This window comes from Somniosus microcephalus, chromosome 13 (genome assembly GCF_052327205.1).
Source record: "Somniosus microcephalus isolate GS21.2 chromosome 13, FLI_Smic_1.0, whole genome shotgun sequence".
Taxonomy (NCBI): Eukaryota; Metazoa; Chordata; class Chondrichthyes; order Squaliformes; family Somniosidae; genus Somniosus; species Somniosus microcephalus.
In genome coordinates this window covers 117,621,843-117,693,931 of record NC_140999.1, presented here as the reverse complement: position 1 = coordinate 117,693,931, position 72,089 = coordinate 117,621,843, and positions in this window count along the sequence as shown.

Sequence of the window (72,089 nt, the reverse complement as noted above, 5' to 3'; positions counted from 1 at the left end):
ACAAAACATTTCTACCCCATTGTGTCCACGCGAAAACCTGAAACGTGCATGTTCCTATTATTATGGCGCTGTTTACTCTGACTGTGCATTTACCTTGTCCACACACGGAGTAAACAGGCATACTCTGCATCTCCCAGCTTTTATACTGCGGTATTTTTGACTGCCTACCAGAAAGCAGCAGAGTCCAATAAAGGTCACCCCAGAAAAGGGATTATAAATAATAAATCTGTCTTATGCTGTTAAATGTTTGAAAAGTTAAATATGAAGATAGTTAAGTATGTATACCCATCAGATGACTGATATTTTGCAGGTTGCATCATCCATTCAGGAGGAATCAATAAAAGTTGTATATTGTGCTTTAATGAAATTTGGCCCTAAATATTATAGACATTTCTGAACAGATAAATCTAAATTTTATTCAATGTGATTGTCCTGTCTATTTTCTATGGAGAAACAGTTTAGTTTGATGGCTTGTGTACATTTTTTGAGACATTTACAATAAAGTAAACATCATTTCATTGAGTGTGCCTAGTGGTGTTGAGGTGTGACAAGGTTCCAAATTAACCAGATGGTATTGTTCAGTCTGAATACCGTGCTGTCTGCCAAACATCAATACCAAACAGTGTGTGAATTTCCAAACGGCTTCAGGATTAACTCCTTCGCAAGTCACAGTTATTAGGAGATACGGTCACCTTTGGTTAAATCATTTTTTAGCAGTCACCACAGGAAATGAAGTGCGTACTCCCTCAGAGATTCAGTAGTTGATATAACTGGTCTAGGTGCCAAAGGGCTGAAGAGGAGAGGACACAAAAGGATGGAGAGGAGCAAGTGCCAATGGACAGAGAAAATGGTGCTCCCAGACAGAGAGAAACGGATGGTATCAAAGAGAATGCCTGGTGAAAGAAACACAACAGAGAATGTAATGGGACAAAAATCTTGGACAGATCGACAGCTTTATGGCAACAGTCTCACAGCAGCCCCTGCCACCTTTTTAGAAATGAAAGAAAGAAAGACTTGCATTTCTATAGCGCCTTTTACAACCTCAGGACATCCCAAAGCGCTTTACAGCCAATGAAGTACTTTTGAAGTGCAGTCACTGTTACAATGTAAGAAATGTGATGGCCAATTTGCGCACAGCAAGCTCCCACAAACAGCAATGTGATGATGACCAAATCATCTGTTTTACTGATGCTGATTGAGGGATAAATATTGGCCAGGACACCGGGGAGAACTCCCTGCTCTTCTTCAAAATAGGGTCATGGGATCTTTTACGTCCACCTGAGAGAGCAGACATTTCATCCGAAAGACGACATCACTGACAGTACTGCACTAAAGTGTCGGCCTGATTATGTGCTCAAGTCTCTGGAGTGGGACTTTAACCCACAACCTTCTAACTCAGAGACGAGAGTGCTACAGCTGAGCTCGGCTGACAGTCTAACTTCAGATTCAGAGCTGAAGACAGCTGGATGGAACAGCACCTGTTTCATTGAGACTGAGAGTGGATTCTCAGAGTGTGAGCCCGGCTGGGATCAAACTCAACAATACACATTATTAGGTATGCTTCAGCAGGCTTCATTCCACAGACAGCCAAGCAAGGCATAAATACTTCCATAAAAACAGAAAATACTGGAGAAACTCAGCAGGTCAGGCAGCATCTGTGAAGGGAGAAACAGAGTTAACGTTTCAGGTCGATGACCTTTCGTCAGAACAGTTCTGATGAAAGGTCATCGACCTGAAACGTTAACTCTGTTTCTTTCTTCACAGATGCTGCCTGACCTGCTGAGTTTCTCCAGTATTTTCTGTTTTTATTTCAGATTTCCAGCATCTGCAGTATTTTCTTTTTGTATAAGTACTTCCATCTTGTCCACAGCAATATAGAGAGTCAAAGGGGGTGATTTTCATTCAGAAGTCAGGAAGGAGGCGGAACTACAACTTTCGGGGTTGTAGTCCCGCCTCCATCGAGATGCCGTCAATCCACGCGATTTTAACTTGATTGACCTTGTTGAACCCGCCCAGCGGGCTCAGCAGGCCAATTAAGGGCCACCCGGCAACAGGTGATGTCACAGACTGAAATTTCATCTGTCAAGACATTTTGACAGAAGAAACATCAGTGTTTCACAGCTGTTTGAAGCTATCAAACACTGACAGTCTTACTTCTAACCTGAGTCCTTCTACACAGACTCAGTTAGAAATCTCACCGGCACAGAAAGTTGCAGGCTGTCACTTTTGACAGTTCGTAGCCATTCTGCTTTCTGTGCCGGTTAGATGATGGACTCCCGAAACCTAGAGGAAGGGAGTCTGAAAAGGTAAGTACAGGTAATTTAAACTTCTTTACACACTTTAGACACACCAAACACAGTTACCTTTGCACTCATGCACCCATCACACACCTGAACAACGACATCTCGACCCCTCCAAGTCCTTCAACCCGACGGCTCGACTCCTCTAACTTGCCGTGGTTTGGAGCCGTCGGGAGTCCCACACTTCAAGCTTTAAAATAGGGATTAGGCTAAAAACTGCCTGTTACCTACCTGTTAACAGGCAGTAATTGGCACTAATCCCTTCCCGCCTCGGGTAGGCGGGTCCCAGTGCGGGGTTGGGGGAGGGATGGCGTCGGGATCCCCGAATTCGGGACTTTAACCCTCCGCACGCCTCCAATCCCGACTCCACGGGTCAATGAAAATTGAACCCATAGAGTTATACAGCACAGAATCAGGCCCCTCGGCCCATCGTGTCTGTGCCGGCCATCAAGCCCTATCTATTTTAATCCCATTTTCCAGCACTTGATCCGTAGCCTTGTAAGTTATGGCATTTCAAGCGCTCATCTAAATGCTTCTTGAATGTTGTGAGGGTTCCTGCTTCTACCACCCTTTCAGGCAGTGAATCCCAGATTCCAACCACCCTCTGGGTAAAAAGTTTTTCCTCAAATCCCCTCTAAACCTCCTGCCCCTTACCTTGAAACTATGCCCCCTGGTTATTGATCCTTCTACTAAGAGGAAAAGTTCCTTTCTATCTACCCTATCTATGCCCCTCATAATTTTGTACACCGCAATCAGGTCCCCCTTCAGCCTTCTCTGCTCTAAGGAAAACAACCCCAGCCTGTCCAATCTCTCTTCATAGCAGAAAAGCTCCAGTCCAGGTAACATCCTGGTGAATCTCCTCTGCACCCTCTCTAATGCAATCACATCCTTTCTATAGTGTGGTGACCAGAACTGCACAGAGTATTCCAGCTGTGGCCTAACTAACGTTTTGTATAGCACCATCAAAACCTCCCTGCTCTTATATTCTATGCCTCATCTAATGAAGGGAAGTATCCCATATGCCTTCTTAATCAACTTATCTACCTATCCTGCTGCCTTCAGAGATCTATGTACATGCACGCCAAGGTCCCTCTGATCCTCTGTCATTCCTAGGGTCCTACCATTCATTGTGTATACCCTTGCCTTGTTAGTCCTCCCAAAATGCATCACCTCACACTTTTCAGGGTTAAATTCCATTTGCCACTGTTCTGCCCATCTAACCAACACGTCTCTATCATCCTGTAGCCTAAGGCTTCCCTCCTCGCTATTTACCACTCCACCAATTTTCGTGTCATCTGTGAACTTACTGATCATACCTCCTACATTCATATCTAAATCATTAATGTACACTACAAACAGCAAAGGACCCAGCACCGATCCCTGCGGTACACCACTTGACACAGGCTCTCAGTCACAAAAACAACCTTCGACCATCACTCTCTGCCTCCTGCCACTAAGCCAATTTTGGATCCAATGTGCCAAATTGCCCTGGATCCCATGGGCTCTTACCTTCTTGACCAGTCTCCCATGCGGGACTTTGTCAAAAGCCTTACTGAAGTCCATGTAGACTACATCAACTGCACTACCCACATCTACACACCAAGTCACCCTCTCGAAAAATTCAATCAAATTGGTTAGACATGATCTCCACCTGACAAAGCCATGCTGACTATTCTTGATTAATCCTTGCCTCTCCAAGTGAAAATTAACTCTGTCCCTCAGAATTTTTTCTAATAATTTCCCTACCACTGATGTTAGACTCACTGGCCTGTAATTCCCTGGTTTATCCCTACTACCCTTCTTGAATAATGTACTACGTTAGCTGTCCTCCCGCACTCTGGCAGCTCCCCTGTGGCCAGAGAGGTTCTGAAAATTTTTATCAGAGCCCCTGCATATCTCCTCCCTTGCCTCACACAGCAGCCTGGGATGCATCTCATCTGGGCCTGGGGATTTATCCAATTTTAAGCCCTCTAAAACCACTCGTACCTCCTCCCTCTCAATGCTAATTTGTTCAAGTATATCACAATCCCCCTGCCTGATTTCTATGCCTACATTGTCTTTCTCCATAGTGAACACAGATGCAGAATATTCATTTAAAACCTCACCTACATTTTTCGGCTGCACACACAGATTGTCACTTTGGTTCCTAATGGGCCCTACGCTTTCCCTGGTTATCCTCTTGCCCTTAATATACTTATAAAACACCTTGGGATTTTCCTTTATTTTGCCCACCAGTCTTTTTCATGCCCCCTCTTCGCTCTCCTAATTTATTTTTTAAGTACCCCCCTGCACTTTCTATACTCCTCTAGGGCTTCCATTGTTTTTAGTCCTGTGTATCTGCCAAAAGCCTCCCTTTTTTTCCTAATCCATTCTTGTATATCCCTTGACATCCAGGGTTCCCTGGGCTTGTTGGTCCCACCCTTGACCTTTACGGGAACATGTTGGCGCTGTATGCTCTCTATTTCCTTTCTGAATGACTCCCACTGCTCTGATGTGGATTTTCCGATAAGTAGCTGATCCCAGTCCACTTTGGCCAGATCCTGCCTTATCATATTAAAATCGGCCTTCTCCAATTTAGAACCTTTATTTCCGGTCCATCTTTGTCCTTTTCCATGACTACCTTAAATCTCACCGAATTATGGTTACCGTCACCAAAATGCTCTCCTACTGACACTTCTACCACTTGCGCAGCTAAATTTCCTAGAATTAGGTCCAGTACCGCCCTCTCTCTTGTAGGACCTTCTTCATGCTGGCTCAAAAAGCTCTCCTGGATGCACTTTAAGAATTCTGCGCTCTCTAAGCCTTTCACACTCTGACTATCCCAGTTAATATTGGGGAAGTTGAATTCCCCTACTATTATTACCCTATTATTTCTATACTTCTCTGAGATTTGCCTAAATATCTGTTCCTCTATCTCCCCCTGACTGTTTGGGGGCCTATAGTACACTCCCAGCAAAGTGCTTGCCCCCTTTTTGTTTTTAAGTTCCACCCATATGGCCTCATTAGAGGAACCTGCTAAGATATCATTCCTCCTTACAGCAGTAATTGACTCCTTGATTAATTTTGCGACACCCCCTCCCCTTTCACCCCCCTCTGTCTTGCTTGAATATTCTACACCCCAGAATATTGAGCTGCCAGTCCTGCCCCTCCCTCAACCATGTCTCTGTGATAGCAACAATATCATACTCCCATGTGTTCATCAAAACCTTCAACTCATCTTCCTTACTCATAAGACTCCTTAAAATAAATGCCATCCAGCCTTGCCATACTCCCTTGTGCTGTTCCATATTTGCTCTGCCTTCCAGACTGACTTGTTTTTCCTCTATATTTAGCTGTGCATCACCCCCTACAATAGCTCCACTCCGTATCCCATCCCCCTGCCAAGTTAGTTTAAACCCCCTGCAAGAGCACCAGCAAAGCTCCCCGCAAGGATTTTGGTCCCGTTCCAGTTCAGGCGCAACCCGTCCAACTTGTACAGGTCCCACCTTCCCCAGAAAGAGACTCAGTGATCCAGGAAACTAAAGCCATTCCTCCTGCACCAACTCTTTAGCCACGCATTCATCTGCTCTATCCTCCTATTCCTATACTCACTAGCATGTGGCACCGGGAGTAATCCAGAGATTACAACCTTTGAGGTCCTGCTTTTTAATCTGCTACCTAGCTCCCTAAATTCTTGTTGCAGGTCCTCATCCCTCTTTCTACCTATGTCATTGGTACCAATGTGAACCACGACCTCTGACTGTTCGCCCTCCTCCTTCAGAATGCCCTGCAGCCGTTCAGTGACATCCTTGACCCTGGCACCACGGAGGCAACATACCATTCCTGCAGAAACGCCTGTCTGCACCCCTCACTATTGAGTCTCCCACCACTATTGCCCTTCCACTCTTACTCCTCCCCCCTTGTGCAGCTGAGCCACCCACAGTGCCGTGAACTTAGCTCTGGCTGCACTCCCCAGAGAAACCGTCACTTTCACTGTTTTCCAACACAGAGAAACGGTTGTTGAGTGAGATGCACTCTGGGGCTTTCCTGACTACCTGCCTGCCCCCCTTCTTCTGACTGGTGGTCACCCATTCCCTCTCTGACTGCACTTTCTTAAGCTGCGGGGTGACCACGTCTAAAAACGTGCTATCCACGTAACTCTCAGGCTCGCGGATACACCGCAGTGCCTCCAGCTGACGCTCGAGCTCCGAAAACCAGATCTCAGGTTGGCCAAACCGTTGGCACTGACTGCACATGTGGTCATCCTGACTGCAAGAAGCGTCTAGGAATTCCCACATGCTGCAGGCCATGCAACGCACGGGACTGAGGTCCCCGGCATACTTTTAATTATAAAACTCTCACCTCAAATTTAAACTCTCGGATTCTCGCTCTCCCGAACTACCTTAACTATGAACTATCTTAAAAGAAATAAACTTAAAATTGAAGAAAAAAAAAGCACTCACCCACTACTCACCAATCAGCTTCTTCCCCTGCGCCGGCATCACTTTCTGTACTCTGATGCCACTCTCGAATTCTGCCGCCACTCCTGCTGCTGTTGCTCGACTGGGCCTGAAAATCACCAACCTTTATTTTCTCCCACAGCCGCTGCTCTCTTGCAGGTCCGCCGCTCCCGTTACAGGAGCAACGCCTCTTCCAGGCTTAAACTAGGTTTCAGGGCTCAGACAATTGTGGGGTACAAATTCTGTGTCTGTGCTCCTGGCAAACGGCAGAAATGAAAATTGCTACACAGTGAGAGTGAAAGCATACAGGAAGAGAAGAGATCTGAACATCACAAGCCTCTCAAATTGAGTGTAAATGTACTGGATGATTTTTGACTGCGAAATTGCAGGCCCTGATCTCCAACTCACTACTGTTTTTCAAGTGTAATAACATCATACAGATATCAGACAGCTGCATGCCATTGATGTTAGATCCCTCATTTACTTCATACCGCTACAGAAAGGCTGTAGGGCTTTATATTCATTTGGGTCACCAGCCAAATGAGCTGTATAACTCTCTTGACATTTTCCCATTCCTCAAGGACAATTGGAAATATGGGAAAGTCATAAGTTCTTCCTCTCAGCTTCTCTGCCTTTTTGAAATACATTTAATACTTGCCTCATTTCCTTTTAAAAATAGAAATGTGTTCTTCTGTGTCTTTTGTGCATCACAGTCAAAGAGGAATTCTGCAGGGACCAAGAGATTAGGCCACCACAAGTTCCAGAGAATGGAAAATCACAGGATTGAAAGAGAATGCTAAAGGGCATAGAGTAAGAACACCAATCGATAGAGAGTGAAATAAGATACAGCAGAGTTATCAGAACTGTGTTCTGCAAATACAATCACAGCCAGATTTGGTTCTCGATTTCTGCCCTCATCTTCTGAAGGTGCTATCTCATGCTGGGCAATTCATCCAAGGGCTGTTCACCTGAGTGGGGCATTCTACATCCACCCTCCGTAAACGTAGGCTCATCCAAAACTCTGGTGCCCGTATCCTAACTCGCGCCAAGTCCCATTTACCCACCACCCCTCTGCTCGCTGACCTACATTGGTTCCCAGTGTGGCAAGGCTTCAATTTTAAAATCCTTATCCTTGTGTTCTAATCCCTTCATGGCCTCGCCCCCTCCCTATCTCTGTAACCTCCTTGAGTCCTACAACCCTCTGAGATCTCTGAGTTTATCGAATTCTGACCTCTTGAGCATCCCTAATTTCCATCGTCCCACCATTGGCTGCCATGCTGTCAGCTGCCTAGGCCCTAAGCTCTGTAATACTCTCCCTAAACCTCTCTGCCTGTCTGCCTCTCTCTCCTTTTTAAGTCGATCCTTAGAACCAAGCCCTTTGACCAAGCATGTGGTCACCTGTCCTAATATCTCTTTATGTGGCTCTGGGTCAAATTTTGTCCGATAACATCTTAGGACGTTGAACTATGTTAAAGGTCTATGTAAATGCAAGTTGTAGTTGTAGAAAGTGAATATCAGGAGGCTCATTAGCTGTAGAGGGCATTAACCAAGTCTGATGCTATGCTCTCCTGGTATCCACACAGATAGTCTCTAGCATAACTCACTGGGTTACAATCAGGAATAGGTAGCCTGGCTGCCTTTTTCCTCCTCCTAAGTCCAATGGGAACTATAGTTAGTTGTAACATCCCAACTGTTGCCGTGACTGAGATCTGCTAAGTCACCACAAACCAGGATGCAGATCTGGGACGTCCTGGTCTCTGTTGGCTACACCAGGTAATGCCTTTACCTGCTGGGTCACCAGGGGAGGAGCCACACCACCTTTAGCACAATAAAAGTGTTTTGGGGAGTAAAAACACAAATTGCAGATATTTCTGAGGAAAATTAAATTACTCAACACACCTACAACTTCTGTTTAGACACAAACAACCTTTTTTCTTGTATAAAGAGAGTCGTATCTCAGTTTCTATGGCCCTTTGACATAGAGAACACTGTTGACCAGAAAAAAGCAAGGAGAGGAAGTCTTCAGGTGATGGGAGCTCAGTGATAGGTTCAGGAGCCAAGTTGTACCCTGCATTATGCATTATCCCAGTCCATAAAATAATACACTACTGCTTAACAAGGAGTCCACTCTAATGTCTTTATATTGGTGGCTGTTAAAGCCCATGAGATAGAGAAAAATGGAGTCAACGTGTCCCAGGTCAGAAGTGGTTACCAGGATCAGTTGGGGAGGGGCTCAGTATGTCCAGACAGTGGTATAACACATCCGGGAGAGAGAAACTGGGGAGTTGAGGCTGGAAGCTGCGAGTAGGAGGGACTGAATAGACTAGGGCCTCGAATTGGTGATTTGGAGGGACTGAGCTGAAGGATTGGAGGAAGAGGGTAGAAAATCTGAGCTCTGAGTGGGTGGTCTGGGGCCTGAAATTACTCGGGAAGAGATGCGGGATTGGTAGCCTTCAGGTGAGAGGAGCACTCGGAAGAGGGTGGGTAGTGGTTTGGACATAGGAACATTTGGGGTGGAAGGGCTGGGAATTGAGGAGAAGATAGGCTGCGAACTGGAGAGTGAGGATCTGTGAGCACTCAGAGGGAATGGATACAGTGTTCTGCGAGAACTTGGGGAAGGTAGCTAGGGCCATTAAGTATTCGGGGCAGATAGAGCAGAGAGCAGGCCAGTAAGCACATAGGACAGAAGGAGTAATGTGCACAATGCGAGAGTTCAAGACTAGGGCCATGAGAACTCGGGGGAGGGAGCAGTGAGTAGTCAGGTAGTAACCATTTTGGGGGAGCAGCGAGCAGTCGAGGTGGGCGGTAAGTACATCATGGAAAAGGAAACAGATAACTGGGACTGAAAGCCGGTAAATCCCCTGGACCTGATGGCCTACATCTTAGGGTTTTAAAAGAGGTGGCTATAGAGATAGTGGATGCATTGGTTGTTATCTTCCAAAATTCCATAGATTCAAGAACGGTTCCCACAGACTGGAAGGTAGCAAATGTAACCCCACTATTTATAAAAGGAGGAAGAGAGAAAACGGGGAACTACAGACCAGTTAGCCTGATATTAGTTGTTGGGAAAATGCTAGAATCTATTATTAAGGACATGGTAACAGGGCACTTAGAAAATAATAATAGGATTGGGCAGAATCAACATGGATTTATGAAAGGGAAATCATGTTTGAAAAATCTTTTAGAGTTTTTTGAGTTTGTAGCTAGCATAGTAGATAAAGGGGAACCAGTGGATGTGGTGTATTTGGATTTTCAGAAGGCATTCAATAAGGTGTCACACTGATGTGCCAAATAACTGCCTGAATCCATGAGGTTACAGCTTAAAACTAAAGGCTTTTATTAAGTAAGAATCTTGGCATCAAGTTAACACAGGGCAACCATCATTCATCACCGACCCAGCCCTTATTAGTAAAACCCAGCTCTTATAAATAAGACTCACACCAATCAGGAGAATCCATAAAGGCGGAGCTAGGGAGGAACATTAGTGGTTACACCTGTAAAACATTTACAGACATTAACAAGTACAACAACAGACAATCCAGAACACAGAGTTATTTCATCACACACACCAGAGGTTATTAAACAAAATTAGGGCTCATGGGATTGAGGGTAATATACTAGCATGGATTGAGGATTGGTTAACAGACATAAAACAGAGAGTAGGAATAAACCGGTCATTTTCGGGTTGGCAGGCTGTAACTAGTAGGGTACCGCAAGTGCTTGGGTCTCAGCTATTCACAATCTAAAGAATGATTTGGATGAGGGACCAAATATAATATAGCCAAGTTTGCTGATGATACAAAGCTAGGTGGGAATGTAAGTTGTGAGGAGGATGCAAGGAGGCTTCAAGGGGATATAGACAAGCTAAGGGACTGGGTAAGAACTTGGCAAATGGAATATAATGTGGAGAAATGTGAAATTATCCACTTTGGTAGGAAAAATAAAGGGCAGAGTATTTTTTAAATGGTGAGAGATTGGGAAATGTTAATGTTCAGAGGGACCTGGGTGTCCTTGTACATGAATCATTGAAAGTTAACATGCAGGTACAGCAAGAAATTAGGAAAGCAAATGGTATATTGGCTTTTATTACAAGAGGATTTGAGCATAAGAGTAAAGATGTCTTACTGCAATTATATAGGGCCCTGGTGAGACCACACCTGGAGTATTGTGTACAGTTTTGTTCTCCTTACCTAAGGAAGGATATACTTGCCATAGAGGAAGTGCAACGAAGGTTCACCAGACTGATTCCTGGGATGGGATGATTGTCCTGTGAGGAGAGATTGAGTAGACTAGGCCTACATTCTCTAGAGTTTAGAAGAATGAGAGGTGATCTCATTGAAACATACAAAATTCTTGCAGGGCTTGGCAGGGTAGATGCAGGGAGGATGTTTCCCTGGCTGGAGAGTCTAGAACCAGGGGTCACAGCCTCAGAATAAGGGGTTGATCATTTAGGACTGAGATGAGGAGAAATTTCTTCACTCAGAGAGTGGTGAATCTTTGGAATTCTCTACCCCAGAGGGCTGTGGAGGCTCAGTCGTTGAGTATATTCAAGACAGAGATCGATAGATTTTTGAATATTAAGGGAATCAAGGGATATGGGGATATTGCAGGAAAGTGGAGGTGAGGTAAAAGATCAGCCATGATCTTATTGAATGGCGGAGCTGGCTCGAAGGTCCGAATGGCCTACTTCTGCTCCTATTTCTTGTTATGTTGTTATGATAAGGGGGGAAAGTGCAGGACCAAACAAATTAGCTGAGCACAGGCCTGAGCCTAACAGCTGGTACCAGAGTATAAGGCTTCGGTGGCACAGGGCTGAGAGAGGCCATCAAAGCAGGGCAGTGACAGCAGCTATTGGGGGAGAACGAGGTAGAGCAGTGACAGCTAGGATGGCTGGAATGGAGAGGAGATCAGTGAAGGATATAGCTAGGGAGAGGGAGGGAAAGAGGGGAAGCAGTGCGGAGCTTGGGAGCTCTGTAACAAAGGAGGGAGTGCATGGCATCCACTTCAATGGAAATGAAAATTGGGAGAGATGTCTAACAAGCGGCTGAATGGATATAGCCCCATTTACACTTTCATCCAAAATCCAGATTACCTCATAGTGTGTTGCAAAATAGTACATTTCTGTTCAATCCTTTCCGTTCCTCGTTACTGATTCAAGTGTACGAATAGAAACAAGTGGAGAATCCTGGCTAGTGTGCACATGCTCACAAAGGAGGGTGGAGAGTCAGGATCTCTGGTTACTGTAGCACATTATTAGTCAGCCCATGGAGAAAATCCGTAATAAAACCCAAGGTTACACTTCCCCGAATGGTGAACAGGGATGTGGACATGCCGGGCATTTCTCTGTAGACGGGATTGGGCCTTAGAGGCGTGGAGCCAAAAGCCCAAAACATAGTGGGATACGAGTCACTGCTATACGATTAAAGCCCAAAATCGAAGCAGAAAGAAAGCTCAGAGGAAAAGCAACCCTGTGTCTTGCAGCATTTCCAAACTACAATTGGTATGTTTGTGAGTAACTTTAGTGATATTTTTCATAGAAACATAGAAACATAGAAGATAGGAGCAGGAGTAGGCCATTCGGCCCCTCGAGCCTGTTCCACCATTTAATGAGATCATGGCTGATCATCCAAATTCAGTACCCTGTCCCTGCATTCTCCCCATATCCCTTGATCCCTTTAGCCTTAAGAAATATATCTAACTCCTTCTTGAATATATTTAATGAATTGGCCTCAACTGCCTTCTGTGGTAGAGAATTCCACAGGTTCACCACTCTCTGGGTGAAGAAATTCCTCCTCATCTCAGTCCTAAATGGTTTACCCCTTATCCTTAGACTGTGACCCCTGGTTCTGGACTCCCCCGCCATCGGGAACATCCTTCCTGCATCTAGTCTGTCTAGTCCTATTAGAAATTTATAAGTTTCAATGAGATCCCCTCTCATTCTTCTAAACTCTAGCGAATATAAGCCTAATTGACCCAATCTCTCTTCATACGTCACTCCTGCCATCCCAGGTATCAGTCTGGTGAATCTTCGCTGCACTCTCTCCATGGCAAGTACATCCTGACGTAAGAAAACTACTAAGCACTTGGTCTAAGCATTAAACAAAGCTTTAATCAACTGTTTTACAACATGGAGGTCTAGTTGTGTCCTTCACTAGTTCCTGTTAAGAATGTCATGCGCAAGCTGGGCCCGTGCCCGTGTATTTATACTCTCCCTGGACAGCGACACCCGTAGGCCGCTCAGTATTATTTCATAAATCTTTCTTTCATGAATGACTGATTCATGTCACATCCTTCCTCAGGTAAGGTGACCAAAACTGCACACAATACTCAAGGTGTGGTCTCACCAAGGCCCTGTAGAACTGCAGCAAGACATCCTTGCTCTTGTACTCGAATCCTCTTGCTATGAAGGCCAACATACGATTTGGCTTCTTAACCGCCTGCTGCACCTGCATGCTTACCTTCAGCGACTGGTGCACAAGGACACTCAGGTCTCGTTGCACTTTCCCTTTTCCCAATCTATTGCTGTTCAGATAATAATCTGTCTTCCTGTTTTTGCCACCAAAGAGGATAACCTCGCATTTATCCACATTATACTGCATTTGCCATGTATCTGCCCAATCACCCAACCTGTCCAAATCATACTGGTGTTTCTCTGCAGCCTCCTCACAGCACACATGCCCACCCAGCTTTGTGTCATCTGCAAACTTGGAGATATTACATCTAGTTCCCTCGTCTAGATCATTTATATATGTGTATAGCTGGAGTCGTAGCACCGATCCCTGCGATACCCCACTAGTCACTGCCTGCTACTCGGAAAAAGACCCGTTTATTCCAACTCTTTGCTTCTTGTCTGCCATCCAGTTCTCTATCCAAGACAGTACCTTACCCCCAATCACGTGTGCATTAACTTTGCATGCTAATCTCTTATGCGGGACCTTATCAAATGCCTTCTGAAAGTCCAAGTACACCACATCCACTGGTTCTCCCTTATCTATTTTACCAGTTACATCCTCAAAAAATTCCAGTAGATTAGTCAAGCATGATTTACCTTTTGTAAATCCATGTTGATTTTTCTGACCCTGTCACTGTTTTTCAGCTTCATTTCTTAAGTAATTATTATGTTAGACATTTAAGGGGTAAAATTGGTCTTTATGAGTCGAATGCCCATTTTATACTGTGCCCGGTTTTCTTTTTCCACTCTGACCTCTCTGTCGTCGGCCTCTTACACTGTTCCACTGAAGCTCAATGTAAGCTCGAGCAACAGCACCTCATCTTTCAATTAGGCACTTTACAACCTCCGGACTCAACATTGAGTTCAACAATTTCAGATCTTAACCTTTGCCCCCATTTTTTCAGGCGGCAGCTGTTGATGATTCTACCTTCCCCATTTACACCTCATCTAGAGTCATCTTTTGTTTCTTCACTTGCCCCATTACCATCTCCTTTTGCCTCACACCATCATCCCTTTTGTCATTTAATCTATCCTGCCTTCCACCCTATCACAGACCATCCCTTTTATTCTTTCCTCCCCTCCCCCCTTTCCCTGCCTCTGCACTTGCTTAAAACCTGTTACATCTCTAACTTTTTCCAGTTATGACAAAAGATAATCGACCTGAAATGTTAACTCTGTTTCTCTCTCCACAGATGCTGCCTGACCTGCTCAGTATTTCCAGCATTTTCGGTTTTTATTTCTTTTCCATTAACTTCAGTTGTAAAGAAAATCGGCCGCAGTGTTTAACGGGCTGCCGATTTACTATGAGGCTATTTCTCGTTAGTGGCGGAGGCCAATTTGTTTTTAGGAGCAAATCGTGGTGTGGCTGGGGAAACAACATGGACACTCAAAGGCGTTTGACATTTTTTTTGCAGCAGCAGCAATTTGATTTGTTGCTTTTTGTAGGGGTTGCCAGCTGTTCCTTTTTTGTGTTGTAGCAATGGTGACAATGAGAATATTCTTTTAATCGATAATGCTTTTTTAGGGGCTGCGTTTACCCTGCTCTGTGCCTTTAAGAACTCTGCTCTGGCTCTCCCTGTGGTCAACTGCCTAAAAACTTCTGCCCCTTGCCCCGTAGGGAGGCCAGAAAAAAAACTAGCAGGAAAATGAGTGACTGTCTCTTTCTTTTATTAATGATTCTGACACTTTGAAGTGCCAAATTAAATGTGACAAGCATAACAGCTGCAAGACCTTTAGATAGATAGAGAGAGAAAGATCTTGAGAAAATTCCCAGATATCAGATGCCACGTTGAATGAGATTCATAAACATTTGAAAATGACATTGTGATTGCTCGAGACAGCATTTCTTGTCTTTCCTCTCAGCTGCATGTTTTCTACCAAAGCAATGTGTTGCTCATAGTCCTTCGACAGCTCCATTGGGAATAAGGCTGCAGACGAGCAATAAGACACAAATAAAGTGCCAGGGTTACAAGCTTAAAGCCTCAGCTCTGAAGTTATACCAAAGGTGTTACACTGCACATGCTGTCTGTACATTTCAGACAATCGTTTTGCTGTCACTTCGAATTTGCTGCTCCCATTGACAATTGGAAAGTGGTAACAGGGGTTCAGTTCAGTACAGCCAGCATTACCAGCTCATGGAGTTTCCACTGAAGAAGCTCGATGCAACACTATGCATCATTTCAAAAATGAAGCATTCTCATTCTATGCAATGACTGCGGTTGCTTGGTGTTGGAAGGGGGTAATTTGATTACATTGTCAGTTGAAAAGACAGCACTATTCCTTCTCATCGAGCTGTGACTATTTGGGCCATTAAGCTGCAGGGGGTAAACATGCAGAGAGATGGCGACTTTTGTGTGTGTAACTACCTCAGCACTGAGAATTTGTCTGGAATATATAAATATTACTCTGATGGGATCCAAGCTATTTAGTGGGAGATCTTTCCACTGCCACCTCAGCAGCTCACAAAACTATCAACAACTAATAATCTACAACTGAAATCCATCTGAAGTATGTCCCTAAGTGCCAGGATTCAATGTAATTAGAGACTATGGGGGGAATTTTAACCCCCAAGAATGGAAGGGTTGGGAGCAGGTGAGGGTAAAAATGTGAGAGTTTTAGAGTGGGAGCACAACTCAGCTCCAACAAGCCCACTTTCGGGTTAAACGGAGGCGTATTTGGATGCCGGCGAGAAACCTGCTCGGCAATGTCGGGGATTTAGTAATTGGATGCGGGCAGGTACTTATTGCTGCAATTAATATACTTTGGAGACATTAGTGAGGTATTTTTAAATTGTTTTTAATTTGGTTCCAAATTTAACTTGAGCAGCAAGGGTTTCCTGGGGCTTGGGAAGCTGACCAGAGAAACGGAGGCGAGTTTGAGCAGCAGTTCAGGTGGATATTTAAACTTCTCATTGTCCCATCGGAATAAAAGGTACAGAAAACTCTCTTTTTACCGGCACCTAAATAACCGGAAATCTCTCTTAACCGGCAAAATTCAGGAGTAGGTTCAGGTAATTTTTACTTCATATAATAGCAAAATATTGCGGATGCTGGAAATCTGAAATAACAACAGAAAATGCTGGAAATACTCAGCAGGCCAGGCAGCATCCGTGGAGAGAGAAACAGAGTTAATGTTTCAGGTCTGGGACCCTTCATCAGAACTGGAAAAAGCTGGCAATGTAACAGATTTTAAGCAGGTGCAGAGATGGGGGGGGAGGGATCTAGGAGGGGAGGAAGGAATTGAAAGAACATGCTGTGAAAATGTTGCAAATGGGAATGGCAAAATCATACTGCATGAAAAATGGGGGCAGGGATTATTATCTGAAATTGTTGAACTCCATGTTGAGTCCGGCAGGCTGTAAAGTGCCCAATCGAAAGATGAGGTGCTGTTCCTCGAGCTTACGTTGAGCTTCATTGGAACAGTGTAAGAGGCCGAGGACGGTGAGGCCTGAGTGGGAGTGGAGCGGAGAATTAAAGTGACAGGTGACCGGAAGCTCGGGGTTACACTTACGGACTGAACGGAGGCGTTACACAAAGTGGAAGAGGCTTATAATGTTGCTAAAAAGAGAAGTAAGCCTGAGGATTTGGCAGATTTTAGAATTCAGCAAAGGAGGACCAAGGAATAGATAAAGAAAAGGAAAAATGAATATGAGAGTAAACTAGCAAGAGACATAAAAATAGACTGTAAAAGCTTCTATAGGTATGTAAAAAGGAAAAGATTAGCAAAAGTAAATGTGGGTACCTTACTGGCTGAGACAGGAGAAATTATAATGGGGAATAAGGAAATGGCAAAGAAATTAAACAAATACTTTGTGTTGTCTTCACAGAAGAAGACGCAAAGAAAATCCCGGAAATAGTGGAGAACCAAGGATTTAGCGAGAATGAGGAACTGAAAGAAATTAGTATTAGTAAAAAAATAGTACTGGAGAAATTTATAGAACTGAAAGCCAATAAAACCCCTAGACCTGATGGCCTACATCCTAGGTTTTGAAAGAGGTGGCTATAGAGATAGTGGATGCATTGGTTGTCATTTTCCAAAATCCATAGACTGTAGAACGGTTCCTGCGGATTGGAAGGTAGCAAATATAACCCCACTATTTAAGAAAGGAGGGAGAGAGAAAAGGGGGGACTACAGACCTGTTAGCCTGACATCAGCAGTAGGGAAAATGCTGGAATCTATTATTAAGGACATAGTAACAGGACACTTAGAAAATAATAATGGGATTGGGCAGAGTCAACATGGATTTATGAAAGGGAAATTGTGTTTGACTAAGCTGTAGAGCTTTTTGAGGTTGTAATTAGCAGAGTAGATAAAGGGAAACCAGTAGATGACTGTATTTGGATTTTCAGAAGGTATTCAATAAGGTGCCACACAAGACGTTTTAAACAAAATTAGTGCTCATGGGATTGAGGGTAACATACTAGCATGGGTTGAGGATTGGTTAATGGACAGAAAACAGAGAGTAGGAAAAAAAGTGGTCATTTTTGGGTTGGCAGGCTGTAACTAGTAGGGTACCGCAAGGATCGGTGCTTGGGCCTCAGCTATTCACAATCTATATCAATGATTTGGATGAGGGGACCAAATGTAATATATCCAAGTTTGCTGGTGATACAAAGCTGGGTGGAAATGTAAATTGTGAGGAGGATGCAAAGAGGCTTCAAGGGGTTATAGACAAGCTAAATGAGTGGGCAAGAACATGGCAAATGGAATATAACGTGGAGAAATGTGAAATTATCCACTTTGGTAGGAAAAATAGAAAAGCAGAGTATTTTCTAAATGGTGAGAGACTGGGAATTGTTGGTGTTCAGATGGACGTGGGTGTCCTTGTACACAAATCACTGAAAGTTATCATGCAGGTACAGCAAGCAATTAGAAAAGCAAATAGAATTTTGGCCTTTATTACAAGAGGATTTGAGTATAAGAGTAAAGATGTCTTACTGCAATTGGCTGCAGTGTGTACCATCTACAAGATGCACGGCAGCAACTCGCCAAGGCTTCCTCAGCAGCACCACCTAAACCCGTGACCTCTTCCACCTAGAAGGACAAGGGCAACAGGCACATGGGAAAACCATCACCTCCAAGTTCCCCTCCAAGTCACACACCATCCTGACTTAGAAGTATATCACTGATCCTTCATCGTTGCTGGGTCAAAATCCTGGAACTCCCTCCCTAACAGCACTGTGGGAGTATGTTCACCACATGGACTGCAGCAGTTCAAGAAGGCGGCTCACCAGCACCTTCTCAAGGGCAATTAGGGATGGGCAATAAATGCTCGCCTTGCCAGCGACCCCCACATCCCATATACGAATAAAAAAAATATAGGGCACTGGTGAGACCATACCTGGAATATTGTGTACATTTTTGGTCTCCTTACCTAAGGAAGGATGTACTTGCCAGAGGGAGTGCAACGAAGGTTCACCAGACTGATTCCTGGGATGGGGGATTGTCCTATTAGGAGAGATTGAGTAGACTAGGCCTATATTCTCCAGAGTTTAGAAGAAATAGAGGTGATCTCTGTTGTATCCGTGTGTTAATGGAGACATGGAAATCAGGAGTTGGTTTAACAGGTGTTTACTGAACAAAGTCTGGAGGTGAACTAAAAGATACAAGACACTATACAGGCTTATATACCCGAGTGGTCACTACCGGTATTACAGTACACAGGGGCTCTTAAAGGTACATACACTACAATTCCTCCCCTTTTAGATAATTAGTACATAACATTTTAAGTAATCATTAATTAACATGTTTACAAGAACAATAATCTACACATTTGCTGCAGTTAATCAATTATAAGTCAGTCTCTCTGGAGGCTTCCTGACTCGGTCCGGATAACGCCTCGGTGGTGTAGTAGTTTTCGGTGGTGTAGTAGGTTCTTTTGGCAAGGCCGATTCGGCTTGAATGCCAGTGTCGGGTTCATCTGGTTCCAGTATCACCGGATCGGAGGTAGATACTATGGGTATCTCTGCTTCATCATTAGGCGTATAGAGTTGTGGTGTAGGTTGTCCCCTTCGGATGACTCTATGATCTGGTCAGCATGGCACCTTATTATGCTTTCTCCAATGTCCACAGTATACATCAGCGGTCCTAGTCGTGTGCAAATAGTTCCAGGCTACCATTTCTCGGTACGGTAGTCCCGGGCCAAAACTTGTTGACCTATCTGGAAGGTTCTAGTTGGCCTTTCATTCATGCCTTGAAATTGCCGGCTCTCTACGTCCCTACTGATGTTTGGCTTGATCAAATCCAGCCGGCATCTTAGTCTTCTATTGAAAAACATCATGGCGGGAGTTTGGTTTGTAACCACATGTGTTGCATTCCTGTACGCAAACAAGAAGTTATCTACCTTATGTTGTAGATTTATTTCTTCATTACCCATGGCATTTATGGCCTTCTTGAAGGTCTGGACAAACCTTTCAGCTAATCCATTGGTGGCGGGATGGTACGGGGCGGACGTGTAGTGCTTAACCCCATTGTTTTTTAAGAACTTCCTGAATTCTTCGGACACAAATTGCGGTCCATTATCAGAACAGATCTGTTCAGGCAGCCCATTCCTGGCAAATATGGTCCTTAATACTGTGATGGTTTTTTCCGTGGTGGTGGAGGACATCTTTATTACCTCCAGCCACTTGGAGTGTGCATCAACCTCGATTAAGAACATTGAGTCCATAAATGGACCAGCAAAGTCGATATGTACCCTTTGCCATGGAGATGAGGGCCACTCCCATGGATGTAGAGGGGCTTGTGGTGGGGCGTTTTGGACCTTCTGGCATCCTAGACAGCTCTTGGTCATTTCTTTGATGTCTCCATCGATACCTGGCCACCACACAAACGCTCTGGCTAGGTTCTTCATTTTCACTCCACCCAGATGCCCCTCGTGAAGCTCCTTTAGCACTTTATCCTGGAGTTTGGGTGGAATCACCATTCTGGATCCACACATCAAGGTTCCTCGGCACACTGACAGCTGTTCTCTTCTTTGCGAGAATGCTGGCAACAGTGGTTCGCCATGTGCTGGCCATCCCTTCACCATTAAATCGTAGACTCGTGAGAGAGTCGGGTCATTTCTCGTTTCCTTTTCAATGGTAGAATTTGTTACTGGTAGACATTCCACTATGGTTGAGTGGAACATCTCCACTGGGTCCACTGTAGGTGCCTCTTCTACCGTTGGCAACGGTAGGCGCGATAAACCGTCAGCATTCCCATGCTGTTTTGATCCTTTGTATTCTATGTCATATTGGTGTGCCCCTAGGAAAAGGGACCACCTCTGTAGCCTTTGCGCTGTCATAATGGGAACGCCCTTTTTTGGGTTGAATATGGAGACGAGGGGTTGATGGTCAGTCAACAAGGTAAATTTTTGTCCGTGTAGGTAATGGTTGAATTTCTTCACTCCCCATATCAGGCTGAGAGCTTCCCTGTCGATCTGGGCATAGTTACGCTCAGCTGAGTTCAATGAGCGTGACGCAAAAGCTATTGGCCGCTCCGAGCCATCAGGGAATCTATGCGATAATACCGCTCCTACGCCGTAAGGGGATGCATCGCACGCCAGTCTGATTGGCAGTAATGGGTTGTAATGAGCCAACACTTCCTTGGACGTGATCAAGCCTTTGCATTTATGGAAGGCACGTTTACAGTCTTCGCTCCATTTCCAAATTACTCCCGTTTGTAGCAGTGCGTTAAGAGGGTACAGAACAGTTGACAAGTTCGGTAAAAATTTATGATAGTAATTTATCAATCCCAGGAACGACCTTAATTGTGAGACATTTTCAGGTGCCGGGGCTTTTATGACCGCTTCAATTTTTTCAGGTGACTTATGCAACCCTTCTTCGTTAATTATATGGCCACAATATGATATTTGTTTCTGGAAAAATTCGCACTTGGGGTGATTTGCTCGCAGGCCCCGTTCTCTCAGCCTAGTGAGCACCTGCTCCAAATTGGCAAGGTGCTCGTTGTCGTTTTCTCCTGTTACAAGGATGTCGTCTAGGTAGCATTGAGTCCCCGGAATCCCTTGCAGGACTTGCTCCATAGCTCTTTGCCAGATAGCTGGAGCTGATGCTGCTCCGAAAACCAGTCGATTGTACTGGTACAGGCCTTTGTGTGTGTTTATCGTGAGATACTTTTTAGAGGCCTCCTCAACCTCCATCTGTAGATATGCTTGTGCCAAGTCAATTTTGGTGAAACGTTTCCCTCCGGATAGTGAGGCGAAAATATCTTCTATCCTCGGAAGAGGATACTGTACCGTGTGAAGGACCGGGTTTACAGTCACTTTGAAGTCCCCACAGATGCAAATTTTTCTCTGTTATTCAGATTTATCATTATTCAACATTTTCTTCATGACCGGGACGATGGGTGTTGCCCACTCGCTCCAATCTACCTTGGATAACATGCCTGCCTTTTCCAAATTCTCCAGCTCTGCCTCGACTGCTGGAGGAATTGCGTATGGCACCGGCCTTGCCTTAAAAAACTTGGGAATTGCCGCATCTTCCACTTTTATTGAGGCGGTGATGCCTTTCAAGGTTCCTAGTTCCTGTTGCAACACTTCTTTGGCGTTGGCCAAGATGTCTTTTAATCGTTCAGGTATGACGTCATCATCATTTTTTTTCTTACTGGTCACCGTCAGTGCCTGAATGGAGTGCCAGTGTAAACGTCACTTCCTGATCCATTCACGTCCCAACAGCGGTGGACCACCATCTTGCAGAACGTATAAATACAACTTCTGTATTTCCTTGCCATTGTATACAACAGGCACCCTTATTTTCCCTCTGTGGTATACTTTCTGCCCTGTATATGTCTTCAAGATAATGGATGTGTCTTTCAAAGGTATATGCGGAAATAGCCGCTCGTAATCCCGTCGACTTATGACGGTCAGAGCTGATCCTGTATCTAGCTCCATTTTAACTGGGGACCCCGCTATCATGAGGGTAACCCAAATGGTCTGGTAATCTTCTTTGGCAATTACATTATGTAATTTGAGACAGCTTAGTCTCTTGTTTCCGGAGTCGCTATCACTCTTCTGGTCTTTGGAGCTACTGTCCGTCATCATTTGTACCTTTCTGTACTTTTCCTTATTGATTTTTTTTCTGTCAGTGGATTTTTTGTTTCCAGATCGGCATACATGTGCAATGTGTCCCATCTTTCCGCATTGCCTGCATGCTTTGTCCTTGAACCAGCAGTCCCTCTGGTCATGGGTGGATCTGCCGCAGCGATAACATCTCTCGAAACCCTGTGTCATTTCATGGGTGCCGAAGTCCTGTGGCTTTTGTTGTATCTCTGCAGCTCCTCTTGCTGCTGCTTCGTATGATACAGCCACACTGAAAGCCTTGTCCAGTGTCAAATCTTTCTCAGAAAGTAGCCTTTTCTGTGTTCCTTCACTTAGGAGACCGCAGACGAATTTGTCTTGTAGAGAATCTGTCAGTCCTGCCCCGAATTGGCAGTGTTTTGACAGCTTTCTTAATTCGGTGAGGTAATCAGCGTTACTTTCATTCTTGTGCTGATTCCTCCTGAAGAATTTGAATCGTTCCGCTATCAGCAGCGGTGTTGGGTTTAAGTGCTCCTGTAGGGTATCAACAATCTCCTTAAAATTCTTGTCCATCGGTTTGGCTGGAGTGCTTAAGTTTCGTAACAGCCCATATGTCCTTGCGCCCATCAGATTTAGAAGTACCGATGCCTTTTTATCATCCTCTACTTAATTCGCTGTGCAATATACCTCCACTCTTTCCACATATGTGGTCCAATCCTCTATATCACTATCGAAAGCAGTAATATTGCCAGTCTTAGGCATCCTGAAAATCAAAAATGGCGCCTCCCGCGCTTTCCCGCCGCTGCCGCTGCTGACAACGCTGTTCTCCGCGGTTTTTATTTACACAGATATTTTTAATAGTTGGAGACTCGTTCCCGCCGGACTCTCTGGGACCTTTCCCTCCCTCTGGTTGGTCCAAACGCCGACCTGCTTTGCAGCACCGGCCGTCTCCCGAGTGCTCCACCCTCCATCTCTGTTTGCCTCCGCCTTCCGACTCGCTGCTCGGCCCCGCTGCAGAGCCACCCGATCGAGCCCCAGCCCGCCGCCCAGGATGGATTAGTGCAGTACCTGCCACCAGCCCGGCTAGCTGGTGAAACCACAGTTTTTTTTTTTTCTTCGACCTTCATCTGAGGTATCGATCTCCTTGAGGTGCTGCCGAATTGCAGGTAAGTCCGTTTCCAATTCGTCGCCACTGTTGTATCCGTGTGTTAATGGAGACACGGAATGCAGGAGTTGGTTTAACAGGTGTTTACTGAACAAATTCTGGAGGTGAACTAAAAGGTACAAGACACTATACAGGCTTATATACCCGAGTGGTCACTACCGGTATTACAGTACACAGGGGTTCTTAAAGGTACATACACTACAATCTCATTGGAACATACAAAATTCTGACAGGGCTTGACAGAGTAGAGGCAAGGAGGATGTTTCCCGTGGCTGGGGAGTCTAGAAGCGGGGGTCACAGTCTCAGAATAAGGGGTTGGCCATTTAGGACTGAGATGAGGAGAAATTTCTTCACTCAGAAGGTGGTGAATCTTTGGAATTCTCTACCCCAGTGGACTGTGGATGCTCAGTTGTTGAGTATATTCAAGACAGAGATCGATAGATTTTTGGGTATTAAGGGAATCAAGGGATATGGGGATAGTGCAGGAAAGTGGAGTTGAGGTAGAAGATCAGCCATGATCTTATTGAATGGTGGAGCAGGCTTGAGGGGCCAAATGGCCTACTCCTGCTTCTATTTCTTATGTTCTTCTATTCTGTAGTGTCCGTGTGTTGATAAAGACACTGAAGACAGGAGTTGGTTCATAGGTATTTACTAAGCAAAGTCTTGGGGGGGGTTTCTAAAGGATATACACAATACACAGGCTTATATAGCCCAAGTGGCAATTACAAGCATTACGCACACCTGGGGCTCTTAAAGGCACATACACCACAATTCCTCCCTTTTTAGCTAACCAGTACATCATATTTTAAGTAATTATTAATTACATGTTATATGCAAAATAATATACATTGCTGTAATTAATTAATTATAAGTTAGTCTCTCAGGAGGCTTCCTGACTCGGTCCGGATAACGCCTCAGAGGTGTAGTAGTTTCTGGTGGTGTAGTAGGTTCTTCTGGCAAGGCTGATTCGGCTTGAATGCCAGTGTCGTGTTCATCGGGTTCCAGTATTACCGGATCGGAGGTAGATATGGGTATCTCTACTTCATCGTTAGATGTATAGAGTGGTGGTGTAGGTTGTCCCTTTTCGGATGACTTTATGATTTGGTCAGCATGGCGCCTTATTATGCTTTCTCCGATGTCCACGGTATACATCGGTGGTCCTCGTCGTGTGCAGATAGTTCCAGGCTGCCATTTCTCGGTACGGTAGTCCCGGGCCAAAACTTGTTGACCTATCTGGAAGGTTCTAGTGGGCCTTTCATTCATGCCTTGAAACTGCCGGTTCTCCACGTCCCTTCTGATGTTGGGCTTGACCAAATCCAGCCGGCATCTTAGGTTTCTATTGAAGAACATCAAGGCGGGAGTTTGGTTGGTAACCATATGTGTTGCATTCCTGTATGCGAATAAGAAGTTATCCACCTTGTGCTGAAGTTTTATGTCTTCATTACTCATGGCCTTTATGGCCTTCTTGAAGGTCTGGACAAACCTTTCAGCCAATCCATTGGTGGCGGGATGGTATGGGGCGGACGTGCAGTGCTTAACCCCATTGTTTTTTAAGAACTTCCTGAATTCTTCGGACACAAATTGCGGTCCATTATCAGAACAGATCTGTTCTGGTAGCCCATTCCTGGCAAATATGGTCCTTAATACTGTGATGGTTTTTTCCGTGGTGGTGGAGGACATCTTTATTACCTCCGGCCACTTGGAGTGTGCATCAACCGCGATTAAGAACATTGAGTCCATAAATGGACCAGCAAAGTCGATGTGTACCCTTTGCCAGGGAGATGAGGGCCACTCCCATGGATGTAGAGGGGCTTGTGGTGGAGCGTTTTGGACCTTCTGGCATCCTAGGCAGCTCTTGGTCATTTCTTCGATGTCTCCATCGATACCTGGCCACCATACAAACGCCCTGGCTAGGTTCTTCATTTTCACTCCACCCAGATGCCCCTCGTGAAGCTCCTTTAGCACTTTATCCTGGAGTTTGGGTGGAATCACCACTCTGGATCCACACATCAAGGTTCCTCGGCACACTGACAGCTGTTCTCTTCTTTGCGAGAATGCTGGCAACAGTGGTTCGCCATGTGCTGGCCATCCCTTCACTGTTAAATCGTAGACCCGTGAAAGAGTCGGGTCATTTCTCGTTTCCCTTTCAATGGCAGAATTTGTTACTGGTAGACATTCCACTATGGTAGAATAGATGGGGGAGAGCCAGTAGATGTGGTGTACCTGGACTTCCAAAAGGCCTTCGATAAGGTCCCACATAAAAGATTAGCATGGAAAATTGAGGCTCATGGGATAAAGGGGAAAGTTTTGGCGTGGATAGGGAACTGGCTGTCAGATAGAAAACAGAGAGTTGGAATAAACGGCTCATTTTCTGAATGGCAGGCAGTAACAAGTGGGGTACCACAGGGATCTGTCCTGGGCCCCCAGCTGTTCACAATTTACATTAATGACCTGGATCAGGGAGTCGGATGCAGCATTTCCAAATTTGCAGACGACACTAAACTAGGAGGGGGGGTGGGCTCAGAGGAAGAGACCAGGAAGCTCCAGAGCGATTTGGACAGACTGGGCGATTGGGCGGATAAATGGCAGATGCACTATAATGTGGACAAGTGCGAAGTTATCCACCTTGGGTGCAGGAACGGGAGGGCAAATTATTATTTAAATGGCAATAGATTGGGAGAGGGGGAAGTACAGAGAGACCTGGGTGTTCTTGTACACCAGTCACTGAAGGCGAGCATGCAGGTGCAACAGGCGGTCAAGAAGGCAAACGGTATGCTGGCCTTCATAGCAAAAGGGTTAGAATACAGGAACAGGGATACCTTGCTGCAGCTGTACAGGGCACTGGTGAGACCACACCTCGAGTACTGTGTACAGTTTTGGTCGCCTCATCTGAGGAAGGATGTTCTTGCCATGGAGGGGGTGCAGCGGCGATTCACCAGGCTGATACCAGGAATGGCGGGAATGACCTATGAGGAGAGACTATGTAGTTTAGGGATGTACACACTGGAGTTTAGAAGATTGAGAGGGGACCTCATAGAAGTGTATAAAATTCTGACAGGTCTAGACAGACTGGATGCAGAAGGAATGTTTCCCTTGGCGGGTGAGAACAGAACTAGAGGACATAATTTAAGGATAAGGGCTAAACCATTTAGGACAGAGATGAGGGGGAATTTCTTCACTCAGAGAGTGGTGAACCTGTGGAACTCATTGCCACAGAGGGCAGTGTACGCCAGCTCATTAAATATATTTAAGAGGGAATTAGATATATTTCTACGGGCAAAAGGGGTTAAGGGTTACGGAGAGAAGGCGGGGACGGGATACTGAATTAAAGGATCAGCCATGATCTCATCGAATGGCGGAGCAGGCACGAAGGGCCGAATGGCCTACTCCTGCTCCTATCTTCTATGTATCTATGTATCTATGTATGGTAGAGTGGAACATCTCCATTGGGTCCACTGTAGGTGCCTCTTCTACCGTTGGCAACGGTAGGCGCGATAAACCGTCAGCGTTCCCATGCTGTTTTGATCCTTTGTATTCTATGTTGTAGTGGTGTACCCCTAGAAAAAGGGACCACCGCTGTAGCCTTTGTGCTGTCATAATGGGAACACCCTTTTTAGGGTTGAATATGGAGATGAGGGGTTGATGGTCAGTCAACAAGGTAAATTTTTGTCCGTGTAGGTAATGGTTGAATTTCTTTACTCCCCATACCAGGCTGAGTGCTTCCCTGTCGATTTGGGCATAGTTACGCTCAGCTGAGTTCAATGAGCGTGACGCAAAAGCTATTGGCCGTTCCGAGCCATCAGGGAATTTATGCGATAATACTGCTCCTATGCCGTAAGGGGATGCATCGCACGCCAGTCTGATCGGCAGTGATGGGTTGTAATGAGCCAAAACTTCTTTGGATGTGATTAAGTCTTTGCATTTATGGAAGGTATTTTTGCAGTCTTTGTTCCATTTCCAAATTACTCCTGTTTGTAGCAGTTCATTAAGAGGGTGTAGAAGAGTTGATAAGTTCGGTAAAAATTTATGATAGTAATTTATTAATCCCAGGAACGACCTTAATTGCGAAACATTTTCAGGTGCTGGGGCTTTTATGACCGCCTCAATTTTTTCAGGTGACTTATGCAACCCTTCCTTATTTATTATGTGGCCACAATATGATATTTGATTTCGGAAAAATTCGCACTTGGGGCGATTTGCTCGTAGGCCCTGTTCTCTCAGTCTAGTGAGCACCTGCTCTAAATTGGCAAAGTGCTCGTTGTCGTTTTCTCCTGTTACAAGGATGTCGTCTAGGTAGCATTGAGTCCCCGGAATCCCTTGGAGGACTTGCTCCATAGCTCTTTGCCAGATAGCTGGAGCGGATGCTACTCCGAAAACTAGTCGATTGTACTGGTACAGACCTTTGTGTGTATTTATCGTGAGATATTTTTTAGAGCCCTCTTCAACCTCCATCTGTAGGTATGCCTGTGCCAAGTCAATTTTGGTGAAACGTTTCCCTCCGGATAGTGAGGCGAAAATATCTTCTATCCTCGGAAGAGGATACTGTACCGTGTGAAGGACTGGGTTTACAGTCACCTTGAAGTCTCCACAGATGCGAATTTTTCTCTGTTCTTCAGATCCATCACCCTTCAATGCTTTCTTCATGACTGGGACGATGGGTGTTGCCCACTCGCTCCAATCTATTTTAGATAATACGCCTGCCTTTTCCAAATTCTCCAGCTCTGCTTCGACTGCTGGACGAATTGCATATGGCACCGGTCTTGCCTTAAAAAACTTGGGAATTGCTGCATCTTCCACTTTTATTGAGGCGGTGATGCCTTTCAAGGTTCCTAGTTTCTCTTGAAACACTTCCTTGGTGTTGGCCAAGATGTCTTTTAATCATTCAGGTATGACGTCATCATCATTTTTTTCCTTACTGGTCACCGTCAGTGCCTGAATGGAGTGCCAGTCTAAACGTATTTTTCTGATCCATTCACGTCCCAACAGCGGTGGACCACCATCTTGTAGAACGTACAAATACAACTTCTGTATTTCCTTGCCGTTGTATACAACGGGCACCCTTATTTTTCCTTTGGGGTATACTTTCTGCCCCGTATATGTTTTCAGGATAATGGATGTGTCTTTTAAAGGTATATGCGGAAATAGCCGCTCGTAATCCCGTCGATTTATGATGGTCAGAGCTGATCCTGTATCTAGCTCCATTTTAACTGGGGACCCTGCTATTGTGAGGGTAACCCAAATGGTCTGGTAATCTTCTTTGGCAATTACATTATGTAATTTGAGAGAGCTTAGTCTTTTGTTCCCGGAGTCGCTATCGCTCTTCTGGTTTTCGGAGCTACTGTCCGTCATCATTTGTACCTTTCTGTGCTTTTCCTTATTGATTCTTTTCCCGTTAATGGATTTTTTATTTCCAGATCGGCACACACGTGGAATGTGTCCCATCTTTCCGCATCGCCTGCATGCTTTTTCCTTGAACCAGCAGTCCCTCTGGTCATGGGTGGATCTGCCGCAGCGATAACATCTCTCGAAACCCCATGTCATTTCATGGGTGCCGAAGTCCTGTGGCCTTTGCTGTATCTTTGCAGCTCCTATTGCACTGAAAGCCTTGTCCAGTGTTAAATCTTTCTCAGAAGATACCTTTTTTTGTGTTTCTACACTTAGGGGATCGCAGATGAATTTGTCTCGCAGAGAATCTGCCAGTCCTGCCTCGAATTGGCAGTGTAGGGTATCAACAATCTCCTCAAAATTCTTGTCCATCTGTTCGGCTGGAGTGATTAAGTTTCGTAACAGCTTGTATGTCTTTGTGCCCATTAGATCCAGAAGCACTGAAGCTTTTTTTTCATCTTCTATTGCATTTGCGGTGCAATATACCTCCACTCTTTCCACATATGTGGGCCAATCCTCTATCTCGTTATCAAAAACATCAATATTGCTAAAATTAGGCTCTCTTTCGCTATCAAAAGCATCAATATTGCCAGACTTAGGCATTTCAGAAAAGATATGGCGCTTCCCATGCTTTTCTTTTTTTTTCTTTTCTGTAGCAAAGATATGGCGCTTCCCGTGCTTTCCCGACGCTGCTGCCGATAACAACGTTGTTTACTGCGGTTTCCATTCTCTTTATATATTTTTTTTAATTTACTGCTGGAGACTCATTCCCACCGGAGGTCTGAACGCTGACCTGCTTGCCGCGCCGGCCGTCTCCCGAGTACTCCCTCCCAGTCCGTTATTGCTTGCCTCCGATTTCACTGCCTGTCTCAGCTGTAGAGCCCGCCGCTGGAGCTCCAGCCTGACGCCCAGGAAGAATTAGCGCAGTACCTGCCACCAGCTTGGCCAGCTGGTGAACCACAGCTTTTCTCACTTCCTTGAGTCTTCTGGACGCCGGAGGAATCGATGTCCTTGAGGTGCTGCCGAATTGCAGGTAAGTCCGTTTCCACTTCGTCGCCACTGTAGTGTCCGTGTGTTGATAAAGACACTGAAGACAGGAGTTGGTTCATAGGTATTTACTAAGCAAAGTCTGGGGGGGGTTTCTAAAGGATATACACAATACACAGGCTTATATAGCCCAAGTGGCAATTACAGGCATTACGCACACCTGGGGCTTTTAAAGGCACATACACCACATATTCAATATAAGGTTCTATAGGTGTGTGAAAAGGAAAAGACTGGCGAAGGTAAATGTATGTCCTTTACAGTCAGAGAAGGGAGAATGTATAATGCGGAATGAGGAAATGGCAGAGAAATTAAATAAACACTTTGTTTCTGTCTTCATGGAGGAAGACACAAAAAGCTCCCAGAAATTCGAGAAAACCAAGGGTGTGGCGAGAATGAGGAACTTAAAGAAATTATTATTAGTAAAAAAACAGTACTCGCAAAATGAATGGGACTAAAATTCGATAAATCCCAAGGACCGGATTACCTACATCCTAGGGTTTTGAAAGAGGTGGCCATTGGGATAGCGGACACATTGCTTGTCATCTTCCAAAATTCTATAGATTCTGGAACGGTTCCTGCAGATTGGAGGATAGCAAATGTAACCCCGCTTTTTATGAAAGGAGGGAGAGAGAAAACGGGGAACTGCAAACCTGCTAGCCTCATATCAGTAGTTGGGAAAGTGCTGGAATCTATTATAAAGGATGCAATAACTGGGCACTTAGAAACTGATAATAAGATTGGGCAGAGTCAGCATGGATTTATGAAAGGGAAGTCCTGTTTGACAAACCTATTGGAGTTCTTTGAGGATGTAACTAGTGGAGTAGACAAAGGGGAACTGGTAGATGTGGTATATCTGGATTTTCAGAAGGCCTTCGGTAAGGTCCCACACAAGAGGTTGGTGAACAAAATTAGGGCACATGGAATTGGGGGTAATATACTAGCATGGGTTGAGAATTGGTTAACAGACAGAAAACAAAGAGTAGGGATAAATGGGTCTTTTTCAGGATGGCAGGCTGTGACTAGTGGGGTATCGCAAGGATCGGTGCCTGGGCCCCAGCTATTCACAATCTATATCAATGATTTGGATGAGGGGACTAAATGTGCCAGTGCAGCCTTCGGTCGCCTGAGGAAGAGAGTATTTGAAGACCAGGACCTCAAGCCCGGCACCAAGCTCATGGTCTACAGAGCAGCAGTGATACCCGCCCTGCTGTATGTCTCAGAGACATGGACCATGTACAGCAGGTACCTCAAAGCACTGGAGAGGTACCACCAACGCTGCCTCCGCAAGATCCTGCAAATCCATTGGCAGGATAGGCGCACCAACATCAGTGTTTTTGCTCAGGCCAACATCCCCAGCATCGAAGCTTTGACCATGCTCAATCAACTCTGATGGATGGGTCACATTGTCCGCATGCCCAATACGAGACTCCCAAAACAAGCGCTTTACTCGTAGCTCCGGCACGGCAAGAGAGCCCCAGGTGGACAGAGGAAACACTTCAAGGACACCCTCAAAGCCTCCTTGAAAAAGTATAACATCCCCATCGACACCTGGGAATCCCTGGCCCAAGACCGCATAAAGTGGAGGAGAAGCATCTGGGAAGGCGCCGAACACCTCAAGTCTCTTCGCCGGGAGCAAGCGGAAGCCAAGCGCAGGCAGCGCAAGGAGCGCACGTCAACCCAAGCACCCCACCCACCCACCCCTTCAACCACCTTCTGCCCCACCTGTGACAGAGACTGTAGGTCCTGCATTGGACTCATCAGTCACCTGCGAACTCATTTTTAATGTGGAACATTGTCATCCTCGGTTCCGAGGGAGTGCCTAAGAAGAAGAGGATATCAATGATTTGGATGAGGGGACTAAATGTAACATTTCCAAATTTGCTGATTATACAAAGCTAGGTGGCAGTGTCAGTTGTGAAGAGGATATGAAAAGGCTTCAAGGGGATCTTGACAGGCTCAATGAGTGGGCGAGAACATGGCAGATGGAATATAAAGTGGATAATGTGAAGTTATCCACTTTGGTAGGAAAAACAGAAAGGCAGAGTATTTCCTAAATGGTGAAAGATTGGGGAATGCAGATGCTGAAAGGCATCTGGGTGTCCTTATACACGAGTCACTGAAAGTGAATGTGCAGGTGCAGCAAACCATTAGGAAGGCAAATGGTATGCTGGCCTTCATTACAAGATGATTTGAGTACAGGAGTAAAGACGTCTTACTCCAATTATATAGGGCCTTGGTGAGACCACACCTGGAGTATTGTGTACAATTTTGGTCTCCTTACCTAAGGAAGGATATACTTGCCATAGAGAGAGTGCAACGAATGTTCACGAGATTGATTCCTGAGATGGCGGGACTGTCGTATGAGAAGAAATTGAGTAAACTAGGCCTGTATTCTCTTGAATACAGAAGAATGAGAGGGGATCTCATTGAAGCATACAAAATTATTACAGGGCTTGATAGGGTGGATGCAGGGAGAATGTTTCCCTTGGCTGGCGAGTCTAGAACCAGGGGCCACAGCCTCAGGATAAACGGTAGGCCATTCAGGACTGAGATGAGGAGAAATCTCTTCACACAGAGGGTGGTGAATCTTTGGAATTCTCTACCCCAGAGGGCTGTGGAGACTCAGTCATTGGATATATTCAAAACAGAAGTCGATAGATTTCTGACTAGTAAGCGCACCAAGGTATATGGCGATAGGGCCAGTGAATGGAGCTGAGGCAGAAAATCAGTCATGATCTTATGGCGGAGCAGGCTCGAAGGACCGAATGGTCTACTCCTGCTCCTATTTCTTATGTTCTTATGTTCTTAATATACGCTGCTAGTGGTGCATTGCCCGCATCACCTTCCTCCCCCTCCTCCTCATCTTCCTCCTCCTTGGAATCGTCCAAAGAGGCTCTGTGTTCTGCGCCTTGGTCCTCCTGCAGGTCCAAACCTCGCTGCTGCGCAATGTTGAAAATAAATTCACACAAGCCAGTCGCCCAGAATCGATGGATTCAACATTTAGAATGTACGGGGGAAAAATTGAGTGGTACCCATTTTGGGGCACTAAAGTCGCTGGGGCGCTAATTAACCGAAAAAGTTAGCATCCCCCCACGTACATTCAGCAGTAGTGCCCTAAGCAGGAGGCGCTACTATTTAATTTCACGGCACTACATGCAGTAACGCCACACATGGCGACACGGAGTGCCATGACATTGCAGGCCTCCTCCCCTGATTAATGCGGAGGGGCCTAGCACTGCGTGTACCCCGGGGCCCTGCCAGTCCACTGTGGAGCATGGTGCCATGAAAAAAGCCCGGCACTCAAGAGGAGTGCTGGGCTGAGCGATCGCAGCCGGCACCCCGCGGCCCAACACCTGCCCTTTAACTTGCACCGCTGCCGAACTGCCCCCTGATCCTGTCGCACATATTGTGCGCTGATAGGTCAGGGGGCACTAGGGAAGTTTGCGGACGGGGCGCTGTGCATGGCGATGACGTCATTGCCAGTGGCGCAGCGGCGCTGGTGCTATCGGCTACCGCCGCCGCTAACCTCCCGCTGAATTTTGCGGGAGGCGTTAGTGGCGCTGCACCCCAGCGGTAGGGCATTTGCGCCCCATTAGCACCCCAACCCAATTTTTCCCCCTATATCTTTGGCAGTTTTGAAAGATGCAACAAACAACAATTTTAAACTCTGAAGAAATTGGTGAGCTTTGGTGCGTAATGAAGGCTGCCTCCAGATCTTTCCAAGCACCTGAAGCACATCTACAGCATGCCGATGGTTTGCTCGATGATACATCTGGAGGTCATATGCCATTCATTGTATTGCTCCTGAGCCTCATTCCTCGGGTTTCTGAGAGGTGTCATCAGCCACATTTTAAGTGAGTATCCCTGGTCTCCGAGCAGCCAGTCGGTAACTCTGCTTCGAGGTGCAAAGAGATCATGGAGGGTGGACTGCCACAGGACAAAAGCATCATGTCAGCTGCCCGGTCATCTTGTGCACACCTGCATAAAGATCTTTTTGTGGTTGCACACCAGCTGCAGGTTGATGAAGTGGAAGCCCTTGCGGTTGACAAACACTCCTTGGTGATCTGGGGGTGTCTTAATTGCAACATGTGCGCAGTAATGATGCCCTGTGGGAAGCCAGCCAGAGCCACAAACCAGAGCGCCTGCTCATTCTGACTGGTGTCATCACAGGAAAAGTTAACATATTTGCCGGCATTGGCAAAGAAACAATCAGTCACCTGTCTTATGCGTTTGTGTGCTGCCAACTGCAAGATCCTACAAATGTCTTTGGCAGAGCCCTAGAAGGATCCAGAAGCAAAACATTTGATGGCGGCACTGACTTTGACAGTCACTAGTAAAGCGTGGCCAGCACGTCCAGTTGGCAGCAGGTCTTGTCCCAGCAGGCTGCAAATGTCTGCCACTACCTGAGCCTCCTGAGACACTGGTGTTCCGACATGTTGAGGAAGCTTATCCTCTGTCTGTAGACCCTGTGTGCTGGGTATGGCCTCCTGCAAGCTGCACCTCTGCTGATCCCCTCTCTCTTGTAGAGCTGCAGGACTGTGAGCAGCAAGCTGTTGCTGGCACTGCTCCTAGTGCTGCTCCTGCTGCTGCTGGTCATCTTGGTCCCTATCTGAGGTCTGAAGTAACACAGCCTAAGCGACACCCATCCTGATCTGAGCGATTAAAGATCCAAAGTGCAGATCGGACCTTAGAACCTCCAAACTTTAGAAGACACCTCCAAATAGTGTAAAGTAGCTTCTCAGTGCAAGTACTGTGAATAAACCATTTCACACAAGCAGGTAGGAAAGCAGCTATGAGTATTGAGCACTTCTTGGCATATTTCCCTGTCATGTCTTCATCCCCCTCAATTGCGGGTGTCTTCTTGCTTTGCTTTCATTGGCGAGCTCCAGGAAGCCCGGGAAACACATGGACCCAAAGTTAAATTTCAAAACCCATGTCAATATCGCACTAATTGAGCGATTAACATAATAAAATTGACAACCTGCCTCTCCCGAGTGGGTTGAGCGCACACAGCCTAACGCACTGGAGTAAAATGCGGAAGTTGGCGGGTTGGAGCCGGCTTTCTGACGTGCTCACATGTTTCTAGAATTTCAGCCCCCCACCCGCACCCAAACCCATAGGCTCACCCTTGTTAAAATTCCCCCCTGTGAGTCTAATAAATTGTTCCATATAAGCACAAACACTATTGTTAAGTCCGTGAATGATTTAGACATGGACTAGCAGGAGTGAAAACAAACAGATGTTTACTGGTGGAAGTCCATAACGAATCTAAACAACAGAGGCTCTCTAGCGCCTTTTATACAGGGATGGTGACTGCCGGTACTGCAGTCTGAGACCAGTTATTCTCTTAAAGGTACATACACAACAATTCCTACCCTTTTAGATAAACAGTACATAACATTCATTTAACAACTAATGATAACGAATTACAATCACAATTACTGTTGCTGGATACATTGGTTACGTTTAAGCAATTATAAGTTCAGTCTTTGAGGACGCTTCCTAATTCTGTCTGGATAACGCCTCTTTGGAGTATCAGGTTCTTCTGGCAATGTTGAGTCGGAATCAATGTCGTTGTTTGGTTCATCTGCTTCCAATATTACCGGTTCTGCGGTAGCTGCAATTGGAACGTCGATTTCATTACCAGGTGTATCAGATCGTGGTGTGGAGTTGACGTTTTCCAGTGACTCTAGAATCTGGTCAGCATGGCGTCTTACAATGCTCTCCCCAACGTCCACGGTATACATGAGAGGTCCTTGTCGTGTACAAATCGTTCCTGGCTGCCATTTCTCAGTGCGGTAGTCCCGGGCCAAAACTGGTTGACCTATCTTAAAACTCCTGGTCGGCCTTTCATTCATATTCTGAAACTGCCTGTTCTCCACATCTCTTCGGACGTTTGGCTTAACCAAATCCAAGCGGCATCGTAGTCTTCGATTGAAGAACATCATGGCTGGAGTTTGGTTGGTAACCGCATGTGTCGCATTCCGGTAGGCAAACAAGAAGTTGTCCACCTTGTGTTGTAGGGGTATATCTTCATTGCACATTGCCTTGATAGCCTTCTTGAATGTTTGGACAAACCTCTCGGCCAATCCATTAGTGGCTGGATGATATGGGGCAGATGTGTAATGCTTAACACCATTGTTCCTTAAGAACCTCTGGAACTCTTCAGACACAAACTGTGGTCCATTGTCAGAGCAAATCTGTTCAGGCAGCCCATTCCTGGCGAATATGGTTCATAAAACTGCGATAGTTTTTTCCGTGGTGGTTGAGGACATTTTTATTACCTCTGGCCACTTTGAATGTGCATCCACCACAATTAAAAACATCGAGTCCATGAAGGGACCAGCAAAATCAATGTGCACCTTTTGCCATGGAGATGAGGGCCACTCCCATGGATGCAGAGGAGCTTGTGGTGGGGCGTTTTGGACCTTCTGGCATCCTGCACAGCTCTTGGTCATCTCTTCGATTTCTCTATCGATTCCCGGCCACCACACAAACGCTCCGGCTAAGTTCTTCATTTTTACCTCACCCAGATGACCCTCATGAAGCTCATTGAGCACTCTATTCGTCAACTTAGGTGGAATTACTACTCTGGATCCACACATCAAGGTTCCTCTGCACACTGACAGCTGTTCTCTTCTTGACGAAAATGCTGGCAGCAGTGGTTCGCCATGTGCTGGCCATCCCTTCACCGTTAAATCATAGACCCGTGATAGTGTCGGGTCATTCCGTGTTTGCTTTTCTATGTTTGCATTCGTCACAGGGAGACATTCGACTATGGTCGAGTGGAATAACTCCATTGGATCCACTGCAAGGTCTTCTTCTTCCACCGTCGGCAACGGTAGACGTGACAATCCATCAGCATTTCCATGCTGTTTAGTTCCCCTGTACTCGATGTCATATTGGTGTGCCCCTAGGAAAAGGGACCATCTCTGCAGCCGTTGTGCTGTCATTATCGGTACGCCCTTCTGAGGGTTGAAAATGGAGACAAGAGGTTGATGATCGGTTAGTAGAGTAAATTTTTGACCGTGCAGATAGTGATTGAACTTCTTCACCCCCCACACTAGGCTGAGGGCCTTTCTGTCAATCTGGGCGTAGTTACGCTCGGCAGAAATTAACGAGCGTGATGCAAAAACTATCGGCCTCTCCAAACCATCAAGGAATTTATGTGACAGTACCGCCCCAATGCCGTAGGGAGACGCATCACACGCCAGCCTGATTGGCAGTGCTGGGTTGTAGTGAGCCAATACTTCCTTCGAAGTGATTAAGTCCTTACTCTTCTGAAAAGCACGTTTACAATCATCGCTCCATTTCCATGCTACCCCCGTTCATAGCAGGGCGTTCAGTGGATGCAGAATTGTCGACAAATTCGGCAAAATCTTATGATAGTAATTCACCAACCCGAGGAATGACCTCAGTTGTGACACATTTTCAGGCGCTGGGGCCTTAACAACCGCTTCAATTTTGTCAGGGGACTTATGTAACCCCTCTTCATCAATCACGTGGCCACAATACGATATCTGTTTCTTAAAAAATTCACACTTGGGGCGGTTGGCTCGCAGCCCATGTTCCCGTAGTCTAGTGAGCACCTGTTCTAGGTTGTTAAGGTGTTCACTGTCATCTTCACCTGTTACAAGGATGTCGTCCAAGTAACACTGAGTCCCCGGAATCCCTTGCAGGACTTGTTCCATCGCTCTTTGCCATATCGCCGGAGCCGATGCTACTCCGAATACCAATCGATGATACTGGTAAAGACCTTTGTGAGTGTTTATCGTGAGATACTTCCTAGAGGATTCTTCAACCTCCATCTGCAAATATGCTTGTGCTAGGTCAATTTTTGTAAAACGCTTCCCTCCAGACAGTGAGGCGAAGATGTCTTCTATCCTTGGAAGAGGATATTGTACTGTGTGAAGGACAGGGTTCACCGTCACCTTGTAATCCCCACAGATGCGAATCTTCCTTGGCTCTCCGGACTTATTGCTTAACATTTTCTTCATGACAGGAACGATGGGTGTCGCCCACTCGCTCCAGTCGACCTTAGACAACACGCCCGCCTTCTCCAGATTCTCCAGCTCTGCCTCGACAGCTGGACGAATTGCATATGGTACCGGTCTCGCTTTGAAAAACTTGGGAACTGCATTCTCTTCTATTTTTCACGAGGCGGTTACGCCTTTAAGCGTGCCCAGTTCTTGTTGAAATACCTCTTTGGCGTTAGCTAGGATTGTTGACAATCGTCCAGGAGTGATGTCTTCATCTTTTTTACCGTCCACCATCATTGCATGAATGGAATGCCAATCTAAGTTTATCTTCCTGATCCATTCCTGTCCCAATAACGGTGGTCCACCATTTGGCAGTATGTAGAGATACAATTTCCGTATTGTCTTGCCATTGTATCCGACAGGCACCCTTATTTTTCCTCTGGGGTATACTTTTTGCCCCGTATACGTCGTCAAGACGATGGATGTCTCTCTCAAGGGTATGTGTGAAAATAGCCGCTCATAGTCTCATCGATTCATGACTGTTAGCGCTGATACTGTATCCAATTCCATTTTAACTTGGGACCCTGATATCGTGAGGGTGACCCAAATGGTTCGGTGATCCTCTTTTGCGATTACATTGTGAAGTTTGAGACAGCTTAATCTCCTGTTCTCGGATTCACTATCGCTCATCTGGTCTTCGGAACTACTGTCCGTCATCTTTTGTACTTTCTTGTACGGTTCCTTAGTAGCCTTTTTGTTGTCGCTGGTCTTCTTCCCAGACCTACAAACTCATGCAATGTGTCCAATCTTCCCGCATTGTCTGCATATTTTGTCTTTGGACCAGCAGTACTTCTGGTCATGGTTAGTTCTGCCGCAGCGATAACATTTTGCAAATCCCCGTGTCATTTCGTGGGTGCCGTATTCCTGTGGTTTTGTTGAATTTCTGCAGCTCCCCTGGCTGCTGCTTCATACGATACTGCCACGCTGAAAGCCTTATCTAGTGTCAGCTCTTTTTCTGCGAGTAACTTCTTCTGTGTTCCTTCACTCAGGAGTCCACAGACAAATTTGTCCCGTAGGGTATCTGCCAGTCCTGCTCCGAACTGGCAGTGCTTTGATAGCTTTCGTAGTTCCGTAAGATACTCAGCATTGCTCTCATCTTTATGCTGAGTTCTCCTGTGGAATTTTAATCTTTCTGCTATCAACAGCGGTGCAGGGTTTAAGTGCTCCTGTAGAACAGCAACAATTTCATTAAAACTCTTCGCCTTCGGTTTGGCTGGAGTAATCAGATCCCGCAGTAGGCCGTACGTTCTAGCGCCCATTACGTTTAGCAATATTGATGCCTTTTTCCTCTCCGCTATTTCATTTGCCTCGAAATATACCTCGACTCTTTCCACATACGTGGTCCAGTCCTCTAATGTATTATCAAAAGCAGTGATACAGCAGTCTTCAGCATCTTGCAAATCTAAAATGGCGTCTCCCGCACTTTGCCTTCTTCCCCGATTTAACAAAATGGCGCCTCCCGCGCTTTGTCTTCTTCCCCGCTGTTGTTAGCGCTGCTTTCCACGGTTTCCTGCACGTTAAATATTAATTTGTTTTCTTTTATTATCTTCCCGTCGTGGAGCGGACCCTGTGGGACTCTTCCCTCCCTCTTCTGAGGTCCGAACGCTGCCCAGCTTTGAAACACCGGCCGCGCCCTGTGTGCTCCACCCTCCCTCTCTCTCTCCTTGCTTCCCGACTTGCTGCCCGGCCCCGTTGAAAGGCCACCCGATCGAGCTTCAGCCCGCCGCAGCCCAGGAAGGATCAGAGCACTACCTGCCACCAGCCCGATTAGCTGGGAAACCACAGACCGAGGAACCCAGCCTGGCTCTGGAAAGTCGCTCCTGCAAAGCCTTGAACCCGATGATTGACGGTCGACGCCCGTTTCTCGAGTTTCAATGGCCTCTATTTTTTTTTTTTTTCTGGCTCCGACCTTCAACAACGTCGTCGGAGCTGCTGCTGAGTTGCAGGTAAGTTCGTTTCTTTACTCGTCGCCAGTGTTAAGTCCGTGAATGGTTTAGACACGGACTAGCAGGAGTGAAAACAAACAGATGTTTACTGGTGGAAGTCCATAACGAATCTAAACAACAGAGGCTCTCTAGCGCCTTTTATACAGAGGTGGTGACTGCCGGTACTGCAGTCTGAGACCAGTTATTCTCTTAAAGGTACATACACAACAACTATAGTCAAGGCACAGAAGTTCAGAAGAGGGAAAGTGAATAGACAGTCTTGATTTGGATGCTTCAGAGAGTGAATCTTCAGACTAGAAACCTGGACCAGAATTTGTTTTTCTGGTCCTGTACATTTTCCTAATATGGGAGTGATAGCTTAGTTGTTAGTGGTTATGTTACTGGACCAGTAATCCAGAGGCCTGGACTAATGATCCAGAAACATGAGTTTAAATCCCAAAACAGCAGCTGGGGAATTTAAGTTCAGATAAATAAATAAATCTGGAATAAAAAGCTAGTTTAATGAAGATAGAAAACTCTACAAACTGCATATGGACATTACTAAACTTATCATATTTAATGTCGGAATTTTCAGCTCATTGTCTCAATCCTATTTTTGAATTAGCAGGTTTAGCCCGATGACTGGTCAATTAGCACCAAACCCAGGAAAGTCAAACTATTTCACCATCAAATAGTTCAGCGAGGGTCGTCCAAAGCCAATCCACAGACACTCTTAAAAACGTTGATCGGTGAGTAAATTAATTTAAAATGGAAAAGTATTTTAAATACCTGTCTTCTTAAAAGCATTATTAAAACACTCTTTACATGCAGCACTTTTGTATAATGAGTATTATATTGTATTATAATTATATTTTAGATGGGGGGTCTTTGATTACTAATCCATTTTAAAAGGGGTCCTTCAACCAATGAAGTTTGAGAACCACTGCTTTAGTAAAGAAAATCTGCCGTCCTTACCCAGTCTGGCCTATGTGTGACCCCAGACCCACAGCATTGTGGTTGACTCTTAACTCTGAAATGGCCTAGCAAGCCACTCAGTTGTGCCAAACCACTACGGCCAAGTATAATAAGAATAAAACCGGGTGGACCACCTGGCATTGGAATTGGACACGACAAAGGCACACCCAGCCCAGTCGATTCTGCAAAGTCCTCCTCACTAACATCTGGGGACTTGTGCCAAAATTAGGAGAGCTGTCCCACAGACTAGTCAAGCAACAGCCTGACATAGTCATACTCACAGAATCACACCTTTCTGCCAATATCCCAGACTCCTCCATCACCATCCTAGGAATGTCCTATCCCACCGACAGGACAGACCCATCAGAGGTGATGGCACAGAGGTATACAGTCAGGAGGGAGTGGCCCTGGGAGTCCTCAGCAGTGAAAGAAAGAAAGACTTGCATTTATATAGCAACTTTCACGAGCACTGGATGTCCAAAAGCGCTTTACAACCAATGAAGTACCTTTTTTTTTTAAGTGTAGTCACTGTTGTAATGTGAGAAACGCAGCAGCCAATTAGTGCTCAGCAAGCTCCCACAAGCAGCAATGTGAAAATGACCAGATAATCTATTTTAAGTGATGTTAATTAAGGGATAAATATTGGCCAGGACACCAGGGATGACTCCCCTGCTCTTCTTCAAAATAGCTCCATGGGATCTTTTACTTGGTTTAACTTTTCATCCGAAAGACAGCACCTCTGACAGTGCAGCACTCCCTCGGTCATCCTAGATTTTTACACTCAAGTCTCTGGAGTGGGACTTGAACCCACAACCTTCTAACTCAGAAGCGAGGGTGCTATCAACTGAGCCACTGGATGACACTCATTGAGTCTGGAAGTCTCATGGCATCAGATCAAACATGGGCAAGGAAACCTCCTGCTGATTACCATCCACCACCTTCACTCAGCTGATGAATCAGTACACCACTTGGAAGAAGCACTGAGAATAGCAAGGGCACAGAATGTACTCTAGGTGGGGGACTGCAATGTCCATCACTAAGAGGGGCTCGATGGTACCACTACTAGACGAACTGGCCAAATCCTGAAGGACTAGCTAGACTGCGCTTGCGGCAGGTGGTGAGACAACCAACACGAGGTAAAAACCCACTTGACCTCGTCCTCACCAATCTACCTGTCGTAAATGCATCTGTCTATGAAAGTATTTGTAGGAGTGACCACCGCACAGTCGTTGTGGAGACAAATTCCATTCTTCACAGTGAAAATACACTCCATCTCCACTACCACTTTGTTAAATGGGATAGATTCAGCACAGATCTAAGAGCTCAAAACTGTAGCACTGTGGGCCATCACCAGCAGTAGCAGAATTGTGTTCTACCACAATTAGTAACCTCATAGCCCAGCATATCCCTCACTCTACCTTTACCATCAAGCCAGGGGACCAACCCTGGTTCAATGAGGAGTGTAGAAGAGCATGCCAGGAGCAGCACCAGGCGTACCTAAAAATGAGGTGCCAACCTGGGGAAGCTGCAACACAGGACTACATGCATTCTAAACAGCAGAAGCAGCATGCTATAGACAGGGCTAAGCTATCCATCAACCAATGGATCAGATCAAAGCTCTGCAGTCCTGCCACATCCAGTCGTGAATGGTGGTGGACCATTAAATAACTAACGGGCGGAGGAGGCTACATGAATATCCCCATCCTCAAAGATGGCGGAGCCCAGCACGTGAGTGCAAAAGGCAAGGCTGAAGCGTTTGCAACCATCTTCAGCCAGAAGCACTGAGTGAATGATGCATCTCAGCCTCCTCCTGAGGTCCCCACCATCACAGAAGCTAGTCTTCAGCTAATTCGATTAACTCTCCGTGATATCAAGAAACGGCTGAGTGCACTGGATACAGCAAAGGCTATGGGCCCTGACAACATCCCGGCTGTCGTGCTGAAGACTTGAGCTCCAGAACTAGCCGCATCTCTAGCCAAGCTGTTCCAGTACAGCTACATCACTGACATCTACCCGACAAAGTGGAAAATTGTTAAGATATGTCCTGTCCACAATAAACAGGACAAATCCAACCCGGCCAATTACCACCCCATCAATCTACTCTCAATCATCAGCAGAGTGATGGAAGTTGTCATCAATGTGCTATCAAGTGGCACTTACTCACCAATAACCTGCTCACTGAGGCTCAGATAAGGTTCCACTAGTATTACTTGGCTCCAGACCACAATACACCCTTGGTCCAAACATGGACAAAAGAGCTGAATTCCAGAAGTGAGGTGAGAGTGACTGCCCTTGACATCAAGGTAGCATTTGGCCTATAAACATAGAAACATAAAAGATAGGAGCAGGAGTAGGCCATTCGACCCCTTGAGCCTGCTCCACCATTCAATGAGATCATGGCTGATTATCCAAACTCAGTACCCTGTCCCTGCCTTCTCCCCATATCCCTTGATCCCCTTAGCCTTAAGAAATATATCTAACTCCTTCTTGAATATATTTAATGAATTGGCCTCAACTGCCTTCTGTTGTAGAGAATTCCACAGGTTTACCACTCTCTTGGTGAAGAAATTCCTCCTCATCTCTGTCTTAAATGGTTACCCCTTATCCTTAGACTGTGACTCCTGGTTCTGGACTCCCCCGCCATCGGGAACATCCTTCCTGCATCTAGTCTGTCTAGTCCTGTTAGAATTTTATAAGTTTCAATGAGATCCCCTCTCATTCTTCTAAACTCCAGTGAGTATAAGCCCAATTGACCCAATCTCTCCTCATACGTCATTCCTGCCATCCCAGGTATCAGCCTGGTGAATCTAGTGTGGCATTAAGGAGCCCTAGTAAAATTGAAGTCAAAGGGAATCAGGGGGAAATCTCTCCACTGGCTGGAGTCAAACCTAGCACAAAGGAAGATTATTGATGATGTTGGAGGCAAATCATCTCAGCCCTGAGACATCACTGCAGAAATTGCTCAGGGCAGTGTCCTCGGCCCAACCAGGCTTGGGCTGATAAGTGGCAATTAACATTCACGCCACACAAGTGCCAGGCAATGACTATCTCCAACAACAGAGTCTAACCATGGTCCCTTGACATTCAATGGCATTACCATCATCAAATTCCCCATCATCAACATCCTGAGGGTCACCATTGAGCAGAAACTTAACTGGACTAGCCACATAAACATTGTGGCTACAAAAGCAGGTCAGAAGCTTGGTATTCTGTGGAGAGTGACTCACCTCCTGACTCCCCAAAGCCTTTCCACCATCTACAAGGCACAAGTCAGGAGTGTGATGGAATATTCTCCACTTGCCTGGATGAGTGCAGCTCCAACAACAAGAAGTTCGACACCATCCAGGACAAAGCAGCCCACTTGACTGTCACCCCTTCCACCATCTTAAACATTCACTCCCTCTGCCACCAGTGCACCATGGTTGCAGTGTGTACCATCACCAAGGCTTCTTTGACAGCACCTCCCAAACCCACAACCTTTACCACCTAGAAGGACAAGGGCAGCAGGCACATGGGAATACCACCACCTCCAAGCTCTCCTCCAAGTCACACACCACCCTGACTTGGAAATATATTACTGTTCTTCATCGTCGCTGGGTCAAAATCCTGGAACTCCCTCCCTAACAGCACTGTGGGAGTACTTTCACCACAGTGGTTAAAGAAGGCAGCTCACCAGCACCTTCTCAAAGGCAACTAGGGATGGGCAATAAATGCTGGCCTTGCCAGTGACACCCATAAGCCATGAATGAATAAATAAAAAGAAAACTATCTTTCTTTCTAATGAAAACAAGCTAAACGGCCTCCATCTTTCCTGATAATTTAAACTCCTGATGCCCAGAATCTTCTCTGTTGGAGGAGGATGAAGAATTGCTCAGGGCGCTGTGTGTGGTAACACTATAAAGGTAATTTATCTGCTCAGAATTTCAAACATTGGCCCAGTAATTCCTCTCTGAACGCGTGAGTACGGTCGGTGTACTCACGCGTCTGGCCGGAGGAAATGCCCGTGTTCAGCATGCACAGCGCATGCGGGGAAAACCGGCATTTCCAGTCCTCTGAACGAAGGGGTTCAGAGGCACAGCGCGTGCGACTGCACAGGCAACGCTTATGCAGTGAACTTCGTCGATTTCATTCATGGATTCAGTGAGGGTAAGTCCTTACAAGTTACACTTGAAAAAAGCATGTGTAAAGTTGCTCCAAGGCTGCGGAGGAAGATATATTTTATCGTGGAGCTTCTGAAAGGCAATATTTTTGTTTGGGAAAGGGAGGAAAGTTATTTTAAGAAATGCTGAGGTAAGTTTTAAAGTTTAAATTTTTTTTTTTAAACGGGTTTTCAGTACGGTAGGTGGAAGGAGCAATTGTGGCTGTGTGAATTGAATGTGAGAATGAGTGTTCTAAAATGAGTAATGTAACATTTCCAACACTTTTAAGAAAGAAACTTTTCATCAGCAATAAGTAATTATGTATGTATGTCCGCATGTATTCCTTTACGTATATGTATGTATGTTTTATATTCCTTTACTTATGTGTATGAATGTATGTTTTTAATTATGATTTTCCAATAAGTTACTTTCTCTGAAAGTCATAATTAAATACATACATTCATACACATAAGTAAAGGAATATATACATACACGCAAAGGAATATATACAGACATACATACATAATTACTTAAAAGAATATATTACTGATGAAAAGTTTCTTTCTTAAAAATGTTGGAGTCATTTTCACATTTAATAAACACAGCAAATTCAATTCACATAGCCACAATTGATCCTTCTACCTACAGTACTGAAAACCCGTTTTAAAAAACAAAAATAAACTTTAAAACTTACCTCAGCATTTCTTAAAATAACTTTCCTCCCTTTCCCAAACAAAAATATTGCCTTTCAGAAGCTCCACGATAAGAAATATCTTCCTCCGCAGCCTCTGGAGCAACTGTACTCATGCTTTTTTCATGTGTAAGTTGTAAGGACTTGACCTCACTGAAAGCATGAATGAAAGCGGCGAATTTTACTGCGCACGCGCTGCCTGTACAGTCGCATGCGTTCTGCCTCTGAACCCCTTTGTTCAGAGGACAGGAAATGCCGGTTTTCCCCGCATGCGCTGTGCATGCTGAAAACCTGCATTTCCTCCGGCCAGACGCGTGAGTACCCCGACCGTACTCGCGCGTTTGGAAGGGAATTACTGGGCCAACATTTTACATGTCAATAAAATGAAAAATTTAACAATTGCACAATTTGCCCCCTCGCATCTGCGACTGAGGGTCCAAGGAGGTGCATTGCGCAAGAGGTCATCGTCGTACGTATCCTCACACTGTTCCCTTTCGGGAACTGTATGAAGTGGTGGAAGGATTTCTGGCCACGTTAACACTCCTTCTGTGACCATAACCATCTTCATACCAGCTATTAGGGTGGTTAGTCCTATGGCGTGAGGGTTTTACGGGCTCCCACAACCCATCTGAGGGGGGGGGGCCACCCACACCCGCGGACGCAAGTATCCCGCTGGATGTCCACCCAGAATTTATAGTTGGAGCTCCAACTCCACTTGCCGGGACTGTCTGGAGTGGGGTTCGAAACCCTACTCCTTCTGGCCCAGCGGCGGGGATGCTTACCGCTACGCAAAAGGCTCACTCCGCGCAAAAGGTGACACCCATACGTTTCCTGCGCCTTTTCCCTCCCCGTGACTGGAGCCCTATGCTGCCATTTGAAAGACCAAGCTATCATCTGTCCTTTTTGCGGCGCCTTTGACTTCTCATTACCAATGATGAGCAGGCGCTGCGCCACCACCTCGTTGAGGAGATTGCTGAGGTCATCATCAGTTCAATTGTGAGTTCTTTTGATGCCGTGAATTGTGCTCATTCCAGCCATTTCACGTTGCTAATCGGATTGGGCCTTTGGCGTAGCGGTAGGATCCCCGCCGCTGGGCCAGACGGGGTAGGGCTTCGAACCCCACTCCAGACAGTCCCGGCAAGTGGAGTCGGAGCTCCGGCTCTAAATTCTGGGTTGACATCCAGTGGGATATTTGCGTCCGTGGGTGTGGGTGGCCCCCCCTCCTTGTATAGCTTGTGGGAGCCCATAAAACCCTCCCGCCATAGGACTAACCACCCTAATGGCTGGTTCAAAGATGGTTACGGTCACGGAATGAGCGTTAAGCACGGCCATAAATCCTTCCACCACTTCATACAGTTCCCCAAAGGGAACAGTGTGAAGACACGTATGACGACGACATTGCTAAATAAATAAATGGAATTAAAAAAAATCTTTTAGGGCTTTTAAAAGTTTTAAATTGCTTTAATTCTGTTTAAAACTACTTCAGATTCTTCAAAATAATGTAAACGTTTTTAAAAGTTTATAAAAGTTACCAAAAGCTTCATAAAAATACCAAAAACCTATTTAAAATGCTGCTTTGCATGTAAAAATGCTTAGCAGCTTGTGAGAAACATTGGGGGCGTGTCCTATTAAACTGAGACCTCAAGGGGCGTGTCTCAGTTGCACAGCGCGCTACAGGCTTCGCGCTGTCTGCACTCCTGGGCGGCGTGACGTCAGACGCTGCCCGGGAGTCAACATTTTAAAACAGCAATTCCAGGCGTCCCTGAAGCTCAACGGCCGGCGCGTCGCGTAAGTGCATATTGGGGGCTTGCACGCGCAGCAAGCCCCCGACCCGAATTTCTGGGCCAATATTGTAAACAAGATCTTCTTGAGTTCAAGTATGATTTTCTATCTGACCCTCACTGTATGTGGTCACAACATATAACCTGCAACGTACCATGAAAGCGTGTAAGATTTTGTACAATTCAATAATAAAAGAAAGCACTGCTTGGGGTAGATGTGGACTTTGTGAAATAATGTAAAATGGGTAATAGCGAATCGGCAGCCTGTTTTATATCTCTGCCGATTGAATGGAAATAAAAATCAGGAGAAATGTACAACAGGCTGTCGATTATGATCTGGAATACACTGCCATGTTGGAATCAGATTCAATAGTAACTTTCAAAAGGGAATTTGATAAACACTGGAAGGGGAGAAAATTGCAGGGCTATGGGGAAAGTGCAAAGGAGTGGGACTAATTGGACAGCTCTTTCAAAGAGCCAGCACAGGCACGATGGGCCAAATGGCCTCCTTCTGTGCTGTAAGATTCTATGGAGGAAAAAACTCGGTTGCTTTGTGCCTCCCGTTAGCACCCTAAGAGGGCGCAAAGCAACTAGCGCCCGGGCACGGCGCTGCCAACGCCTCCTGCGAAATTCAGCAGGAGGTTAGCGGCGGCGGTAACCGTTAGCACCCTGCGGCGCTGTGCCACCGGTGATGATGTCATCGCCATGCGCAGCGTCCCGCTCGCGCCCCGGCTGCAATCTTCGGTATCGCCCCCTGACTTACCGCTGGACGCTATGTCCAACGGTGTCAGGGGGGCCTACCTGCGGCCAGGATGGCGCTAATTAAAGGAGAGGTGCCAGGCGGCCACTTTTGTTGCTGGCCGCCTGCCAGCACCTGCGCCCGTTGCCGTGCCCAGCCTCCTTATCCGCCCCCCCATGGAGTGCCGGCCACGCCCCATGAGCCTGGCACTTCTCTTTAGTGCCGGGCTCTTTTGCCGGCACTCCCGATCCCCGGGGGCCCAGCTGGGCCCCGGGTTGTGCTGGGCTGCGCAAGTCCCTTCCCCTTTAAGAAGCGTAGCACTGCGATATTCCCTCGCAGTGCCCCAAAAGGGAGGTGGGGCACTTCCAGTAGCACCCCGCTTCCCTCTTGGGGCACTACCACTCAATTTCGGTTGCAGGGCCGCTAATTTTTCCAGGGCACTAAAAGTAGCGACGTTAGCTGCCCAAGGGGGGGCGCAACTCAATTTTTCGCCCTATGATTCTATGGTTCGCTATCACCCATTTTACTATCACACAAAGTCCAAATCTCCCTTGTTTATCGAAAGTAATCTCACGCTTGTGATCGCCAGTCCTGGTTCAGTGGTGTTCACTGTTTATCATGGTATGGCTTCGATGGTGGAACAGAAGCTGTGGTGAAAATGTTTCCAGATGAATTCAGTGTTGCCCCCAAAACACGACCTTGTTCTCCCCAGAGCCTGACGTCAGTGAAATAAAAGATAACTTAATTGCACGTTAGAAGATGGATAAATCAAACCAAGTGATTGGATTGATTCAGCTGGCTGACATTAATCTGTGATAAAATCGTGAAATCCGATTAAAGTTACAGCCTTCTCACACCATCTCAACAATAGGTTGATGCATTCCTCAGAATATTATTTATTTCATGCAGAAATTCTATTAAATATTCCATGCCTGTCATTATTTACTGTCAAACTAGAGAGGCTTGTTTCCTTTCAGTGGCCACTCACTATCTCGTTAAAGTTCTTATTTGGCTTTTATTCAGAAGTGACATAATTATGAAGCATAAATCAAATAATTCTTACTTTAGGCAATCCAATAATATTAATAATGAATGATCCAGCACCTTTCCCGCTGGAGATGGGGACCTTGAGCAGATTAAAACATTTAACTCTTCCATATGCTTTAATCAGCACTCAATCCCCTATTCCAGTTTAGAATACATTGGAGAGCTCAATTACCACCATCTTTGGTCTGTCTTTGGGCACATTAAAAAACAACAGAAACGGGGCACTGTAAACTGCTGCCTGCAGTGAGTCTGGTACTGCCAATGCAGTTGCATAGCAACACTGATGCTAGTGGGACGTTGAATGTAATCTCACGAGGCTAGAAATGGTATTGTGTGTGCTACTGACGTTTGAGTTTTCCTGCTTCCAGGGCTACCTCCAAAGTTCTTCGCTGCGTCAACCGGTTGTATGACATATTAACAACATATAAGATGTAGGAGTTTAGCTTGGGGAATAGTTGGCATTTAACGATATCATGAAAACTATTCCCTACCTTGCACTTCATATGTGCGATCTATTTATAAAGTACTCTTGAGATTGGCGTTGCAGTTGAATTTCCTTGATTGACAACAGGGAAAAAAGAAAGACTTGCATTTATATAGCGTCTTTCATTGCCTCAAGACGTCACAAAGTACTTTACAGCCAATGAAGTACTTTTAAAGTGTAGTCACGGTTTAATGTAGGGAAACACTGCAGCTAATTTGCACACAGTAACGTACCATAAACAGCAGTGAGGTAAATGACTAGATAATCTATTTTTTAATGATTTTGGTTGAAGGATAAATGTTGGCCAGGACACCAGGAACATTCGCTGCTCTTCTTCAAAATAATGCCGTATGGTCTTTTACGTCCACCTGAGAAAGCAGACAGGACCGAGGTTTAACATCTCATCCAAAAGACGGCACCTTCGACAGTGTAGCACTCTCCCATTACTGGGAATGTCAGCCTAGATTATGAATTCAAGCCTCTGGAATGGGACTTGAACCTATAACCTTCTGACTCAGAGGTGAACCAAAGCTGACAGTAGGCAACAGTTGAAATACTAGGGAAGCAGTGTACCCAGTTGTAGAATATCATTCTTATTTCTTCAAAAGGCTCATTAGGCCCCGAGCTTTTAGTTAAATCAAACTCCGTTTCCATAATGTGGCCAGATATCACTTTAGGCATTGGTGGGGAGGCCACCTGAGAATTTAAGGAAAAATTCAGATAACTCTGCCCTTTGTCCCTCTGGCACTTGTGCCCCAGTACCTCCCATGCCTTCCTGATGCCTGCCATCCTGCCCCATGTCCATTACGCACACCACCACCCCCGCCCCCACATTGCAAAGGTACCGGCTGCGATTCACTAAAACAACAGCAATATACTGCGGATGCTGGAAATCTGAAATAAAAACAGAAAATGCCAGAGATACTCAGCAGTTCAGGTAGCATCTGTGCAGAGAGAAACAGGAGTTAACGTTTCAGAGGAGGTTGACCAGGATGCTACCAGGGATGAGAGACTTCAGTTATGTGGAGAGATTGGAGAAGCTGTGATTGTTCTCCTTAGAGCAGAGAAGGTTAAGGGAAGCCTTTATAAAGGTATTCAAAATTATGAGGGGTTTTGATAGAGCAAATAGGGAGAAATTATATCCTCTGACAAGTGGGTCGGTAACCAGAGGTCATAGATTTAACGTAATTGGCAAAAGAACTAGAGGGGAAATGAGGAGAAATATCTTCACACATAGGGTTGTTAAGATCTGGAACGCACCACCTGAAAGTGTGGTGGAATCAGATTCCATAGGAACTTTTAAAAGGCAATTCAACATGTGCTTGACAGGGTTATGGTGAAAAAGCTGGGTGTGGGACTAAATTGGATGCTCTTTCATAGAGCCGCCACAGGCACAGCAGGCTGAATGGCCTCCTTCTGTGCTGTAAGTGTCTATGGCCTAGAAATTGGGTATAGCCCCGCTTGGGGCGTTAGAATTGGTGCAGCGGAAAGTTTATAGCCAGACGCAACTTATTGCCACCTGGCGCGATATTGGGTTGCATCACCCCTAAAGCTGATTGAGGCGCGAATTCAGGCATTACATGGGACTCCTAAGGTGCTAAACTTCCGGCGCTACCCAATATCGGAGTGGACGGGCGCAGCGCAGGTGCTCTCAATTACCGATGACCACGAGACTTCCAGGCGCCGGCCAGCTCTTAAAGGGGTGGGTCAGTCAGCTTCAGCATCCACACTCTGCGCCTTGCAGGCCTCAGAATTGGCGCAGGCCCTTCTCTGGCGCTAAAAACTTGGACCAGATGGAGAAGGTGAGACAGAGAGCAGAGCGCTTCACCAATGAGGCTCTGGAGCAATTGGTGGCCGCAGTGGAGCGCCGGCGAGATGTTCTCTACCCAGACAATGGCAGGAGGTCGAATCATAAGGACTACCGACGAGCTTGGAGGGATGTATGCCAGGGGGTCAACTCCAGCAGCATGGTGACCAGGAGCCCTGTCCAATGCAGAAAGAAATTCAACGACCTCACTCGGGTCGTGAGGGTGAGTGTTGTTTCTGCAAACTTCTGCATTCCTTCATTTGCACCTGACTTTATGGCTACAGGGTGGGCTGTGCCCCATTGGCCATCTGCCAGCAAGCACCCATGGCCCTTTCTGGGCACACACATGCACATTTGACTCAAGGCGTCATGTAAGGGCTCTTGCACCATGGGGGGCATGAGATAATCACTCAGGGCATCATGTAAGGGCTCTTCCACCATAGGGTGCATGAGATGATCACTCAGGGCATCATGTAACATAACTTCCCCTCCTTTCCCCTGCAGTCCAAGCTGGCGAGGATTGGCAAAGACCAGCTTCGCACCGGTGGAGGACCTCCACAAGTGGTCACTCTCACGGATCTCGAGGAGAGAGTCCACCAGATTCTTGGAGGACGTCTGAGTGGTCCTGCAACCACTGCAGCTGCCGACCCCATTGTCGACAGCGATGGTAAGGTTCTCACCTTTTACAACTGTCTCCTTCCACTTGTTCCCCCCGCCAGCATGCTTTCTCACTGTGGACCCATTTCATAGCCTTGCTGCAATCTGGCATCCCTTGCTGCCAAGCTGTCCTTTTGCTAAAGCCACTCTTCCACCTCCCTGCTTTCAGATGCTGCATCACCAGCTCGGGAGCCGGGCCCTCAAGCTGCCAGTGCCAGTGCCTCCGAAGGCTCAATGAGAAAATTACTGTCCAACAGAAGGTCAGCAACTCTCTCCAGCAACGATCAGAATGGCCAGCCCAAATGGCTGTAGCTTTAATACTAGTGCTGTCCCCATTAAATAGCACCCCCCGAGTCCGAGAAGGGCCTGGGAATGCTCCATCCAACTGTCACTAATAGCGCCAGGCGGAAAGGTTGCGGGTGCCACCGAGTATCCGGTCCAGGGCGCCAAAAAGGCGTTGCACACTGAAATGACGTCATGATCTGCCTGCGCCCGCGGGCGTGTGCAAAGAGTTAGGATACTCAATATGGGAGGTGGCGCTATATTCACTGCGCCCGCCCGAAAATTGGGTAACGCCCCAATTCTCGGGCTCTTTAGGCGCTAATCGCTGGCGCTACCAACCGAATTTCTAGGCCTATGATTCTTCTGTGATTCTACTTCCATGAGCTGGGGGCCCAGCAGGTCCTGCAGGGGTTAACCATGTTCGGTGCTGTTCTGGCTGACTGGGCCCACATGCTTTCTGGCACATCTACTGTGCAGAGGCACTTGATAGCCAATATTTGGCATTGCTATGACAGCAAGCCACCTGTTCCTTGATTATTATATGCATTCCCCTGCAAGAGTGCACCTCCTTAACATTAGTGCTCAGCTACCTAAATATAGAACAGAGGGCCTCTATGAGAAATATTTTTTAAAAATCATTCTCAGGATTTGGGCACTCTGGCAAGGCCAGTGCTTATTGCCCATGCTGAGAGGCCCTGAGAAATCCTTTAAGCTGTGGTATCAATCTGGTGAGTCAGGGCCAATATATCCTTTCTGACACGCAGTGCCCGAAACAGAACACAGTACTCCAGGTGGGATCTGACCAAGGCTCTGTACAACTGAAGCATCACCTTGTAGGAACGGAGGTTCCTAACTAAATAATTCAGCTCAACTCGATGGATTAAAAGACTGGAATTTAATAACAACGAAGTTTGCTGGATGTTACAAGGAGGAAATCAAAACACGTTTGTTCAAGATGCCAGGTAGTCGAAGACTGCTGGAAAGTTCTCTAAGCTGACGTCATGACGTCCCCCCGTTCTTCGCGCCACTGGCGGTCACGTGATCAGCGTCATGACATCACCACGCAGGATAAAGGAAAACACACACTGTAAAGGTAACAATCAGTTTAAAGGTGCAGTCCCTGGCTGCACTATAATACAATTAAGGGGATTATACTAAAGTACACTGAGTCCTTTGTGGCTCCTCCACAACCTCTTCCAGACCCCTCGAGATAAAGGCCAATATTCCATTAGCTTTTTAGATTACTTTTTATACCTGTGCACTAGCTTTTAGTGATTTGTATATCTGGACACACATTTCTTTGCTCCTCTACAATTGGCCTCTCGCCATTAAGAAATTTCACAAAGTAACTGTGGCCTAACCATTGCTTTGTACAAATCCATCAATTCTTTACTCTTGTATTCTGTGCAGCTATGAATGAAACCCAAAATGCTAATGGCCTTTTTTATAGCTATATCTACCATTAGATATGTATGTTCAGCCACACTCTTCAGCCTTTTTTCATTAAGTGTGCATTTCCATTACTGGTATTTTCATACCACTACCAGCTAAAATGAAGGTCTATCCGCTACACTAACAGTGTGAGGAGAACAAACTGACTTAGGCTGGGAATTTCCTCAGAACTGCTCCTGCTCTGCTGCTGTAACTGCACCAGATATGCGGTGGAAACCTCATTTACACGGCTAGGATTAGAAAAGGCTAAAACCCAGCTTCCTGGGGCAAAGGCTCACTGATTAGGCTGCAAATTAAGGAAGCAGCATTTGCAAGAATGGTAACTTCATTTTTGGATTTGGATTTGGTGTTGGAGTACTTTAAATTCAGAGGGGGAAAAATTTGGTTGGTTTGCGCCTCCCGTTAGCGCACTTGGGGCACAAAGCAACTAGCGCCCGGGCGCGGCGATGTTTGCGCTGCTCGCGAAATTGACTAGAGTTTTTGCGATGGCGCAAAAGTTTACTGCCCCGATCTCCTGCGCCCACAGATTGTGATGACAGTCAAGTGTGCAACACCCTAGTGGTGCCCTGGACCGGATATTGAGTGGCACCCCCCTCCTTTTCGCCTGGCGCAAGAAACGACAGGAAGACTGGAATATTTCCCAGTCGGTAAGGGGCTGAGGGGCACTATTTAAAGGCGCCCTCTTCCTGGCTTTTTCTGTGGTAGACATTTTTGCACCACTCATTCTGACAGAGAGAGATTCTGAGAGAGAGATAGAGAGAGACTTATGCATAGAGTCAACGCTGTGTGAAGTAGTTTTGGCTACTGAGCATCACTTTGCAGGTACTTTTGGATTTGACCTTCATTACTTCGATTGCCAAGAGACTATGGGGGCTGCACAGATTTGGGGCGTCGTTCTGCGCCTGCAGAATCAGAGGCAACAGAGACGCAGAGAGAGTGGCAATCATGGCCAGACGGAGGAGGGCCAACAGGCCTCCGCACAGGAGACTTTACCCTGCTAGGGTATTCCGGGAACAATTCTCTTGATGTGCCTCAATAAATCCGAGACTCACTGTTAGCGGAACAAAACAAGGCTTTTATTAACTTAGAAGGTAACACACAGTGGAGAGGTGTCTTCCATCCAGAGGTCTGCAGTACTGGATGTGAGGCACGCTGAGCCTGCTTACATAGGGGCCAGGTATGGGCGGAGCCCTACACACAATACAAGGTGAGGAAACGGAACTGAGGTAAGGGAAATGAAACTGAAACTAAACCACAGTCACAGGCACAATCACACAGAGAATACAGATGAGTGATGAATGGCATATTTCATCACATCTCTTACATTCATTTGCCTGAGGAGCAGTGTTTGCACAGGCTGCGCTTCAGCTAGGAGGTGGTCACTGAGCTCTGCCACCTGCTGCAGCCAGATCTGCAGCCTCAACTGAGGACCAGGACGTCTCTGTTGGTGGCAGTGAAGGTCACAGTGGCTCTGAATTTTTATGCCACCTGCAACTTTCACGCAGCTACTGGGGACATCGCCGATATCTCTCAGTTCGCGGTCCATTGCTGTATCCGTCAGGTCACAAATGCCCTCTATAAAAGGAGATGCCAGTACATCTCTTTCCCGATGACCTGGGCCAAACAGCATGAACGCACATTGGGCTTTGCGAGGATAGCGGGCTTCCCCATGGTGCAGGGCGCCATTGACTGCACGCATGTGGCATTGCGGGCACTACATGAGAATGCAGAGGTTTTCTGAAACCGCAAGGGGTTCCACTCCTTAAACGTCCAGTTGGTCTGTGACCACAGACTGCTGATACTCGCTGTCAATGCCGGCTATCCTGGCAGCAGCCACGATGCATTCATCCTGCGCCAGACTGGTGTGCCAGAACTTTTCCAGGCACCGCATCAGCCAAGTGGTTGGCTCCCCGGGGACAAGGGTTATCCACTCTGCACCTGACTGATGACACCGCTCCGTAACCCCAACACCCCTGCTGAGCTGCGGTACAATGAGAGCCATCGCGCCACCAGGAACCTCATTGAGCAGACGATCGGCATGCTCAAGCAGCGGTTCCGCTGTCTGGGCCACTCAGGAGGAGCATTGCAGTACTCGCCTGAGCAAGTCTCCCTCTTCATAGTTGTGTGCTGCATTCTTCATAACCTGGCAATCCTCAGGACCCAGCCAATGCCACCAGGCCTTGGAGCCCCACTGGAGGAGGAGGAAGAGAAGGAGGATGATCAGCAGCAGCACCAAGGTGGGAGGGAGGCCCACAATGTTGAAACAAGCCACTTCTAGGCCCCTACTGAGGAAATGGCTTCTGGCATGGAGAGCATCATGGATGAAAGCAACCTGCAACCCCAAAGCCGGCCAAGGCAGCAATGATTCCAAAGGCCAAATCTGTACATTTTGAATACAAAAACTTTTTTATTTTACAAACTCTGTGTGTGTCATTTCTTCATGACAAACTAATAGAAACAAACACAAAAAATCATTCAGTAACATAGCTGGTTCTCACAACCCGGAGATAATGTCCAAAACACTAAACAAAAATTTTAACACAAACCTCAGCCTTTAATAAAAAAATTCCCAACATTTCGTCACACCTCCTACTTTTTGCCCTTCGAGGGTGATCTCCTTCCCTTGCGCACTTCCCCCGTCCCACCCTACTGCTCCTCCATAAGGGGGCCCCAATGGCTGCAGCAAGGCTGGTGGAAGGCTGCTGATTGTCAGAACCTGAGACTACAGATGCCCTTGAACGACAGCCTCGATCAGCTCTGGGCCGGGAGGGCCCAGCTGCAGACTGCACTAACTCTGCATGGGCGGCAGCAGTCTGAGCTACAGGCAGTGGCAAGTGCAATGGGGAAGTGACAGTGGTGGCAGCAGCAATGCTATCATCTTGAGAGAGGACAGCAACACCCTGCTCGACCGACACACTGGCACTCCCACGGGGCAGCAGCTCAGCATAAGGAGCAATCTGCTGGAGCACAGATTGCTGGCCCGCTGCAACGCGGTGAGAGCCCGAGGGAAATGTGTCCGAACCAGCGACAATGGCAGCAGTCAGTGCTTGCGTGGCCTCAATCTGAGTCTGCATGAGACCAGTCTGAGGTTGGATCACGGCAGCCAGTGACTGAATTGTAGCACTAAGCATTAGCGTGGCATCCGCCTGTGCTACAGCGAAGTGCTCCACACTCCTTGCCAGTGCATCAATGCATTCGGGCACCCTTCCCACTGCACCCATGAGCTGAGTGTGCATGTCCACCGCCTGGGTGTTCATTTCAGCGATGAGCCGCTCCTCCTCTGCGTCCAGTGCAGCAGGACTCGCTGGCCTACTCTCCCTCTGGGGAGAAGGCCCCCAAGCTTCCCTAGCCACATCGCATTGCTGCAGCCCGCTGGGTCCCGGAGCTTCACCCTCATCAGACCCTTCCCCCCTGCTCCCCTCCAGGGAAGACGTGGTCCCAGTGTGGGCATGGGCTTCCTTGGGAGAGGATGGCGCTGATGCTCCGGCTTCCTCTTCCTCCTCGCCTGCGGCTTCACTCCCACTGGCAGCTTGAGGGCCCGTCTCCTCAGCTGGTGAATCACCATCTGAAAGCAAGGAGGTACAAGAGTGGCTTTAGCGTGAGGACAGGGGGGCAGTAAGGGAGGAAGGAGTGGAGCGATTTAGTAAGTTGGATTGAAAGTGTCAAAGGCTGGTGTTGTGAGGGACAAGTGGAATAAGAGAGGAGAGAATGCTGATGACCTTACCATTGCTGTCCCGAACGGGGTCAACCTCTCCAGGGGCGACAGGACCAATCACCTGGTGTGCCACAATCCTGTGGACGTGCGCCTCAAGATCGCTGAGGGGTTGGAGATGAGGCCGCCCTCCACCCATCCATTGCTGCTGTCTCCTGTTATGAGATAGCTTGGCCTGCAAGAAAAAGGACAGCGTCTGAGTAGATATACAGCCATGATCTTGCATGATGTGCCTCCCATAGTTGAATAGCCCTTGCCATGGTCTTGCCTGATGTGTCTCCCATAGTTGAATAGCCCTTACTGTAGGCAAGCTGTGGAATGTGCGTGTGTGTTTCATGAGAGGCCATAGGTGTTGGATGAGTGTTGGGCATTGGGGTTTTAAGACCCTCTGGCCATAGCGTGAGGTTGAAATGGAGGGAAGGAGAGGTATTGAAAAAAAGCCACTTACCCTGACGACCTGAGTGAGGTCATTGAACTTTTTGCGACATTGTGTATGGGTCCTGGGCACCCTGCTGCTGAAGGAGGCGTGCTGAGCCACCTCCCTCCACACTCTTCTGTAGTCGCGTGGCAAAGGCCTCCTGCCACTCTCAGGGTAGAGTATAGATCTTCTACGCTCCACCGCGCCAACCAAAGCCTCCAAGGCCCGCTCGCTGAAGCGCTGAGCTCGTTCTTTCATTCTCCCCATACTCCTTGGCTGGAAAATGTAATCACACGTCTCTCCAGGCCGAGATTCAAGGCTCCAATGAGCAGGGTGTGGCTGGAGAGCAAGATCGGCCCTCCCCTTTAAGAACTGGCTGGCGCCAGTGTGTCTGTGTTCCATCGCTTACTGACATCACCTGCGCTGCCCCCACGGTCTGAGTTAGCACCTCGCTCCTCAGCCTTTGCACCTTAAGACAGGTGTGCAGCGCCTGATTTAGCGCTCCAATCACCTCCAGGGGTGATAAAAGCCAAGTTTGCTGTCGGAGACGATAATTAGCGCCAGGTGCTAAACTTTGCGTCCGGCCGATAATTGCGCCCCAAACGGGGCGAAACCGAATTTCTCCCCCAGATAGTCACCTTAGAAATACTATACAGAACACAATAGCATTCAAATACAGATATTATGTAGATATAGGATAAGAGCTGAAGTTTATGATTAAAGACCTATCAAGTTGGCAGTTTGACATTAGTGATACTTTATTCAGTCAAGGACCTGAGAAACAATAAAAGGCTTATTTTGTAGCATTTGAAATAATGAGGTACCACAACAGATTACATACACATAAGTTCTGATGAAGGGTCATCGACCTGAAACGTTAACTGTTTCTCCCTCCACAGATGCTGCCTGAACTGCTGAGTATTTCCATCATTTTCTGTTTTTACTTTAGATTTCCAGCATCCGCAGTATTTTGCTTTTGTACACATACACTATATAAAATGGTATTTGCATCTACTTGTTACTCGTCACATTCTTGTAGCTTTGATCAACTGATGGTGTTGACTCTGATCCAACAAATCCAGAGCTGTGATTGCAAAAATAGCCTCCAAATTTACAGGAATATGCAAAGAATTGTAGATTCCATAAGGGCCATAATGTTAAGTATGTGTATTGTATTGAACAATTAACACAAAGACTTAAACGTATAACTCAAACAGGCCTTTACTGGTTGGAGGTAGGGACTGCACATAGGTCTTTACTTCATGCCCACAGGCGGGAACTGAGGGGAATCAGTACCCACAGTACTATTTATACCCCTATGGCCAGGAGTGGTACTGCGTATCACTACGCCCAACAAGTAGTGCAGTCCTGTCCATAGGTTCAAAGTAGCACACATATTACATACACAACATTCCTCCCTTCCTAGCTTTACAGTCATCTCCCCATTTAACATAACGTAATAACATATATACATATATAACTTCAGGTTTACATAACAGAACATAGATACATAGATAACTTCATGTCAAAAACAGTTCACAGATTCAATCTCTGTGGTGTAGTCGGTTCACGTTGCTAGAGTGACTCATTCAATAGTCCTTCCATGGATTTAACAGTTTGAACTTCCGAACTGAATTGGCTCCGTTCGGAGGGACCACGTGTGTGATCTGGTAGAGGTGATAATGGTTCAGATGGGTCATCTTCTGTTTTTACTTTTCCTTTTCTGCTTCTTGGAGACTCTCTGGGCTCCATTGTCAGCTGCCACAGCTGCCAGCTGCATGCGCAGTTCCTCCTTCTCTTCCTCCTGTTTCCGTCGTAGAGCCAGCTTCTCCCGATGTTCCGTAGACTTTTGGTGCTCCTCCATGATTTCTGCACTTTGGGAGTCGAAGTTACAAGCTGGGCAGGACAGGACATCGTAATATTCGGTGTCGTCCTGAGCTAGACCAGTGAGAGGGTCGTCTATTTCCTCCATACCTAGCTGGACGTTAGCCAGCTCTTGTTCCAAATCCAGACATCTTTCCTGAAGAGACTTCTTCATGTGTACCTCTGCATCCAGCTTTTTCTGGGCTTTCAGCAAGTCGTTTACTAGTGACCTCATTTGTGATTTTAATACTTCAACTTCCTTTGGAGATTGATTGATCGGACTATGCAATCCCTCTACCGGAGCAGCTGTTTCAGCGGTCTGTTGTTCTACGTTGACGTGAGTCAGCGTACTTTTGGCATCCAAGGGCTGCTCTGTTGCAGTCATCTCAGTCTGTGTTGCCACCTCAGCTCTTCCAATAACCTTTGAGAGCTCCGAACCCCTTTCGTTTGAATATTGAAGTTCATGTTCAAGTTTTTCCCATTTCAGAGTCCTGTCCTTCAGCATATGCAGGAGTTGGCTGACCGTTAACTCCTCTGACATCAGACGTTTTGTGTGCTCCTGCTCCATTTTCTCCATCAGCTGCTTCTGTTGTCTTTCCAGATTCTCCAACTCTATATCAAAGAACTCTTTCGTTGCATTCAACTCTTGCTCAAAACGGCGAAGCATTTGTTCTAATTGCTGTTGTAGTTTGAAATGGAGTTGAGTTCGAGCCCGGTGTCCCTCAGAAATGGGCACATCAGTAGACTTGCCAGACTCAGAATCCACAGTTAAACTATGTTGTTGTTGCTCAGTGGAATTCTGTGCTGAAACTTTGTCTTTTGCACCTGAGTTGGGCTTACCATCATCCGTTCCAGAGTCTGGGCCGACTATCTTCACCGAGTTCTCACTCGTTATTGTTTGTAGGAAATGCCAGTCCATATTCATTTTCCTAATCCACTCCCGTCCTAGTAGTGGAGGACCTCCTTCAGATATCACATATAAGTCCATTATTTGACTGTCTTCGCCCTTGTGGGCCACTGCAACCTCTATTTTCCCGATGGGGTACACTCTTTGCCCCGTGTATGTTTTCAATATAATCCCCGTATCCTGTAGGGGAATATGTTGGAATAACTTTCCGTAATCTTTCTTATTTATGACCGTCAATGCCGATCCAGTGTCCAATTCCAGTTTTACTTGGACTCCTTCTATCTGAAGAGTGACCCAAATTGTCTGGAGGTCTGCACCCTTACCAGCGTTGAGTACTCTTAAGCTAGCCAGTTCATTACAGCTTAAGCTAGCCAGTTCATTACTGCTAGCGTCTGAATCGGACTCCTGTTCGGCCACCTTGTGTACCTTTGCGTATTTCCCTTGCGGTGACTTCTTGTTGCTGGTCTTCTTCCCTGACCTGCATACTCTAGCTATATGTCCAAGCCTACCACAAGTTCTACATTCTTGGTTTTTAAACCAACACTGGTTCTGATCATGCGTTGTCTTTCCACAACGATAACATTTGCCAGAACTCACACCCAATTTGTGTGCACTGAGCTCCGGTGACCGTAGCTGCATTACTGCCGTGCCTCTCGCTGCGGCTTCGTGTGCTGCTGCCATAGTGACCGCCTTCTCAAGCGTCAGCTCATTCTCCTCGAGCAGTCGCTTTTGTGTATCCTGTTTAAATAAACCACACACAAATTTGTCTCGTAGTGCATCTGTCAGGCCCGTTCGAAACTGGCAATATTTCGCTAATTTACGCAATTCCAGCAAATATTCAGCATTGCTTTCATGCTGTAGCTGCCTTCTGTCGTAAAATTTAAATCGTTCCGCTAGCATCAGCGGCGTGGGGTTTAGATGATCTTTCAGGACAGTAACAATCTCATCGAACGTCTTATCCGCCGGTTCATCTGGTGATAACAGGTGTTTCAATTGCCCGTATGTCTTCGGACCCATTAAATTTAATAATGTTAGAGCTTTATCTTGGTCACGAATTTTATTGGCCTTACAATAATTTTTTACTCTTTCAACATATATGGCCCAATCTTCGAGGTCACTATCAAAGGTGCTAATATTCCCGTGTTTAGGCATTGTAGATTTGCAATTTCTCAGATTTTATTTTCTTTACTTGTTATCAAAGATGGCGGCTTCCCGCTCTTGCCGTCGTCCTCCGCCCACAAAATGGCGGTTTTCCCGCGCTTGGCGGTCTTCACCCGTCCCCCGACGCCGTCTCCCTTCAGCCCTCGAGTGCGGCCCTTATCTTCGCCGCGATCGATAGCCCGCGCTGTGCACCGCGACTCTCGCACCTTGAGCTTCTGCAGCCGCCGCGCCTTTCAGTCCGAGTGCGGCTCTTATCTTTGGTCCCGATCGCTGGCCCGGCTGCGCCCCTCACTTCAAAGCGGCCCGGCCCTTATCTGCCGATCGCTATCGCCCTACCTCTCTCTCTTCCCCAGTCCTGTCTTTACTCCGGTTCACAAGCTGATGGAGGCTTCAGGGTCCTAATGCCTGTCGCTTCCAGTCGCTGGAAGCTGTCAGGATTTCTGCTGCCCTTCAGTTTTGAGTGGGGTGTTGAGGATTGAAACCTCTCTTCAACGTCCTGTCTTTGGACGAAGCCGCCTGGAATAACTGCCGCAGGGTAAGAGCCTGACTCGTCGCCAGTGTTAAGTATGTGTATTGTATTGAACAATTAACACAAAGACTTAAACGTATAACTCAAACAGGCCTTTACTGGTTGGAGGTAGGGACTGCACATAGGTCTTTACTTCATGCCCACAGGCGGGAACTGAGGGGAATCAGTACCCACAGTACTATTTATACCCCTATGGCCAGGAGTGGTACTGCGTATCACTACGCCCAACAAGTAGTGCAGTCCTGTCCATAGGTTCAAAGTAGCACACATATTACATACACAACACATAACATCAAGTCATCACAGAGTATTTATCAGATAACCTCCATCCTGCTCCTTTGAGCCATTCATACATATTGTACCAGTAACTCTACAAACATGCTTTCATCTTCCTCTCAGCATTACTTCAACACAACAGAGCTCTTAAATGGCACAGATCGTGCTTAGGATTTAAAATGAGTAACTTCGCAAGGTAAAACTGAAAATGCTGGGAATATACAGCAGGTTAGTCAACAAATGAAAGAGAAAAAGACAGATGAAAGTTTCAGGTGGGACTCTCCATCGTTATGTTAACCTATCGTTTCTCATTCAACTGCTGACTGACCTGCTATGTACTTCCAGTGGTTTTAATTTGTATTTCAGATTTCCAGCATTTAGAGTTTCATATTTTAATAACTTCAAAAGATGTCTGCTCGATTGTTATCTTTAAGGAAATTGTTTTTGCTAACAACCTGGATTTAATATTAGTACTTGGATGGTTTGGACGCCAGCAGTAATAGATATTTTCCCAGGGTGGTTAGTGTATTTACCATCACCGGTTCAGTATTTATAGACTGTGCTAAGAGCCAGGAGAAATGATTACAAGCAGAGTAATTAAGAGCCAATTATCTCATGTAAGGAAACATGGTCTGTAGCAGTTTTCAGTTACAAATTTCAATCTGCTGGTGTTTAGTCTCCAGCGAGATATTGCCTCCAGGCTAATATCAACATGCTCTCAGAAGTATAACTTTTATTGTTTTGCAGAGGTTGTTCCAAGAAGAGCATTTAGGGCATGATAATGTGATGTGTGGCACTCAAAGTGCTGATGCATATTGGGCTCAGGTGACTTGCATTATTGGGATAGATTGATAGAACTTGCATTTATATTTCACGACATCCCAAATTGCTTCACAGCCAATGAGGTACTTTTGAAGTGTAGTCAATATTATAATCACGGGAAATGCGACAGCCAGTTTCCACACAGCAAGCTTCCACAAACAGCAATGAAATAAATAACAAGATCATCTGTTGTAATTGTTGGTTGAAGGATAAATATTGGCCAGGACATCAGGGAGAACTCCCCTGCTCTTTTTTGAAATAACGCCATGGGACCTTTTATGTCTACCTGAGCCGGCAGATGGGTCCTTGATTTAACAGCTCATCCAAAAGAAGGTACTGCCAATGGTGCAGCTCTTCCTCAGTACTGCACTGGAGTGTCAAATTAGATTTTGTGCTCAAGTCTCTAGAGCAGGGCTTGAACCCAATACCTTCTGCTTCAGAGACGAGTGTGCTACCCACTTTTTAAAAAAATATATTATTTATTGAACATTAAAAACATTTACAACATCGTGATCATTCCATTGTATCATTCAAATCCATTCCGTCGCTCTGCACAGCCATTCCTCCACCACATTTTAACATCAAAACCTAAAGTTTAATTTGTCCCCTGTAACATATATTAATCTATTGTACTTTAAAAATTAATCAAAAAATACTGGGCTAGATTTTCAGTTGATAGCGCCAGCAGTTAGCGCCTTAAGAGAAGTGATTTTCGGGCGCTATGCGTGTAGCGCCCGTGCGCAGCGCAGTTTGCGCCCCGCCCCAAATTAAGTTGCCCGTTAGCGCCGGCGCAAAGTTTAGCGCCCGCCCGGATGCGCGCGCAGAAAATGACGTCACATCCTCGTGCAACGCCCTTTGTGCGCCCCGATTCCAAACTTCAGTCGGACCGCCCCATTGTGCGGCTGGCGGCCGGAGCGTTTGGAAAAAGGAACGCAACACAACCAGCGCGGGCCCCGGGGGGCGCAAATTAAAGGGGACGTGCTCTCCAGTATAAAGGCCAGCCTTTTTTCAGAAAACACTCTTGTGCAATGCATTTCTGGAGACACAACAAGGAGGATAGCTAACTGGTTTCAAGCAGCAAGAGCTCAGGTATTTTTGGACTCAGGCCAGAGCGCTGCAAGTGGCCTTTTGGAAATTTGAGTGTTTGCCAGGATTTGATGGGGGTTGCATGGGGTGCCAACGCGGAGCTGCAGCTCCATGTCCGTAGGGCTCGCAGACGCATTGTGAGAGGGGCAGCCCTGGCTAGAGGCAGAGGGGGCTACAGGCGTCAGCCACGTAGGCCTTACCCAGTCAGGCTATACCGCCAGCAGCGCTCCTACCTAAACATGAGTGCCGCGCGATGTGTTAAAAGGCTCCGATTCCGAAAGGAGGTGATTGCAGAGATCTGCCACCTGCTTCGCCGAGATCTGCAGCCAAAGCTCAGGTGCAGGACGTCTCTGTCGGTGGAAGTGAAGGTGACGGTGGCATTGAACTTCTATGCCACCGGCTCCTTCCAATATGCTGCTGGGGACATAGCAAACATCTCCCAGTACGGCGCGCATCGCTGCATCCGCCAGGTGACCGAAGCACTGTTCAGAAGGAGAAGCCAATTCATCTCCTTCCCCATGGCCCTGGAGAGCCAGCATCAGCGCGCATTGGGATTTTCCAGACTCGGGGAATTCCCCTTGGTGCAGGGCGCCATTGACTGTACGCATGTGGCTTTGCGGGCCCCTCTGGAGCATGGCGAGCAGTATCGCAACAGGAAGGGCTACCATTCTCTGAATGTGCAGCTGGTCTGTGACCACAAGCAGCGCATCATGGCAGTCAATGCCAGCTTCCCAGGCAGCAGCCACAATGCCTTTATCCTGCGGCAGAGTACTGTGCATGACATGTTCCAGGCACAGCCTCCCCCAAGAGGATGGCTACTCGGGGACAAAGGCTATCCTTTGTGCACCTGGCTCATGACCCCGCTCCGCGCGCCCAGGACCGCTGCTGAAGAGGCCTACAACGAGAGCCATCAAACCACCCGCAACATCATCGAGCTAACTATTGGGGTCCTCAAGCAGCGGTTCCGCTGCCTTGATCGCTCCGGAGGAGCTCTCCAGTATTCGCCGGACCGGGTCTCCCAATTTGTGGTGGTTTGCTGCATGCTACACAACCTGGCTATCCGCAGGACTCAGGCACTGCCACCTGACGTTGGACCAGCACCTCAGGAGGAGGAGCAGGAGGAGCATGAGGAGGAGGAGGAGGAGGAGCAGGAGTACGTTCCCAGGAGGGAGCGACCAGGGCCAAGGGCCGCTTGACGCCTTATTACACGGTACTTCTAAGCCCCCTGTCAGGGAATGGCCAGGGGCCATGAGGGAAGATGAATGCAGCCGCTCCGCAAGCCCTCAGCCGGCGAAGCCAACAAACACTAAGAAGAACAACCATGGAGACTGCATGAATAAAGATAATTTTTTATTACACAAAAATGAAAAGCCCTTCCCACATGAATCCCCAAAAACAATAAACGGGCCCCACAAAAAGCCCAACAAACGACTCACTCCCACAAACTGGGGAGGAGTCACTCCACCTTTCTTCAAACCGGGCCTGAACGTCGGCCTAACGCAAAAAATAAGCCCTCCAACAACACAACCATGGGCAAAATAAAGATGGCCACCGCCATATAAAAGGAAAGCTGCGCACACCCTCTACTGAGTGGCCCGCGAGGGCGAGACCTTGCCCAGCCTTTTGCCTCCCCTGCCCGGCCTGCTGCTCCTTCGCAAGCTCTGCCCAGTGGCTGCTGCGAGGCTGGGGGAAGGTGCCTGAGGCTCAGATGCCCTTCCGCCAGATGCCGCTGGGGGGCGGCCTACACGGCGTTTGGGCCTCGAGGGGCCGTCTGCTGAGTGGCGCACCTGAGCCTGGCCACCATCAGCTGCAGCCGCTTGCCCTTGATGCCCCAGTGGGGGAATGGCGGCGACGGATGGCGCAATGTGGGCCAGCTGGCGTGTGGGATGCGCTGGCTGGTGCTGTGGCGCGGTGGCACTCGGCCGGGCCCGCACTGCAGGATCCGCAACAATCAGCCGAGGGGCGGCTTGCTGGGATGGTCCAGCGCGGCGGCTGCCCTGGCGATGCCTGCCTGAGACAGCGCGTGTGGCAGCAGTGAGTGCCCCTGTTGTCCTAGTGTGCGCGCGCATCACATCCGCCAGGGTCTTGACGGCATCAGTCAGCATGCGGCCACTCGCGGCAGTTGCTGCCCTGAACTCGCACACACTGGTCGCCAGCGACTCGATGGCCTCAGGCATGCGCCCCACCACGCTCATGAGCTCCGTGTGGCGCCGGTCCGAATCCTCGGCCATCTTATCCAGCTTCCGCACCTCCTCCGAGGTGAAGGTGTCCGGACTGGAGTCGCGACTCTCCCGCTGGGGAGGAGGGGGCCGAACTAAGGGACCCTTGCCACGTTGGTGGCGGCGAGTGTGCCGATCAGCAGCACTCCCCTCTGATCCTTCCCCCTGGGGGGAAGGCCGCGGGCCACGCGCACGGCTCCTGGGTGGCTGGACGCCACTGGTCCCAGAAGCTGCATTGCCCTGCGACAGTTCCTCCAGGCACTCGTCCAGTGAGGAGGTGTCAAGCATTTCCTCCTCTCCTGCGGGACGTGACTGTTCCCCCGATGGTCCGGCTTGCTCCTCCTCCTCCTCCTGCTCGGAGGTGCTGTCACTGGCAGCTTCAGGGTCCTGGTCGTCACCAGCTGAAAGCAGGAATGCACAAGAGTAGCTTCAGAGTGAGGAGACGGCGTCAGCGAGGGAGTTAGGACTGGTGGCATTCAGCGCATTGGTGGGACAGTGGCAAAGGAGGTAGCTCGGATGGGCCAGTGCGACGCGAGAGGGCCAAAAGGCGAGGTCCTTACCATTGCCGGGCAGTGGAGGGTCAGATACTCCGCACGCTGTGGGGACGATCACACGGGCTCCCATGAGCACACACACGCGCTCCTCCAGCCGAGTGAGCTTCTGCAGCTTGGCGCGGCCACCCCTGGCACGGGCCTGGCGATTAAAGGCTACTTTAGCCTGCAAAAGAAAGGACGGGCTGTAAGTGCGCAGTGTAGCCCTGATGTAGTGTGCACTGCCTCCCATGATGGAATAGCTTGGCCAGAGTGAAGCCCTGATGTAGTGTGCACTGCCTCCCATGGTGGAATAGCTTGGCCAGAGTGAAGCCCTGATGTAGTGTGCACTGCCTCCCATGGTGGAATAGCTTGGCCAGAGTGAAGCCCTGATGTAGTATGCACTGCATCCCATGGTGGAATAGCTTGGCCAGAGTGAAGCCCTGATGTAGTGTGCACAGCCTCCCATGGTGGAATAGCCTGGCCAGAGTGAAGCCCTGATGTAGTGTGCACAGCCTCCCATGGTGGAATAGCTTGGCCAAAGTGTAGAGTGCCGAATGGCCATTTGATGCTCATGACTGTCCCAATGCTGCTGGCTGAGGGCTGGCCAATTGGACTTTCAGCTCCCTTTGCCCATCATGTCAGGTGTACATGCAAGAATGAGGAGGAGACTGGAAAGGCTACTCACCTTGACAACCCTGGTCAGGTCGTTGTATTTTTTACGACATTGTTTGTGGGTCCTGGGGGCATCGCCGGTGAACGTCACCCTCTGGGCGATCTGCTTCCAGGCTTTGGTGTAGTCGTGGTGGGTTGGATTCCTCCCACTCTCTGGGAACAAGATCTTGCGCCTCACCTCCAGAGCTGTGACCATTATGTCCAGATCACCCTCTGAGAAGCGCAGGGCACGCTGACGGGCCTTCTCTGGCGTTGCCATGACTCCCTGGGGCTGAGCAGCAGTGTTGAGGCCTCTTTGCAAGGCTGCAGTGTGCAGGGCGTGGCAGCAGACCAATTCGTCCCTTCCCCCTTTAAGAGCTGGTCGGCGCCACGGGGTCTGCTGTCAGTCCAAAAATGACCGCACCCGCGCTGCGCCCCGCCTGGGCGCTATCCCTCTGGACCGCCGGCTTAGCGCCTAAAGATAGTAGTGGAACGCCTCTTTTAGCGCTCCACCAACCTCTTAGGGCGAAGCCACTGAATTCCCGGCAACGGGGCGCTACTTTGGGGCGGGCGCTAACTTCGGGCGGGCGCTAAGGTTAGCGCCCCAAAACTGCCTATACTGAAAATCTAGCCCACTATCTTTAAATTCCTTTCTGAATAAAACATCCACAGAGACTTATAATGATCTTTTAGCTTATATTTAAAATACTCTTTTACATTTATTCTCCTCCCCTTAATAAACAGAGCATTCCTTCTTTGCACAATCACAAATCTAGCCAAACTGAACATTAAATTAATTGGCACTCCGCTGGACTCGGCCAGACTCTCCTGCAATCCCCATCTCAAAATTGAGTCCCACGGGATTCCCATTCTCACTCTTCGATCCCCACCCAGCAAAAAAAACTCACACAATTCTCAAACATAGTACTTAAAATCCTTTAACTGTGGACATAACTCCAATAAATGGGACAGAGTCTCATCCCGTGTCCCACACACTGGGCAAGTTGCCACCTTCATTCGCCCAATCTTACATAAGACTGTCATGGTAAAGATCCGGTTATGAGCGGGTTGGGCACCCACCCCCAAATTCTGCCATTTTATCGGCAGTCCCGCCTCCATACCCGCCTCTCCAGGGCTGGCAAGATCGCGCCCGATCTCTACAACCCCTTTATAAATCCTAGGGAGAGGTTTAATCGATTTCAAAAACATATTATTGTATTCCATATACAATATCCCCTGCCCTCCTATCCCACTTCATTTTTAAAAATGCTCAAAACAACTCTTCCAAAAACTTGTATTTGATATCTGAAAACATCTCTTCACCCAATTGATTCTAAAGGATTTTTTCTTCAAATCAATATCTAGGAAATTGAGTCCTTCCTTGATTTCTCCGTCCAATGATGGTGTTGTAAGCAACCAAGGCTGGTTTCCCTTCCCATAAAAACCTCACACAAGTGGAGGGATTTTTCCGCCCACTTGGGAATCTCCTCCACCATCAATAATACCATAGCTTAGATAGCAGGAGAACGGATACCACTGTCGCTCTTCCTTGCACTTTCAACCACCTCGTTTCCCAACTTCCCTAAATCTTTTTAATTTTCATAACTTTTGGTTCCCAATTTAATCGATCCACTTCATCCCTGTCCTTCTTGCACCCCATATGCACCCCCAGAACTTTCAAAACCTCCACCTCCTTAAAGGGGCTTTCCTCCAACCATTCCCCCCTACCCCTTCCCACAACCAGGCATTTGGACTTACTATAATTCACTCTGGCTCCTGAAGGTCTACAATACTCCTTCACTACTCCCATACCTTCATCACTGACTCCCCATCTCTCAACGTTAAGGTTGTGTCATCAGCATATTGGTGTATCACCGACACCCGCCCGGAACTGGGAACCGCAATCCCGACTACACCTTGTTTCTTTCGCATCATGTAACCTAATGGTTCTGCTGCCGATGTGTACAACAATGGGGACAGGTGACAACCCTGTCTCACTGACCTATGTATCGGAAAATACTTGGATAAAAAACCATTACATTTAACATAGCTAAATATGTTTGAATAAAAAACTCTTATCCACTCAATGAAATTTTTCCTGAAACCAAATGCTTCCAAAGCAATCAATAAAAATTCATGAGAGGCCCTATCAAAGGCTTTATCTTGATCTATCTTTAACACATAAGCCTCCCTCCACTCTCTTCCATGAGCTCTATCACATCTCGGATTGAAACCGCAGAGCCTGCGATATCCCAGCCTATACTCCATAAGACTGAAAGGGCAAAACTATCTCCGGCATCACCTCCTTCAAACAATTTTCCATAACCCGCGCCAAGATCTTATAATCCACATTTAATAATGTGATGGGCCTCCAATTCTTTAGATCTCTTCTATCCCCTTTATTTTTATATAAGCTAAGCTTATGATACCTCTCCTCATAGATGGGGCCAGGCTTCCCTCAATTTTAATCTCCTTAAAAACCTCTAAGAGCAATGTACTTAAAATCTCTAAAAATTCTTTATAAAATTCTGCACTTAGTCCCTCGGACCCTGGGCTTTACCCCCACCTCCCTTGATTCCACTTATTGATACTTTTATTTCTGCTAGGATTACTTCTTTGTCACACATGCTTCTCTCATCCTCCTTTAAACCCTTTTCAATAAGATTTTTATTTAATTAACTGAATTTAAACTCCCCACCCACCACAGCAGCTGGGGAGTTTAAATTCAGTTAATTAAATAAAAATCTGGAATACAAATCTAGTAACAGTAAGGATGACAATGAAACTACCGAATTGTCGTAAAAACCCATCTGGTTCACTAATGTCCTTTAGGGAAGGAAATCTGCTGTCTTTACCTGGTATGGCCTGCATGTGACTCCAGACCCACAGCAATGTGATTGACTCTTAACTGCCCACTGAAATGCCCCAGCAAGCAACTATGTTCACTCAGTTGTACCAAACCCAACAGAAAACAATAATAAGAATAAAACCAGCCACAGGGACTGCAATGTAATAAATCTCCATCACCTCAGAACTTAACCCTTCCCGCATTAACACAAAATCTATTCAGCTCGGTTTTAAAACTTCACCCACCCAACCTCTTCTGGAGAATTCCCTTTTTATGGGGTTCCGATCCCTCCATAAATCTCTCAAATTTAAATTTGCCATCATTTTTACAATCATGCCTCTGGAGTTAACATCCTTGAAGGTCATCTGGGCTGAAATGTCCATGTGAGATAAAAATACATTAAAATCCCCCACTATACAAGGGTTTCCACCTTTGCCACTTCAGTGAATAACCACCGAAAAAACTCGCAATGCTTGCAATGGTCGTTCAGTACACAGATATTAAAGAGATCGCAATTAAATTCCCCCATTTCACCTTTAGCTGTAAAAATCTCCCCTCAGTGTCCTTGTCCACCAAGGCAACACTCTCTTTTATGGACAGAGTCACCAAAACAGCCACCCCTCTACGGTGATTGTTTGCCTCCCTTCCAAACCCTTTCTAGGATATCCTCATCCCAAAAGGTTTCTTGCAGACACAAGAGGTCAGTGCCTTTAAAACACTGCAACAACTGTTGCAATTTCTTCTCACCGCTCAGTGCGTTCACATTAATCGAGACCAATGTAATCATAGCTCTGAATAAGAGAAGTGTATCTGATAATCACTCCATCATTTCATCTCCGGCCCTTCCCTCCTCTAATGCTCCTTTCCAACTTTTCGGGCAGCTGTTGCTTTCTCCTGCAGCTTCTGGCTCTTTTTCACCTCCTGTTTGAACCTTCCCTGCAGTTTCAGCCTCTTCCTTACATTAGGTTTGGGCCAAGGAGCTGCCCCTTCTCCCTCCTTCTGCCCCTCACTAACCTTTCCCTTTCCACACAATGCCACCCCACTCCCCACTTCCATGTCTCTGACCCCCTCTGACTCCTCACTCTCGAGCTCTTCCATAACCTCCCATCCCTGCTCCCCGTCAGATACATAATTTCCCTTAGAGAGTCTTCCTGCTATCACAGTTTTTCCCACAGTGCCACTCCCTTCGGCCTCATCTCCACCATTGACCCTTGCTCCCCGTTTCTTCTCTCTCTGGGACAATGGC